The sequence below is a fragment of the Dipteris shenzhenensis genome, chromosome 29 (genome assembly GCF_047967505.1).
Source record: "Dipteris shenzhenensis isolate YYH24624 ecotype China chromosome 29, Dip_SZ_1.0, whole genome shotgun sequence".
NCBI classification, from domain to species: Eukaryota; Viridiplantae; Streptophyta; class Polypodiopsida; order Gleicheniales; family Dipteridaceae; genus Dipteris; species Dipteris shenzhenensis.
Window position 1 is genome coordinate 5,503,583 of NC_141624.1, and position 72,089 is coordinate 5,575,671.

Sequence of the window (72,089 nt, forward strand, 5' to 3'; positions counted from 1 at the left end):
AGATGACGAACTAGAGCCTAACGACCAAAATGACCAAGGCGAATCGGATCCAAATCCAAGAGATGAACCCAATGGCAATAAAGACGACTCTCATGGAGACGATCATGAAAAGAATGATAAAAAATGAGGCTGACTACAAAGAAGATCCTAATGAAGAACAATGGATGGATGATGATGATGAATGCGATGAATATGACAACGATTGCAGATCCAGATGAAGACCCAGGTGACAGCAAATCTCATACGATTGATCAAGATAACGCTAAAAGTGTTCCAATTCTTCCTTTCACTCATTTGAGGGAGTATCAGTGATGGAAAAGTTCATGAAAAGACTATCAAGAAGCAACCATATGCAGCTGGATTACAGTTGTTGATTTATCTCTTTCACAGTTGTTGATCTCACACAATCCAACGGTGATAATAGTGTGGTGCACACAACATTCACTGGTGCACCACTTGCATGCAGTCGCATTTGGGCCATTAGATTTACTAACAAATGGATTTGGAGTGGCTAGTTTGGGTCCATCCCCAGCCTGATACAATATAGAACATAGTCGTGCGCGTAGGTGAATAGAATTGATGTATTGATTAGAGAATGTCGAATACATAGATGTGGTTGTGACAGTTCACAGTAGGTGTGTCGATAGACGTCACCGATCCAGCATGCCGGAGGCCTGTACAATGGCAGCATGATATGCCCATGCTCATGTGGGGATCTTAGTAACACTATCAATCAGTCAGATTGGATCAGCTTGCCCTATTCCATCTTCGCAATAGTACCACACGATAAGAGCAATACGACGTTCGGGCCGGTACAAGACGATCAGCTCGAACATCTCTGTTGTAAGTTGCTGCTTCGGATCGGTTCATGCAACGACTACAACTTAACCACGACGCTGTGCAGTCGTCTAATTCTCAATATCCTGAACTATGGATTTACTCATTTTATTGCGCTGGGAAGCAAATTGAACCCTGTGCAGTTAATGATACAAACTTGCCTCGATTTTGGCGCTAACCTTCAACTTTCACAAAATTTGCTTTCGCTGAGTCCTTGAATTTTAATTTGCGACGCTGCGACGTAGATTTTCTAACGATTGAGTATCCAAATTTTGTTCTCGATGCTCGAGAGTCCCGTGAGTCACTCCCAACCAACACTGAAGTTTCCGAATTTTGTTCTTGATGCTCGAGAGTCCAGTGCAACCGACACTGAAGTTGGCTGTCCAGCTTGCAGCTATAATCAATATGGTTTATGGATCTTTGAATAAGGGTCTAGCGACAAACGACGTTCATACGTCGGGGCCATGTGGATAAATATGTTTGCGACGTGTGCGGACGATGCGCTTCCACCATTTTGGCAACCGATCGGTCGCGGCAAATTCTACAAGGTCGGATGTCTTGGACCGGCAACTTCTGCAAGATCGAACTACGATCAGTCGCACGCATTGTTAGTTAACTCGAGTGTAGCGTTAGTAATAGAGTTCAATTGGACGTACTACCATGACCTCTCGAAACCACTCTACTGCAATGACTTGATAACAAATGGCCTCTTATGGGACCTTTTCACGGCAACTACACAAGCTGGGGGCTTCTTCCCGCTGGCATTGGGGTTTCTATGAATCTTCTTAAGGCCATTGATCAGCTCTGTAGTCGCTTCACACCCTCAGCCTCCTCCAAGCTTAGATTTAGCAACGCGGACATGAGAGTGATATCTTGCTCCTATTAGCTATGTACTCCCTCAACCTTCTTCACACCCTCAACCTCCAGATTGAGCAACACAGACAGTGCCGTGATCAAGTTGCTCGTGGCATCACAACTAAATAGACATTTCAGAATCTTACTTCTATATGGGATTGAAAATGCTAATAGAGAGAATGTAAAAGTCACAGTGACACTCCATGTTCACCTCAGAAACATGAATACATTGTGGTGTTCCTAGACGATTTTAGTGTGTTTGGTACAAAGAGCATGCATACAGTAGTGAGGAAAAACATGGTTTCTACATACTAGAGAAGAAAGCACAAAGATGATTTTAAGTTTTAAGCAACAAGAATTTTATTTTTTAAGCTACATGGAGAAGAAATTCTCAAGCATAAACATGGTTTTACTTTAAGCAATAAGCATTGTTGAAAATGTGTCAAAAACTTTTTCAAGAAATATATTTCTAACATTTTTTGTACTAGTCTCATCTCTTAAAAAGAAAACTAGTAAGTTCTTTATTGAAAGATAACTTTTCTTAGGGAAAGCATTGATTTCAACATAGAATTAAACTCTATATTTATCAAGTCTTGCCAAGGACTTTCAAGATTCACCTTACTTTGAAGAATCGTATACAACAAATTGAGCTTACCATAAACAATCTTAATATTGCATCATTAATATTAATTTAGATGGCTCATTTTGTTCCTAGAGAGCAAAATATTGAACAATCAAGAACCGAGCAAGAACCTCCCCACGATGATCTAAAAATGGAGGAAGAAGAAGATGAAGATACTATCATTGTCGAATTCAAAGTAGAAGTTCAACAACTAAGAGGCATGATTACCCTTGTTAATGTGAATCATTAGTTGTAAGACTTTGGGAATCCCCCAAGCTGTATGGAATAGAGAAGAAAGAGCAAGTTGTGGATTGCATCGGGACATGGTTGAATTAATGGATGAGTCATTTCAATTTTATGTATTACTTTAATGACCCTTTAGGGGTAGTTAAAGGGAAAACCATGAACATGGTGGCCGAACTTAAAAACAAAGCCTTTCACATGGGATGAATTTCAAAAAATTTTATGTAAAGGGTTCATCCAAGGGTATATGCAAGATTGGCTATTAGACTTTCACTGCTTACTGGTAGTAAACATCACTATTATTAAAGCACCTATCGTGTTAACAATTGACAAATACAGTAGCTTCTAGTGCATTTGATATAATTAACCATTCCACAAATTAATGAGCCACTCAAATCATGATTCAAAATAACAAAGAAACTATGAATAAGAAAAGAAAGAGACGCTTCATGGGGTGCAATCTGCCCCCTCTAGATGGCGGCTCTTGCTTCCCATGATCCATCTAGAGTCACAACAACAAAATGCATCCATAGATGTGTGTACAGACACGTTTACTAAATTTTAAAAAAAGGTGACAGGTGTGTCTATTAGCACATCTACAGACCCACGTCTATAGGCACGTTTATATAACAAAAAGACGTGCCTATAGATGCGCTAATAGAGATGCTCTTTAGAAAAAATTTTAAAAAAAGAAAGATGCGCTTATAGACACTTTGCAAATTTTATTTTAGTTTTTAAAGAATGTTGTGTGGTTGAACAAAATGCTGTGTATGATGTCTGGTTGCAGGAACCCCATTTCTACAGTGTCCAATGCAATTCTTACAACAAACCGCATTTCATTTGCACGATTTCATGCACGTCTATAGTTGATAATTACAATTATGAATAAAGCATTACAACTATAAAACGTTTACATCACAAAACATTCATTGATAAAGCATTGCACAAGGAAATTGAATGCCAAAAAAATTAGAGGAGTTTATATTAATTCATAGCCCAAAAAGTGCTTGTATATACATATAGCACGAAGCCAAGCCATCTATGGCTTCAAGTATAAAAAATAAGAGGAGTGTATATACATATTGCACGAAGCCAAGCCAATGGCTTCAAGTACAAAAAAGAATAGCTAGCACTACTTCTATGACTAATCAGAGGCATCCTCGTCCTCACTCCCATCTTCATTGCCTTCTTCATTGCCTTCCTCATCGCCTTCTTCCTCCTCAATATCCTTGCCTTCTACCTCCTCAATATCCCCAGGAGCCTATAAACGAGGGACAACATGTATCAATGTATGAAAAATGAAATCTTTATTTATAACATTGATAATTTTTTAAGTACTTTTAAATACCTGCAAGGGCGCTCCAGTAGCCCGGATATACTGCTCCTCAATAATCAAACCCTCATCACAAAAGTGCCTCCAAGTATGTCGCCTCCTGCAATGTCCACGATGGTAGGCTATCTCAGCTGGTAGTCCCTATGGAAGTCTTTGAGGAGATAAAATTGTCTTCTTAGGCAAGGGTGCTTTTATGGCCCTTGACTCCATGTGGGTTTTAAAAATGTTCAAAGATAAAGCTCTCAGTGACAATGATTTTGTTGAAACCAATCTACTATTCAAGAAAGGACTCTGCAAGGGTGGAGCAAAGTGAACTTGAGGTGGATGAGAGGCTTTGAAATTATACATTGGTAACTCTAGAGAGAAGATTATTGATTGCTACTAGGTCTCAGGTATGCAAAAGCTTATGTTTTTTTAATTTTGTAATGTTTTAATTATTTAGAGTATATGTAAGTGCTATTGCCTATTGGTTTTGTAAAATGTTAGTTTAGTATTTCATTGTTGCATGTTCATACTGTAAACTCTATGAAATGTGAGTTAATTGCTTAAATGTGTTCATGGAAAATTATGTGATAAAGGTTGATGTAAAGATGTAGAATCTTTTGCATGCACAAACACAACACGTGATAATGTGGCCAGTGGGATGCACATTGATGTAAATAGAATAGATTTGGAAATAGAGACCGAATCAAATGTTTCACAGGCCAATATACATGTCACTGAAAGAATGCATGAAAATAAGAATCCGAGTTCATCTCAAACACCTTCTTTAATGATGAGGCAAACATCTTTGCATGAAAGCTTTCGAGGGCCTTTGTTGGAAGATGCGCAGTATGCACTTGTAGAGGCAATATTCTTCACAGGATCGTCATTGTTGATGGTAGACAAACAACCATGGAATAAGACACATCAGACACAAGTACAAGAATAAGATAGTGACACAGGCAAAGTAGCTATTCAATGTCCAATACAAATATATGTTCATTGTAATTCAATGTCTAGTACAAATATATGGTCATTGTAATTCAAATACAACATGCCCAACTATAGCCTTGGGCTCATCTCAATCATTGGTTGCATGACCAACTGTGGATTAATGTTCAACTTGCTCATTCTTTCTCTCACATCAATCATAGCAGTACGTGCAGTTGCCTTCTTTTCCAACATAAGATCTGCAATAATATCTATACGAGACATTCGAACAAAATTTGTATGCAAGCGGTAGTCTACTTTCACATATACATCCAGACACTCTTTCCAAAAATTGAACATTTGCTTCATGATCCAATCGAGAGAGTATACATTGAGGGCCTTGGAGTATGCGTTGGAGCATGTTGGATCCAAAATCTCCGGAGCCACCCACTCTCTCAGTCTCTCCCTCCCTCGTTGCGCTTCCGCTTTCCTCAACTTGAACTCTGCCTCATGCATTCCCTAAGGCCTAGTAATAAAATTATAAGCCGGTCTAGTCTCACCGGCCTTTAGCATGAGACCCATGTTCATCCCGTAGGATATAAAAACCTATGACTGTACAAAGTACAACAGATCAAGCTACAAAAGGTACTAATTTTAAAGCTTGCCGAAAAGCCTCAAACTTAGGTTGACGTAGAGCCTTCGTAAAAAGATCTCCCAAGTTGTCTTTAGTGAGAACATAAGACAACTCAATATCACTAGCTGATAATCGCTCTCTGACATAGCGATAGTGAACCTCAATGTGCTTTGTGTGAGCATGGAAAACTGGATTCCATGCGACAACCAAAGCACTCTGACTATCAGTGAAGATGATGGTAGGAGCAGTCTGACATGCACAAAGATCTGCAAGTAGCTTCCGAAGCCAAACACACTCCATTATAGCTGTAAAAGCTGCTCTGTACTCAACTTCACAGCTAGAAGTAGCAATTGTACTCTGCTTCTTTCTAAACCAAGAAACACATGAAGTACCAAGCATAAAACAGTTGCCACTATGTGACACACGAGTGTCAAAACAACCAGCCCAATCACTATCAGTGAATCCATGCATGACAAGTGAAGTATCAGCCCCATAAAGAAGGCCTAAATGCTGAGTGCCTTTAAGATATCCGAAAACATGCTTCACGGCATGCCAATGGTGCATAGATGGGCTGTGCATAAATCTTCTCAACTGTAAGACATCATACTGTAGATCAGGTCTCGTATGGCATAGGTAAATCAAACAACCAACTGCTTGTCTTTTGATAGAGAGTGACATCACATGTACCGCTGTCATCCTTAGAAGAGAAGTGAAAACAAGTCTCTAATGGTGTGGATACTGGCTTACAATCCTTAAACTGAAAATGCCGCAAAAGCTATCCAATGTACTTGGATTGTGACATCGAAATGCCCCCCTCACTACTAGCAAATTGAATGCCCAAATAGTAGTGCAGAAGACCAAGATCAAACATAGCAAATGTTTGCTACAAATCAATTTTAAAATCTACAATTTGCTGAGCATGTGTCCTAGTTACAAGCATGTCATCCACATAAAGGACTAAAATCAGCAAATTTGTCCCATGCTTGCGGATGTAACGGGTAGCCTCAGTAGGGCTGTTCTGAAAGCCAAGTGTGAGCAAATGAGAATGAATTCTCAAATACCAAGCCCAAAGTGCCTTCTTCAATCCATAGAGGGCCTTTTTCAAGCGGCATACCTTGCTTTCAGAACCTTCAACCTCAAAGCCAGGAGGTTGGGAAACATAGACCTCTTCCTGCAAATGCCCATGAAGGAAAGTTGTCTTAATATCAAGCTGATGTATCTGCCAATGAAAGTGGGCAGCAAAGGAAATAACAATCCGAATGGTAGTGATCCTAGAAGTGGGAGCAAAAGTCTCCTCAAAGTCAATGCCATGCTACTGAGCATACCCCTTAGCAAACAAGATGGGCTTTGTAACGGTCCACTAAACCATCAGCTTTCCATTTGATCTTGCAATAAACCCAGTTAGTTCCAATGGCATTCTTGCCATAAGGCAAATCACACAATTCCCAAGTGTCATTCTGATGGATAGAATCCAATTCAGCTTGCATGGCCTTCATCCAACAATCATTATGAAAGGCATCTTGATGACATAATGGCTCTTCATTGCATGCTGTGGCAATCAAAGCATAAGCAACAAAACTAGCATGCTCTTTTCGGACAGCTGCTCTCATATGAGTTGGCAGAGGAGTGTCTTTGCTATCTTTTAATGTGTCAAGGAGCCAACGGGATACCTTTTTAGGCTCCTAAATTTCTGCTCTTTCCTGGTCAAGAGCTCAATGCAAATGATCCTAATCAATGATAGGCATATCAGGCTGAATTTCTGCATGCACATGTGGCTGCAAATGACCAATAGATGGAGGAGGGACCACCTCAAATGGAACATCATCCCGAGCATCGGATGGAAACAAAGTCATGAAGCTGTCAAATATGTCTGGGGCATCAACAACAGGCTGTTTATGATAGCCCAGCAAAGGCATAGTGGAAGATTCATCAAACACAACATCTCGACTGACAAAACACTTGCCCGTGTGGGGCTGATATAGCTTATAGCCCCTGTTCTATGAATTGTACCCAAGAAAAATGCATCTAATAGCTTTATCATCCAACTTAGTGCATCTCTATGAAGGCACATGAGCATAAGCTAAGCAAGTCCACATGTGGGAAATGCGAGGCTTATGACCCATCCAAGCCTCATAAGGTGTGATAGTCTGCAATGCCTTTGTAGGACATGATATATTCAAGATGTAATTTGCACACATGACCGCATCCAACCACAAGTTATTAGGCAAATGTTTGCCTTTCAACATGCATCTAGCCATTTCCATCACTGATCTATTCTTTCTCTCAGCCACGGGATTCTGTTGAGGAGTATAAAGCACCGTGCATAGATGATTGATGCCACAGGAAGTCAAAAAAACAGCAAACTCCTTCGACATGTATTCACCCCCCCTGTCTGTATTAATGTGAGCAATGTGTAGCCCACTCATTAGGGGAGAAATGGGGTCTCAAGAGGGGCCTCCAATTAGTGTTTCCTAATTGCAAGGGATTAGAGAGGGATTTGAGTTCTACCAATGAGAATGCTCCTTTGTGTGGGGCAATGGTATGTTGAGGTGGCATGTTGCATTTACTATGCTTAGGTCATAGGTGGTTTCAATTTGAAAAAGGTGGTTTTAGTTTGAAAAAGGGGGAAGGAATACCATGGTTTTGGGGTAGAAAACCACCAAACGTGGAGAAGGAGCACCATGTTCTGCCATGTGTCCCAAAATTCAAAATGTGGGGAGGGGGTGCATTTAAGGCATGTCAAAAAAGTCAACAAGGGAGGTGCAAGTGGGCCTGTCTAGTGGAGAGTAGGGGCAGAACAGGCCGTCGACATGCGCGGGCTTGACACGTGGCCAAATCGCCACCTTGGGGCGCCCACCAAGCCCACCACCTCCACCAAATAATAAATGCACCAGAGAAGATTTGAACCCGTGACCAAATGGTCCCCATTACCTCCACCAAATAATAAATATGCCATAGAAGATTTGAACCCGCAACCACATGGTCCCCACTCTCGGGCCCTAACCACCAAGCAACCACCAATCATGTGTAAATATAAGCTCACAAGTTCCATATATTTATATCCTCCTGGATGTCTTTTTTCGTCCCTCTTGATTGCTTCCAAAACCACCTGAGCCTTGATTATGACCCCCCCACATAGACTTAGATTAAGTTTCATAATCTTCCCCTAATCCATTCCTTATGAGGCCCTTTTGAGACTCCATTTCTCCCCTAATGCTCATTCTTAGCCAAGGCAATAAAGTGCTTGAAGCATGAAGAAACATTAGACTTGGATTTCAATGCAAAAATCCAAGTGTACCGGGTGAAATCGTCAATAAAAGTAACAAAATAGTAGAACCCCCCAAGAGCTGCAACCCTCATGGGTCCACAAACATCATTATGAACTAGATAAAGCTTACATGAAGCACCAACTCTCCCATCCTTGGGAAACGCAGCACGGTGCATCTTACCACCAGTAAGTATGGTTCACAAATATGTTTGGAAGGCATATGCATTTTGGGGAGATCCACAACCATATCTTCCTTATATAACTTCAGACGGCTCTAGAATTGAGGTGGCCAAACCTCTCATGCCACAAATGAGTATCTGCCATAAATCAATATAGCAAAGGCATGTGCATTGGCAAGTGTAGCATCATCATTCGAACATCTGTCATAAGCATCAAGTCTGTATAGGCATGTGCATTGGCAAGTGTAGCATCATCATTCGAACATCTATCATAAGCATCAAGTCTGTAAAGACCGCTAGACAATGTGCCAGTCAAAACCAGGGTAAAGGCATGTGTAACATCATACACTGCACACCTCACACCATCAAAAATAACCTGAAAGCCACATGTAGCAATGGCTGAAATAGGTTTTTATGAATGCATGGAACATAAAGCACATGCTCTAGAGTGACAATACCACTAGAGACAGAAGTTAGAGCAACTTTCCCAATACCTTTCACGGTATATGATGCATTATTAGCACATGTGACACTGCCCCCACTAGATGTAAGCTCCAATGAGCTGAATAACTTCCTGTAGGAAGTGATGTGCTTGCTAGCACCACTATCAAAGAACCAAGCATCACGAACATTTGAAACTGCCATACAAGCATCATGAACATCAGGATTATGTTGACATGTAACCAAGAAGCCCAATGGTGGTCTTATGCAAAATTAGCAGACTCATGTCGATCTTCTGCACTAGAAGAACCAAATACTGCAAGACCAGATCTTTCTTTTTCTTTTTAGATGCTATGCGCTTCCTTGATTTAGAAATATCATGCCCAAGTTTCCTGCAATAATTACATCTCTTTTTCTTTTTGTTATCCCCTAAAGAAGAGGCACCATGTGAATGATCAACATGGGAATGAGAGGTCTTTCCAACTGAAACCTTGCCTTTACCTTTTTGTTTGTGATGGGTAGCAAATGCTTGATCACTAGCCATAGTAGCATTGCGATTCACACGACTTTGCTCATCTTGAAGAAGAAGAGCAACAAGCTGGTCAAATGAGAAATGATTGGCATCACCCCCTTCAACCAACCTCAATGTAGTAGCAAAGCCTTGATATGAATCAGGCAACCCATCAAGGGTATTAGAAACCAGCTGAGAATCAGGAATAATCTCATCAATGTTGGCCAACTGCTCTTTCAAATCCTTCACATTAGTGAGATAGGCATCCATGTTACCACCCTCATCAAGCTTTAAATCTTTCAACTGCCTGCAGAGATAGGCAACTCTCGCCTCAATCTACACCTGATACAAAGATGTAAGCTGATCCCATGCTTGCTTAGCTATCTTGCGAGACCGAATATGAGGGATAATAACCCATTTCACTGAAAGAATCAAGGCATGTGCTTTGGCATCACGACCATCCCACTAAATTTGCTCCTATGAAGGAGGCAAAGCACCTCGAGTAGGAGGTGCAGGAGTCCTAGCTGTAGCAGTAGAACCATCACCATCTGAAGACCCATCACCTAAAGAAGCAGAGGCTTGAGGTGTAGAACCAGTAACAATGCGTGTAGGCCTGGCCTCAGAACCTGAAACAATATGCAATAGATTCCTGGCAACCAAAACATGTCCCATCATGTATGACCACATGGGGTAATTGGTGCCATCAAGCTTGTCATCGGCCCTAATCAACCCAAACAAATCATATTTGCCACCAGACATGGTGCTGAAATACAAGGCAAATGCACCATCTAGCAAAGCAAATGAGAAAAAGACAACCTCTCAGAATCAAGTGCCAAAAATCTACCCAAGCTTCAAAGCTTATGTCTGCAAAAGACTCTGCTGTCCCAAGGTGTACTTGTTGCAAGAAAAATCCCCAAAGTCAACACGAGGCCTTCCAAGGCAACACGAGGCCTTTCCAAAATGCAAATGAAGCAAAAATGGAAAAAAGCCAATGCAACAACGTCTTACCCAATGATGTATATAGTAGTGACAGGCTCTTAAAGCAAGCAAATGAGGGCTGGAAATGAGAATTACAGCAAAAGAAGTGCTCCCATGAGGAGGAGAGCACATAGAAATGGAGAGAAAGAGATCCAATGGAGAGAAGCTCGCAGCTCGAGGCAAAGGGATGCCAAATGAGGAGGGAAGTGTTCAAAGAGAAGTCTTCGGAGGCAGCTTTGTACTGAAGTAAATGCTTGTTGACATAGTCCGTACTACAATAAATGCATTGATAGGCCCGTAAAATTTGACACGTCGGTACAGTCATACAGAAATCTCTGACAATCCGTACAGTTGTATAGAATTCTGACAGGTCCATATAGTTGTACGGAACTCTCTGACAAATCTGTACAATTGTACGGAATTCTCTGACAGGTCCATACAATTGTACGAAATTCTCTAATAGGTCTGTACAATTTTTCGTACAGGTGCTGCGAGCAACTAATGTGTAGTAAATGCACCGTTTTCAATAGAAAAAGCTCCAGAACACTGATTTCCTGTGCCAAAGTGAAGTTCCCGCGACAGAAATGCTCCAGGAGGTCACAAGTGAGGCCTCAATCACAGATGTGTAGAACCTCGAAAATTGAGCAAATTAGCAAGAATGAGGGCACAAAAGGCTGCCAAACAGCTTGAGAAAGCTATCAATGGCTGAGGGAATGGATTCCCGACCTGCTGTATACCATTGTTGGGTGTTGGAAGCAATGCAAGCTCAAAAATGGAAGCACAATGGAGAAAAACGAGATGCTATAATAGATTGCTGCAAAACTGAAGTGTGTAGGCTCAAGGGAGAGCCAACATAACAAAACCCTAGGGCTAATTGCCCTAACTGGACTAAGTGTCCTAACTGACCTAGATGGTATGTAAACTAACTGTACCAATAGTCCTAACTTAGCCCATGAGATAGCCTACAGTTGGCATGGAAAGATCTTTTGCATCTTTTGGCCACTAATTGGCATGGAAAGATTTGTTGGATCTTTTGAGGCATTTTTTGGCAATGGAAAAATATTTTTGACCTTTTGAATTCATATGGAATGATTTTTTGGTCCTACGGTGCTTAACTATGGGCAATGGCTCTATAGGATTGATAGTTCCACTTTGTATTGAATAGAAACAAGAGGGAATTCCACTTTTGGGTGCTCTTCTTCTAGCCCTTGTACTCCTTGTAGCTATACAGATAGGTTGGGCACATGTTATGTATTTAGTTTCATTTCCATTTCAAGGCTACCTATCGAAAGGTATCTCAATCAGGGGCACGTGCTTGCCTACAGTGTGCTAAACATTGTTGGATTTATGGCAAGCACATGCTCAGGGAGAGTTTTGTGAGGTTGATGGTAGCTTTTCATAGGTTGCCATATCCTTGCTTGCCCTTACTTGCCTATGCAATCCAGTTGCAAGGGTTAGGCAAGGTTTGTCCTTTTGTTTGCCACATCAGCTCTACAAGCTTCCGAAAGGGCTTGCAAAAGCTTACATGTGCCCAAGGTGAGAGAAGGTCATTGCTATCCTTTGGTTTCTTGTTGTCCTTTGGTTTCTTGATGTCCTTTGGTTTCTTGTGTATGACTATTTAATTTGGGTGATGATGCAAATATTTGCATGTTCTTCTTTGTTAGAATAATTATGTCTTTGATTCACCGTTGAATATTTGGGATCCTAACACATCTCATGACTTGAAATCAATACCTTAGTCTAGATTATTTTAATTTGTACCTTCCAATTCAATATAGCTACATATAGTGGAGAGTCATTAAATGCTTATGCATCTGAAAATCTTTCTTTAGAGTATAAATTGATTAATTTGATTTGTATATATATGTATCTAAGTCATGTGCTCCTTTTGTGTTTGGTTTTAGAGCGATGATGAAAAGTACCACTGCAATGACTCTAGTTATCACCAATCTTACAGATGCATTGAAATTGGATCAAGTGGATCAAATGGTGGTATGACAAAGGACAATGCTAACCATGAACATGGACAAGCTAGGGGATCAATCCCAAAACAAAAGATCAGAAAGAGTATTGCATATCCAAGACAAGCATAATGAGTACCACTTGACTCAAGTAGTAGACTAGAAGGCTTCAAAAATAGAAGATGTAACAACACACTATAGTCAACATGTTTTTCATGTTTTCTATAGCTTCTTACCTAGTGACACAGGATGATAGACTTACTATACTAGGGTTTGAAGTGAGTACCTATTTTGGCATGCTAATATTATTCAAAATCATTTCCTTCATGTATTCTTAATTGTTTTTTCTAAAATAATTGTGCCAATGCTAATCTCTTCAAGGCTAAGTGAATTTGGAAGAAATTACACTTTGTTTTAATTAGTCAACACACGTACACAATGCAATGGAAGATCTAGAAAAATGAGATGGAAATGGAGGGCCTGGGGGGGGGGGGAGAGAGAGAGAGAGAGAGAGAGAGAGAGGGGGGGGTAGGGAGGGAGAGAGAGAGAGGGAGTGGGGGGGGGGAGAGAGAGAGAGAGAGAGAGAGAGAGAGAGAGAGAGAGAGAGAGAGAGAGAGAGAGGAGAGAGAGAGAGGGAGACAGACAGACAGACAGACAGACAAAGTTACCCTTATGTTTGCATCAGTGCCAACATAAGTAACAATTTTCAAGAATCACTGAGAACAAGCAACAACAACAAACCTTAAGGAGATAGAAAGTAACAAAAAGAAAAAACAAAGGAGGGCCAGATGGGGATCCCTTCATTATAACAACATTTTGCAAGTGTCCCCAAACCATTTTTTACCACATATTCTATCTCCTTACCAAAGCAAAGACCATTGTATATCACCCACCCTCAAAATCTAGCCATAGTAGGAACTCTTGTCATTCCTGACAAAGCAAACTTGCATCTAACAACATTTTGCAAATTGTCACCGAGCCATTTTTGACCACACATATGTTGTTCCTTACCAAAGAAAAGACCACTTTATTGCCCACCTCAAAATCTAACATTAGTAGGAATGCTTGTCATTCCTGACAAAGCAAAGTTACATCTCCTTTGGTGATAAATAAGAGTGGCACTCAATGCTAGTAATTCTAATACAATTCAATGCAACATGCAAGACACTTCCTTGAGTTATAAAATCACACTTTTAAATCATTCTAGAACTAAATGACTCTTGTGTTGCAAGCACTTAATAGAGGGAGGAAAGAGACCAATTAAATAGCAGAAGAGGGAGGCGACTCTATAACATCATTTTCCCTCAAGGCAATTCTTTTTACACCTAACATAAGTGTTCCTATCCTAATATGGCTCTCATTACAGTGAACATGATTCTTGGAACTTGACATAATTTTTCCCATCCTAATATAGTTCTCATTACAACAAACATGACACAATAGATGGACTAGTCACCTGGCTGCATGAACCCTCCTACCCCCCCTTGTCCCTCTCTCTCTCTCTCTCTCTCTCTCTCTCTCTCTCTCATTGTTTCTTTTTCTTCTGTCTTTGATTTTTTTTTAAATCTCTGAATTCGTAAGGTGGACATATTCTACTCTTATGAAGGTATATTGACATCAAGTCCACAAGGTAAAGATGGTGATCTTTTAGTAGAAAAATGGGGACTTCATTGTGTGACAAGAGGACAGGTCCCTTTTGTTCACTCCCAAAGGCAGCTTTTAAAAAGGAATGAATGTCTTCAATGATTGTGATAGTCTACCCCTTTTCTTGGAAGGCCTTTGTCTAGCCATCATAGGAACCGATTGCCTCTATGGCAATGCTATGGTTGAAGGCCTCGTTCCATGAGAGTTACTAAGGCCAAGAGAGTGGACGTAGTTGAGAAAAGGCATGGGACATTGGAAAATGGGGGCACATTGAGTTCCAGTCCCTATGGTTTTTTGGGATTATTCATCTTCAAATTGGGCCCTTTCCTCTTTGCCTTTCTTGCCTTTTGCTTGAGTGGGCCCTTTCCTCTTCTCACCCTTCAAATGGGCCCTTTGATCACCTTTCCCTTTTGCTTTGGAGTGGGCCCTTTACTCTTCTCACCCTTTTTATTCAGAGGTTGGTCTGATGCCATTCTGTCTATGGGTTGAGAGCTAGAGGTTCTAAGAGGGGGTTTGGAGATAGTGGAGGCAAGGGCGGCAAGGTTGCTCAAACCTTGAATGAGATAAGTGAACTCCTCTTCCTCTTAGGGTTTATATCTGAGGGTGTTAGGGTTCATTGCCCCAACGAACTATCCATTGTCAAAATCATTGCCCTCTTGTTGCCTCTCCAAGTCTACATCGTTAGGTCCTTCCATACTAGAAAGTGGCCAATTAAGATTGCACCTTTGGGAGTTCATGACCCATTTTGTGGTCAGCCTCCCTCTAAATTAAATCTTTCTTATATGAAACTTTTAAGGAATTGGAGTACTACAAGGGACAATATTTTCCTACTCTAAGTTATGTACATCTGTGGGAGAGCCCAAATGATTCCATAGCCAACAATCACAAACTAATGCTACAAAACAAAAGCTTGGAATGTCATAGTATGACTCTCATTAAAGGAGATGCAATAGGATTTCCACCATCAATATCACTGTCACCAAGGGAATAGTGAGATCCAATTATAGGGAAATCAAGGCTGAACAAACAAAAAGGAAACTTAATTTTTGTGATTACTGCTGCTGACTAGTGTGATGCTCTTCTACTGTAGTAGAGGAAACAGCAAGGTCAAAGAGTGAGGGGGAGTGTTTGTTTCAGGGGGTAGAAGTTGGGGAATGAGAGGAGGTGGGAGGTTGCCATAGCCATAGCTCCATTCAATGTCTTTGAGTAATTAGAGATTTGATGTAATTTTCACAGGACCATAGTTTTCTCTTGTACATGTTTGAGGCCATGATTGAGGCCCATGGTTCTACAAACATGTCGGGAGATGGTTCTGCAACAACGCTGACCCAGATCGGATGAGGATGCAGGTTCTATTGCGGGGTCCGGACTGCAAAGTTCTCCTCTGTTGTGGGGTCTGGACTGCAAAGTTTTCCTTAGATGCAAATAGTGTCTCGGTCGATAGCTTCTAGTAATTCCGCAAGTGGAAGAGGTAGTGCGGATAAGGGTAAAGGAGCAATTGCAGAGTCAGTACCTACTGGGGAGGATTGGCATGTAAAGTATGAAGAGTTGTCTAAAGGTACATCTTTAGCGACAAAGGCATTCTCTGTGTTTTTGGTCAGAACTATGTGCCCGTTCTTTCAGTTTGTCCTTGCCTCCTCGCCCTCCTTGGTGGAATGAAGCAGATTGGTTTTTGGAAAAGTTTTATAATAAGCACACCTCATTTCCTAGGTTACCTGATCCTCCCTCATTTGAGCCTCTGGTAATCCAGCTATGGCCAGCTACACAAGAAGAACATTGGTAACAGCAATTGCCACAGGGTGCGTGGATTGAGGAGGTTCTGCCTACTAAACAATGGCCTGAGTAGCATCAGTCGGTGGATTGGTAAAATCCGCATTCTTTGCACTGGTTGATGAATATGGAGCAAGATCGAAGGTTGAAGCTTTGGTTGTGGAGGAGACAGCAGGAAACTGCTGATGCAAGCTCGAGTGGAGCAAAACCAGCAAAGCAATTGTGGTTGGAGTGTCATGAACGCAATGATGCATGACTAAGCAAGGTTGGGGTAACTGATGCACTTGTTCAGTGCATTTCTAGTTCAGATGAAGAGTAGAGATCCAGCGATGGCTTTTGGGTGGCTTTGTAGGATAAATAGCACTCGGAGTGTAGTGTGCTATCGCACGCAGGCAATGACAGCCTAGGACGTTCAGACATGCATTAATAAGCTGATGACAGTTTGATGTTTTCATTTTTTAAATTCTAGATAGATTCAAAAAGAGATGTTTTTGTTCATGTGTAATTAGTGAAGGATTGTGATAACCTTACTGCACCTAGTTCTCGGTCGACGCCATGCCCAAAATGATTGTTGCACTGATGCACATACACACACTATTTGATATCTATCATAGGGGATGGGTGACTATTGTGGATTTGCACATTCCACCGTGAGTGCCATGTGTTATTGCATAACCATGCAGCTTAGCAAGTAGCAGTGACTATGAGGGGTGTGCGAGGGTAGGCTAGCCGCAATGGTTGGTGGTTCAGTCCTCCAAGCGGTTTGAGTCTTCAATGGTCTCTAACCGACAATTGGTTCTTGTACACATGCTATTACTAGCATTCCATCTCTATTCTTTACACAGTTGTTGAGAGAGCTCTTGCTTCAAGAATACAAAGTTGCACATTGTTGAGATCTTCTATTCATGTTCTCTGTCTTCTGTGAGGCAGTCAATAGAGCGAGCGAGAAAAAGCGAGCAAGCCCAAAAAAGCGAGCGACAATTAGTTGAAGTGATTGGAAAATCAAGCAAGCAAAGAAAGAATCTAAGTTTTTTATAAAATAATTGCTTGAAGTATAAAGTATTCAAAAGAGTGGTTATGTGTCACATTTCTTGAAATTGAGTAGTCTAAAGTTAAAAATCTCGTACAACTCCTCCTCTCTGCTCACATAAGGAGATGTTGCCACGATATTGTGGTATGGTTCATGAGGGGTGGCCATTGAAGGGATGTGTAAAGGTGGTAGGAGATGAAGGCTAAAGAAGTGTTGTGTAGGAAATGAATGTAATAAAGGTTAGACAGAGTCCCAATCTCTTTGTATGGTCTTGGACAAATGTAATAAAGGCTTTACGAAGGTCTAAGCCCCTTATTTATGCACCCAGACTTATTGAGAATTCAAATGTCTTTAAAAGAGAAGTATGCATTATATTCATTTATCGTACTATAGAAAATTAAATGTTTCTAAAGAAACATTATCCAATGGTCTCCCCAACAATTTTTCTTTCATTGTAAATAAATAATGGGGATGACAATTTGAGACCATGAATAATTGCTTTAAAATGTAATTCAATTTCCTATTTAATACATTAAATATTACCATGGGCATGCATACCTCCATATCCATTCTATTAATAGAGCATTTTAAAGTAATCCATGCCCCATCATTCTTTTTCATCGCCTACATGTATACCTCATCTACAAGATCCCATAGACAACCTAGTACCTAATAACCACTACAACCTAGTACACTTCATCAATGATTCACATTGTAAGAAAAAGTTAGACTGGCTAACTAAATACAACAATTATCCTAAAGTGGTACATTTTAAGAGAATTAATATGAAACTTTATAGAACAAACTATAGATATCCACTGTTGTAGAAAACATTGCCTGGTATATTAAATCAAATCACATTTAGTCAATGCTTCCATTCAATGAAACCTACTATTACATCCATGTATTTTTCCAATAACTTTTTGCTCTATACAGGAAATAACAATCATTATAAGAGATGCCCCATTGTGGTCATGAATTAGCTCGTGCCCGGTTCTGCTTTCTCAATCGTTGATGGAGGCCTGTTTCACTGACTTAGAGGCCAATATTTGGGAGAGGCGGATAAACAAAATGAAGCATCTTCTATGTGTCAAGTGCCAAGAGCTGATTCCACTGCGCCACTCTGTTCGTTGCATGGAAGCTCGTCGTTGAGGGTGAAGCTAATCTCCTTGGGGTTGTTCGGGGCTGTTGGTGTTGGATACTGGAGCCTAGATGATCAACTGCGGCACTAAGCCGTCTTGGTTGATGTGGAGGAGGCTATATGGCGCTGGATGTTCGGAGTTGCTAGCTGGAGGCAAAAGCTTGAGAAGGGCCAAGGCATAGGCTGTCCGTTGGAAGCTGCAGCGCTCTGCTGAGACGTATGCTCATTAGGCGTTGGTTGTTTGGCTGGTGGAGCAGAGCTTCCCTTCGTGGAGGTCGATCAAAGAGTTGAGCTGGTCCGTCCGCTGCTTTGAGGCTTGTGCAAGTAGCTATAGCTCTACTGGCGCTATCGAAGGTCGTTCTCCATGGCAAGCTTCTTATGATCCTTGCTATAGTTCCAAGACTGCAAAGGCCATTGAAGGTGACCCGTAGCTATGGTGGAGAAGCTATTGGTCACCTTTGTTGCACCTCGCCAGATTTGGCCGGGTTGGATGCATTTGCTTCTTGGTTAGCACTAGAGGCTACAATGCTCTCTCTCTCTCTCCCACTGAATAGAGAGTAGAAACTCTCTCTCTCACAAAATCTCTCAAACAGAATTCTCTCAAGAAGAAGTGCAATGAATGGAATTCTCTCAAGAAAATGGATTTCTCTCGCTCTTTCTCTCAATGAATTCTCACAATAACTCTCGAGATATAAAACTAATCTTACATTTTGAAACTATTCTAGGAATGGGAGCAATCCTAGTGAATTACTAATGAGCTAAACTAGGAGAGCTAAACCTATGCTCTGATACCATGTCAAATCGGGGGATCGAGCTCTCCTAGTCATGAGACAAAATCCTAATACAACACTAATCTAAGGAGGATGCAACCTAAGTGCAAACATGATGAAGAGAGTGCTCATGACATGTACCTCAAGTCAATTAGGTTCCAGGATAGATTAGCTTGGACTCATAAAGAGAATCTTGAGATAGTGCGAAGTGCTTGAATGATATTACCTCAAATGAACCTCCCTTTTATAGGTGAGGGTACTTACATCCATATGCTTGCTCACATGTGGGATATCTCCTCCATGCCATGTGGCAACTTGCCCTTTACTCATACCTTTGCTCTACATGTGCTCATGGCACCACAACTCTCAACATGAGGGAGCCAGGGGTGGAATCAAGTCTAGGGGTCTAGGAATCGGTATGTGCCCCTCCCCTTTAATCATTTCCTCCAGATCTTCAATTGCCTCTATCAGATGCTCTTTGTCAGTCATTTGTTGGCATTCGAGATCCATGTCCACACCATGCAAGCTTGGAATAAGGTGTGCTCCCAATAGGAATGTCCAATCCACCTTGTTGTTGAAGATCTTGCCATACTGCAAGAATAGTGCCTCCAAGTCCTCTGCAAGTTTCTCGTTTGTGGTGGCCATGTGGCGACGAGAGAGGTGGCGTCAGAGGGTGAGCGGCAAAGAAGAATAAAAGGTTGAGAGGAGGAAGACGTTCGTGATGATAACTTAAGACGAGGAAGAGGTTTATAGAGGTAGCTTGAGAAGAAGAAGAGGATGAGAAGAGGAACGGGTTTGTGGGGATAGCTTGGGAGGAAGAAGAGATTGAGAGCAGTAAGAGGTTTGAGGGGAGGGATAACGAAGAGGTTGAGAGGAGGGGATAGGTTGGGAGAAGGAAGGTTGAGAGGAGGAAGAGATTGTTGGGTATTCTACACCACAACAAAAGCCATTTTCGCATTTGTAAAGGGCTTGGGTGAATGGGGATAGTTTGGGAGGACTTTTGGGACATTTTTGGACATGTGGGGAGACTTTTGGAAATTTTTGCTTTTTTTGGAGGGAAAAGTTGTGCGAATTTGCAAGTCTACCAAGGAGGGCGAGGAGGAGGGGGAGAGTAGGGGGACCCCCCAAAAGTCAAATGGGTGAAGAGGGGGGCTAGTGAGAGAGAGTGGGGACCAAGGACAGTTTCTCCACCAATGAGAGACCAAATCCATTCTTTTAATGCCCAAGCCTTCCTATTGGCTGGTTTTTCAATCACATTTCTTAAGGGCCTAATCCAAGAGGCTCTTTTTTAGTCCAAAATTTTCCTAATGGAGCAATGGAGCAATGCTTCAGTGCCTTCTACTTCTTCTACAGTTCTTCCACTCCCGCTTTCCTTAGATTTATTCTCTTTTCTATTTGGTATTAGAACGTCTGAGGAAGATGAGAGCTTTAAACCCTGAATCCTAAATCCTAAACCCTAAACCCATCCTACAGAGCTTATGAGAAAGGTGAGAACTTTAAACCCTAAACCTTTAAATCCTAAACTCTAAACCCTAAACCCATCCTACAAGCCTGAGCATTAGAGGATCTTCACAACTCCACAACTTAAAAAACGTTGGCCAGAGCAACTAGAAAGATAAAAGCTAGGCAAGGAATTACAAGGCAAAGTTTCTATAGCATCTCATATGAGTGTGCTTGCTACAGCTTTCAACCAATTAGGCAAACATGTTATGAAAGTAGAAAAACAGATGGCCAGTGTAAGTATACAAAGCACATAGTTCAAAGGCCAATTGGAGATAATCTCAAAAGATATCCAAAAAACTTCCAAGCCGAGTACAAAAGTCACTTGTAGAGATTTATTGAAAAATATGATGAAAAGTGACTGGGACTGTGGAAGAAAGAAAACCATGAGAATAAAAATCATGATGCGCCCCTTGGACATGAACCATTTGTTGATTTAGGTTGAGAATTAAATCTATGCAAATACAATGGCATCCTAGACAAATTCTAAAGCACGGTCTGTAGAAACAAAGTCTTGCGATGAAGAACAATCGGAGGAGATATAATAAATCTTATTTGCTCTCACAAAAGTTCGCTATCAACATAATGAGCCATAACACAAAAATTGATCGGTACCAGATGGACTCCCAAGGTTATGATGTATTATTAGGTATGAATTTCCTCCAAAATGTTCCTGTATGTTTTATTCTTTCTTGTTTAGCATTGCATATATAAATGGAAGGAATGTGGTGGTATCCTGTAAAGAAGAAACAAGCTACCAAATCAAGCCAATCGACAACTTAGAACAAGTAGCCATGGTCCAAGAGCATAAAGAAGTCAAGAAGAGTGTACCCTTGGAGAAGAAAGAGAAGATTCAAAAGCAACCCAACAAGCCTTTGAGGATGCCCAAACCCTAAACCCTAAATCCTAAACGCACAAAAGTCCTTTTGGGAACCATTCCCATGTATGTCAAGGTTGACGATTTGGTGAAGCTCTAAACGCCATTGTCACATGCAGCAATTTCCAAAGGGGAAGTGCGTCCAGCACCCAATTCCTAGTTATCGATCAGCTTCAAAGATCCCAATCACAATTATCACAACGTGAGCTCTCTGCTTGATCGCAGTGCACTAGCGGTTGGGTACCAAGAGGACACGATGAGATCCCACCATGGTAACTCGGTTTCTGTCACTGAAGCTGATACTTGACTTGCTTGATATATGGCATATCGATATCCATATAGAGGAACAGCTCTCAGAAATTTATAGCTTTCATATTTGAGAAGAAAAAATACTAGATGCCTTACCTCAACTAATTGTTATGCACTACCACCTCTTGGAAACTTATGATATCAGTACAAGGCTTAATCCTGGCCTTTCATGCGATCAGATCTCCCCACACTCTGGCCCTTGACCTTGGCTGTTGGCAGAATTAGGGAGATCCTCACAAGAAAGGCCTCCTCGCTAGCCTTCCGCTAACACATCAGAAATTGGCACCTTCTCTCCCACTTGACTTGCGGCACTTTATTAGTGATTCTAGCACACTGTCGCACAAAGAACTGTCATTCTCCAAAATACTCCCGGCACTTATCAGTGGTTCAGCACATTGTAGCACCAATATTTCTGAAACGTTTTATGTGTATGCTAGATGAAATCTCAAGGTCAAATCTCTGATCCCACGCAGAGCAGCTTTAGAAGCTGTTTGAATATATAAAAAAGTCCTCTTAATGCTATAGCAGCATGTCCTCCAATAAGACAACGGAAGTTCCAAACCAAAGTTGCTTAGGATGCAGGAAGGCGTAATCTTTGCAGGGTGTAGGGGCTCCACCATACAAGATGCCAGTGTGTTGCAAAAAGTGGAATCCGCTCAGAAGTATTGAGAGATGACAGATTGAAAAACAGATGAGAAATCGCTAGTTTCAAAGTTGACCTCCTTGCTCACCATGGCCTTTCCTAGTATATTTTAGCTGTAAGCCCTCTAGGTGCTCCAAATATCAAGAATTGATAGTTCACACATTTTGTAAGAATGATATAGGTGCTGAATGAACCCTCTGACAGCCCCGGCATCTCCTCAGACAGCAAACCTGGTAAAACAAAATCAAAGGCTCTATTATCGTCCACTGGAGAACCTCACAATCTATATGAAAACCAAGACTCAGAATACGTCTACAAGAAACTTTAAGGACTTTTCATCCAGTTCTCTTTAAATTTGTACTCACATGCATTAAAGGAAAGGCTATCTTCAACTTGTGTCCTTTTCCAATTGGTAATTGGAGTTTTTTTGGCATCAAGTCATTGACCACACTAACTCAGGTGTTCTGAAACTAACTCAGGTGTTCTTATCTTCCACATCCAATCTCTTTGATGTTATACATTTTGCAAACCTGGAGAAGCGAACTTTGAAGCTATCGTGAATCTGAGGCATGAAGCAAACGTCAAACCCTTGGCATTGGTTTATGGCAGATGCCCAAGTAAGGCCATTATTGGGGCTGTCTGAAAACCCAAACAACTCTGGAAGGAGTAGGAAGGAGGTGATTGTATATAGGCTCACCATAGGCTCAAGTTTGGGCCTGGATATGACCCAACGAGGGGTCAGGCAGAGACTGGGGCAGGTAAGCAGGGGAGGCAGCCAGCCCTCCCTCTATATAAAGAGCCTTCAGTTTGATCACCCAATTGGCTTAAGGTACTTCTGCCCCTTAACAGTGACACTTTTGTACCAGTTCATGCCCACGTTTGGTGGAGCATGGTAACATACTTTTGCTGTTCTATATTGCTGAGTATTCTTCCAGACTCGTGTGTCTTTATCTACTTGTGTCCACAATTGCAAGATCTCAGAGTCGGTGAGATCCATGGAAATATATACCTTTGTAAGACTAGAATATATCCAATCGTACACTACACAGAAAATAAAAGAGAAAACGAAAGAGAAGAAAAAAAGAGGAAACAAAAAATTCTGCAAAACAAAAGGAAGACATACCTAGCAAGCAAAGCAACAATTATGTCGTCATCAGTGCCCAAGCATAAAGCAGCTATACTAGGTTTCTAAAGCCCCACGGAGTCTAAAGATCCATGGAAATCCTGTTCCGCTGTGGGGGTAGCAAGGTGTTATCTCTGACACCTCTATTGCATCTTTCAACCTTTTTACCTCTAGGACAGGCTGCCAAGTAAGACTAGGAACAAACCAATGAGTTGAAGAAGTCCCTTCTCATTTCCAAGTCCCCTACCATTGTTATACATTACAAAGAGTTCCTCTTCTTTAACACGGACATTCTGTTTGTAATCATACTCAATTTGTGAACGTAAGTGCCTAGCTGACCAGAAAGAGCCATTTGACAGCAGAGTACTATGTAAAAAGCTATGCAAACACAGGCATACCTTGTCCCCCACCGCCCGACTCCCCCGAAAGATAACCCTTGGTGTTGAGGAAGCTCCCAGCATGCCAATCCTATGGGATGCAACAACGGGTAGTACTGCCAGAACCTACTCTATATAGACCAAGGCAAGCTGGTGCACAAGCAATATACCGGTATACGGTAAGCTTGTGGCTAGTGTATATCCAAGATATGATACTCAGTTCTGCTCAATTTCCAAGAGAGTACAGCCAAGGATGCATATGGCATCAATGCTAAAACAAAATACATGTTTGGGAATACACTTAATCTAGTCTCAACTTTCAAGTCCACAAACATCACACTATTTTAACTTATCAAGACTATTTAACTTTGCTGGTAACATGATTCCAATCTAACTTGTAAGCTAGTATGAAGCCTTGCTTTCAAATATGGGCAATGAAAAATGCCAGCACTGCACAAACCCTGGTTTATTGTGTACTTTCCATTACTTCATCCCATGCACACTCACTCCTCTCCACTCACAACATCTGTTCTGCTCCCTTATGATTATTCCATATATGCATTTAACATGTCCAGTATGGACACGTCACTAACTCGAGGCACTGCATGGCATATCCAATTTAACCATTTTGCAATCGCTGACGTTTCTTTCTGTACATTTCAATTTCATAGGAGTTTAGACTCTGGAAACAAACTGCACATTGACCATTTGAGTCCTGGACCATCATCATCAAATCTTCAAATAACCAGAGGAAGATTACAATCATGATATAAGTATGACATAGCATCTGATGAACAAAAAAAACACATCAATAAGAACAGACATATTTATACATACAGTTGTATGCATTCACATGGTCAAAAAATGACATGTTACATAGATCCTGTATGTATACTCATCGCATCTCCTTTCATACCAAAGCCAAAAAGCATTGAGTATGATAGCTTCAGGGAAGGAGTCAGTGGATGAGAACTAGACGTCAGTGAACAGACGTTAACCTTCCCCGTTTAGACTTAAACTCGTGTAACCAAATTAATGTACGCAAAGCTTTACAACAATTTTACTATAAGAGGACAAAGTCCTCATAGTACGGAACATCATTGAATTCTTAATCTCCTCGGTTAGCAATCAAGGAGAAATAACCATGCGCACAGAATAAGGAGCAGTGTCGAAATATGCCAATCAAAGTGTCCTCTGGAGGCACGATACTGTCTTCATAATCCGCAAGAGGAGCTGCTGTCCATGACAAGCGGAGTACTAAGCTTATTACAACTTCATATTCGGACAGGGAACTTGATTCAGAGAGAGCATTATCGGTGCATTTTATGCATTCACCACATGTACCGATCACAAGCAGGCGTCTGGCATTATGGATGAACTGAAGCAAACGACTTTATCAAAACGATTGACTGGAGCAGGCAAAGCAGGAAGCCTCCTCCAAGAGACTCTGCCTCCGGAGAGATCACACAAGCACACCAGATAATCTTTGTGCCACGAATCACTGTAGATATAGATGAAATCCCCTCCTCCCACACAAGAAAGAAGGGGTTCTTTCTCCTCGTCCTCCTCATCGAAGAGATCAAACAGATCCTCAGGCATCCGGCAGAGCTCTGTGCACTCCAGGCTAGCAAAATCGACTGTCCAGAGCTTGAAGCAGGGGCCATTGGGGGCATGGCACAGCCCTGCAAGGACAAGCGAGTCACGGCAGGCCACGAGGAAGGCATAGATGGTGCCAGGGGGCCGAAGAAGGGCAGCATTGCTCCAGAGGCGGAGGTCAAGGTCAAGGGAGGCGACAAACCCGGTGTGGGTCTCGTAGGCGAGGAATTTGCCAAGGAAGACAGTGGAGCACATCCATTGGGAGGAAGGAGAGGAGCGGAATTGGGGGGGGAGGGGGTCACAGAGCTGCCAGGAGTCGTGGGTAGAGTCATAGATCTCGACAACGAGCTGGTCGAGCAAAGATTTACCGCCAGCGACGACGAGGCGATGGTGGGAGGAGGAAGGGGAAGGGGAAGGGATGATGGCGACCATGGGGGAGCGACGGGAGAAGAGCAAGGGGGGGGTTTCACGCCAGAAGCTATTTTTCATGAGGGCAGGGGTGTAGCCAAGCTTACAAACACCGGAACCAGCGAGGGCGAAGAGGAGACCATGGGTGCCTGTGAGGGAGGCCTGATCGTAAGGAGGTAATCGGAAGGTGGTGAAGAGCTGCCATCGCCCAATTTCTGGATCATACCCAAAAGCTTGATTTTTGGCTGCCAGAAAGTGATTCACTCCCGCCAGGAAGAACCACGGTCGATGCCCAAATTGCTCCGTCGCTAGCTTCCTCGATATCACGCTCTTCTTCGCTACCACCCCCTTCCATTCCTTGCACACCGCTGCCGCTGCCACACTGCACTGTAGCGGTAGCCTCGCCAGAATCTGCTCCACCATATCCTCCCCCAGCTCCGATATCCCCTTCCCCTTCCCCTCCCCCTCCTCCCCTCCTCCTCCTCTTCCTTCTCCCCCCCCCCTCCTTCCCAATCCCTCGCTCCCATTCATCATCCCCTTCCCCCCCCCTTCCTTCCCCTCCCCCTCCCCCCTCCCTTCCGCCATCCCCAGCTTTACCCCCTTCTTCGTTCCGACCTCCCTCCTCCCACCCAGACTCCGCGCGATTTCTCGTGCACCCGACGCGCTCTTGCTGTGGCGCGCGCCCGCGCCCCCCGCGACCCCTCCCCTTGGCGATACCACCCGCTGCTGCGATCGGGCCCGATCCTCTACCCCTGGCTCGAAAAGAAGCGCTCTTGCTATGGGCTGTGGCTGCCACTGGAAACAAGGTGAGTCCAAGATGGCGATGAAGGCGAGGAAGAAGGCGATGCTGTAAAGGAAAACTGAGAGAGAGAAGGGAAAGAGGAGAAGTTTGTTTTGGAGGTTTTAAGAAAGAGAAGTGGATAAGCTCTTTCTCGTAAAACCCTTTGCCAACTTCCAAGTCAAAGTACTTTGCCTATGACTCCCAAGAGTGCGGACAGGGCACTGCCACCTACTTTAGCACTTCCTCGTCAGAATGCACAAAACTGGGACAAGTGTTACCTCCGAGTCTAGCATTCTCTTCCCACAAATTATATACAAATGAAATTCCATCTTTCTAATTCTCTCCGCTCTAAGAAGTATTTTCTCAATTTTGTAGAAATCTGCAAAATTTTAGGCAATTTAGCTATATTTAAGCTTTAACAATGTGCAAATTCTCAAGAAAAACAAGCTCTTAGGCAATTTAACTATATTTAAGCTTTAACAATGTGCAAATTCTCAAGAAAAACAAGCTCTGTGGTTTGCTTTTTGTGAACAATGTATAGCGGACACAAATGAAAGGTAGTTTGAATGCACTACTAGGTAACTTTTTTCGACAATTTACAAGTGGAAGTTCACAAAGGAGAATCCAATTCCCCACTATAATGCTCTCTTTAATGAGCCAGTGCTAACAACAACTTGCACAAATTTTTTCCCACAAGTTGGATGAGAGGCATTGATAATAAAAACTTGCAGATAAGTTCTTTTTTTTTTCAAAGAAAAGAAAACAAGTTGGATGAGAGTCCATAACATCCGTAAGACGAAACTTGCAAGTAACTAAAGAGCTCAAGGCCGAGCCACCTATCGATTCAAAACTCTTGTAGCCACATGTGAATTTATTGCTTCAAAATTAGCTCCTAGCTAGATTTTATGGGCCATGAGTTTGCCAACTAACCTTTTCTCCCTAAGTAATCAAGTCCACCTTTTTGGATGACTCTACGGCTTTGCAATGTTCATTATAGTCATGGCTTGGCTGGTTGAGGATCATCTTTAATCGCAATCAACCAAAATTAGTAGCTACTACATTGCATGAATAAGGTTGGCAACTATTACACTGCATGTCAACGCCTTTATCTCTAGCCTGAATTTCTATTGCTACATTCACTCAGCTCACGGACGATGGCATTAAGTTGTTCCACCCAGCCTACTCTTGTGGATCGCAGATCGTCAGATCAATTCATTCCTTCGTTATTTTCATGCTTATCCATGAGGCCCTCATTTCCCTAGATAGTTCTCCTTGCCAAATGTCATCATTTTAGCCTCTCCACTTGATGCACCTTTTTTACCCCTCTCTTGGGGCACATTAAAAACCACTTGCCCCTTGGCATTATTGCACATTTAGGTGCACCTAGGCCTTAGCACTCAGAACTACCTAGTCAATGCCATTCCACCCTCACCTAGGACCTTGGCACTTACTTCTCTTGACCATTTCAATTACGCACATTAACTATTACAAAAGTTGGTCATCTAAGAGAAAATGCCCACCGATCTATCCGAGGTCATGCTATCTCGGCTAGAGCATAACACTGCATGATTAAACCCAAAGAACACAAGTTTGCGGCAGCCAAGCTCAAGTGCAATTTGACATTGGTCTCAAAATATGTGTAAAGAAGCAGCTTGAAATCCCAAACCTCAGTCTAAGTTGCAGTCTCCAAGTGGACTAAGTTGGTAGACAAGATTCATGTGCGCGCGCGTGTGTGTGTGTGCGTGCACGTGCGCATGCATGTGCGTGTGCATGTGTGTGCGTGCATGCGTCATAACCCTATAATGGATTGCAAATAGTATATAAATGACAAAACACACAAGATACAAGATGAGAAAAGTGTGAATATTCTTAATGAAGAAAGAAACAATAGATAGAAGTTGGTATGGGCTAGCAAGGGTCATCCATAGTCCATCACTCTATCTAAAGCATTTGTTTCCACATTATTTCCTCCAAATAATACAAATAATGGTTTGAGTTCCCTACACTTGTAACATAAATTGAGAACCTCCCCATGAACAATTGATAAGAAGTCTCATTCTTTTTTTCTTTTTTTAAATAATAAACTGTGCCGGCTTGTAATCACAAAAATGGGTGGTCAATCCAAGAGAAAAGACCAGATACAAAATTTGGCCAACTCTAGAGGCTAACGCCTGTGGCCTACCCTGCTACCGCAATGAGAAACCAGCCCTATAACATGTTGCCTATGTCCTGAAGAGCATTCCCCACTAGCTGGTCCTTCTTAGCTAACCCCACTCCCAAATCCCATAAGTTCTCCTTGCAATCGCAAACCAGTAAAGGTAGTCTGCACGCCAACGGTATCGACTCTCGAAAGACCAACCGATTTCTGACTGATCAAATGGCCATGACCAAGGCCGCACGCAGAAAGGGCCAGCAGGTGGCTAAGGTAGACGGGAGACGAGTTGTTTCCCCCAACAACGCTAGGCGCCACTTAGCTCCCAACGAGAAGCTCGCCATGAGGCCAGTCGAACGGACCGCGCTTCCCATTCTCTTCCACAGTTCACGGGCTACGGGGCACTTCCAAAACAAATGACGGATCTTTTCCTGAACCCAGCCACAAAGGAGGCAGAGCGGATTCAGCTGCATCCATTTGGCCAACCTGCTTCCTACCGGTAACCAGCCATGTAAAAGCTTCCACAACAGAAATTTAGACTTCCCTAGGAGCGCACTTTTCCAGAGCTCAACAAACCATGCTGTCCACCAAGATTGAGACCTACGCAAATTCCAAACTGAATTGAGATTATGAAACTCCATCTGAGTGAATAGGAGCTCTCGATAGCACACTTTGGCAAACATCTTGGACAGCACTGAATGGCCAATCAACCAGTGGTTTTCCCTCCATAGGAGAGAGGGCCACGAACTAGACGGCCAAGACTGAGGCAACGCTGCTACCACTCCAGAGAGGAATCAAGCTTCCCGGGTCATGAGCCCGAATTCCTGCTTCACACTGATCAGTGGCTTCCAAAAGGCTTGTCTTACATCCCAAATATCCAGCCAGCACTTCACCCCTTTCTTGTAGAGCACCCTGGCTGTCCACATATCCAAAAAGGCTAAGGGTTTCCCTTCCACCGACGTAGCAAGTCCCCACCATATGCTCTGATAAAGGCTGGGGTCCCCTCTCAGCCCAGCTCTACCTTTCCACTTCAAGACATGCATACCGGACTTCCAAGCCCCAACCAAGCCCGCCAAAAGCTCAGACCCTCTAATTTTTATCGGGAACCAGGACAGAATCTTATCCACCCACGAGAGATTTCTCCAAGTACCAACTCTGCAACCACCTGCTTTCTCCACTAAGTCCCGGAGAATATCTGACCAAGGTGCGGTACTTTTTAGAGCCTTAGGTAACCATTTGAATAGGAGGGACAGATTCCTCAGGGAAATATCTGGAATCGTCACCAGGCCACCCACACTCTTTGGAGATTTAATGATATTCCATGGAATATAGTGAAGCCTTCTAATGCTTGACTCCTCCCTCCACAAAAAGGCTTTGAGCATTTTCTCAATTTCAAGCCAGTGCGAGGATCTAAATCTCCAAACTGAAGCGACATACACCGTAGAGGCAGCCAAGATATGCGTAACCACGATGGACCTGGCATTCCAACCCAACTGAATTCCACTCCACCGATGCAACTTTTGTTTGATCCTTTCCTTTACCCAGTTAAACCTCTGATGGAGCGTAAGACCAATACCCAAAGGGGCCCCCAAGTACCTGACCGGTAGAGGGGCAGCCCACTCCAGCAAAGCATCCAGAGACATCCGTAGGGCATATGTCTTGATCAAACTACAAACTCAACCTGAAGCCCTACAGTAGCATTGAATAATCTTAAATAAACAGTCTACACTCTGATTTGCCTCCTCCATGAATGCCAGCAAATCATCAGCAAACATTTGCAAACAAAACTGTTTCTCAGATGGCAACCGGACTCCTTTCATCGCCCCCAAATCTACAGCCTGCTTGAAGGCACGAATTAGCGGAACCATCCATATAGCAAAGAGTAAAGGTGCCAACGGGCAACCTTGCCTAATAGATCTGCAGAGATCAAATCTGCCAACCACCCCGCCATTGATACACAAGCTAGCAGAAGCATTACCAAAGAGAGTCAACACTTTTCGAACCAGATCAGAACCAAAACCCATGTGCTCCAGGGCTGCCTTAATAAACTCCCAAGAAATTTGGTCATACGCCTTATCAAAATCAATACCCAAGGCCATGCATTTCAGCCCAGAGGCCACTGCATAGTCCAATGCTGCAGAAACATTTAGAATATTTTCTAGAATATCCCGACCTTTAATAAACCCATTCTGTTCTCTGTCAACAATTTGCATACAAACGGTCTAAATTCTGAGTGCTACAGCCTTGGCTATTAGCTTGTAGGACACATTAAGCATAGTGATTGGCCGCCAATCACCAACTCGAATCCTATCCAGTCGCTTGGGGAATAGCTTCATCAACCCGGCATTCATGTCCTCAGACAGAGTACCCCGACACACTGACTCATTGGCCATCTTAACAAAATCAGTTTTTAACAACTCCCAAAAATGTCTGAAAAACTCCACTGAGAATCCATCAGGGCCAGGGGACTTGTCCCTTTTCATGATTCTGAGAGCCTTTTCAAATTCTGACTCCATGAACGGACGAGCTAGTCTGTCTCTCTGCTCCTCAGAAACCCTCACACTAACAGGCGCCAGAATTACATTTACATTCTCCTGCATTCTCTGTTCGTGACTGGCTGAGAGCCTACAATTGCTGCTAATTCTCTCTTAAACACCTCCGCAATTTGCCAAAAACCTGTGACCACTCTTCCATTTTCATCTTGGACTCGGTCTATCAAGTCCCTGATCTGATTTCTTTTGGCAGCCTGAAAGAACATCTTTGAGGGACAGTCCCCTACCTTTAACCAAGTCTGACGACTATTGATTCTAGCCCTTTCGACCTTTCCCAGTTCCAGCTCCATGAGTGCTACTTTACATTCAACCAACAGTGTAGAAATACAAAAGTCCTTGGGATCCGCCATTACAACAAGATTAAGACTGTCACGAATCGTGGGCAGCATAGAGGCATTCTTGCGAAATCTATCCCGTTCATTCCTAGCCCAGCTCTTGGCAAAACTGAGGATAGCTCGAATACCAGCATCCCACCTGACACAAGGATCCGCTACAGGTTGTGTGCAATCCCTCCATATGGCCCTAATATGTCTGTCAAACTCCTTACTCAGCAGCCAACTATTGTCAAATTTGAAGGGAACATCCAGAGACCTTCCAGCTGAGATCGGGATGGAAGATGACCACCATAACAGGGCATGATCAGAAATCCCTAAACTCGTAATGACACCTCCCTTCATCGGGGGTTTCATCCACCAACCCTCATTTGAACAGTAGAATCTGTCCAAGCGGCCAGCTCTCAACTCCTCCCCTCTTCTTCGGTTGTTCCATGTAAACCCAGACAGCCCCTCTGAATCAATCTCAGAACAGTCAGACAAACCCCAAGTCAGGCATCCCGTTCCTTCCCCACAACATTGGCTTTGGCATGTGACCAATCCCGGGCACCCACAGTCATATTCCAGTCCCCTCCGAATAACCAGTATGCATCCACAAACTCCTCCATGAGCAGCTTAGTGCGCAACCCAGCTGAATTGGGAGCATACATGCTCACCACACAAAAGTAAAACCCTTTCAAGGAGATTATCGCAGCAGTGAACCATCCCAGCGAATTTTGAAATAATTCCTGCAATGAAAAGGAACTACGGACCACAATCACAGTACCGCCCTTGCCTCTGAATGGGCAGTTAACCAACACAGTAAAGTTGGCCTGTCTAAGCGAGAACCAGAGGAGGTCATCCTCACCTGTCTGTGGAGGGGAGTGTTGCGGACGAGCTTCTCCCGGATGCAAACCATCGCAAACGACTCCTCGAAATCTAGAATAAGGTTGCTGCTGCAGAGACTAAGCAGAAGGGATCGACAAGAGCATTCCCTAAACAGCTTAAGGAAGTGGCACGGGGCCAACTTTTGGGCAAAAAAAATATCCATTAGCTCCAAGATGGCGTCAAAGCCTTCACATAGTGAAAGGAGTGATCAGTTAGGCATAATAAACGTGATGTCATGGAACTTAAGAGGTTGTTGTAGCAGACTGAAGCAGAAGTGCTACTTAGATCTGATTATCCTAAGGAGACCAGAAGTCTCATTCTTAGCAATGTCTTGCCTTTAAGACAAGGAAAAATAACAACATCCCTTATCTTGATTACTTTGCTAACCATAGTGTCTCCATACAAGTGCCACTTTTTCTACATCCATGCCCCTAGAGTCATACTTGGTCACCAAGTTAATTTGATGGTCGCCATCATTCCTTGATTTCTTTAGTGAGCCCACTTACAAAAAGGGCAAAGACTTAACCTTTCAAAGTTCAAATGTATTTCAACTTTGATAGGATTTGAAGGCATGAAACTCTAGAGTGAATTACCACAAGCATGAAGTACAAAAGAAGAAGGTGATTTCTCTATAAGCATAGACTCAACTTTGTTTCAATACAGAAGAAAAGAAATATGAATGTCATGGATCATCCACCATCTTTTTATTCCGATCAACTTGGGTTTTTAGTAATCTTAAATCCACTCAAAAGCATGAAATAAGAATAAACCAAGATTTGATCTTTAGGACAACTTTAATCATTTTTTAACAAACAAATGGAACTTTTTGGAGAATGAACTAATTCATGATCCATATTATGGCTACCACTAGCTTATGTTAGACCAATATACAAGTCATTTATCGTAGATGGGATTATTTCCATTTTGCATTGCCATGATTGCTTTTGTTTTAACCAAGTACCTTATGCCTTAAAGGTTTCCTTATTTCTTGGCCGTCCCACTTATTGGAGAATTTGTATTCACTAACATAGAGGAGCATGAGTTTGAGTATCATGTGACGTAGAAATAAATGACGATTCACTATTCTTCACACCCACTATTCCTTGTTTATCAAATCTTCCTGGCATTTCCACTTATTAGAGAAATTACGTTCACCAACATAGTGTTTGAGCATCATGTGACATGCCAATAAATAATGGGAAGGAGGCATGGGATAAGTGGGGGGCGCAAGGCACATTTTCACTTCATAATGGAAGAAATTTTAATTGTATAATTTCAAACTTTATCACCCTCAAAAATAGTAAAAGTGAACATTGAAAATCGATCTAGTTTAATTAATGTGAAAAGCACATGAGGTGGTTGTACAATGTGTTATTTTGCTAGAAATTGATGTGGAATAATCTCTTAGACAAGAGTGTGCAGATTTTTTTATTTTTCTCAATGTTGAATCCATGTGAAAAGCATAAAATGAGAGTAAACCTAGCCAACTCTTCTTTTTAAGGAAAACTTTGGTCCTCCTTTTATAACAAAGAGAGCTTTTGAAGGATGAATAACTTCAAAATCCCCATCATGGCTACCTCCAACTCATGTTAGACATTTTGATTTTTGAAAGGAAAATAGTTGTGTTCCTTTTACATACAAAGAGATCTTTTGAGGGATGAACTACTTCATGATCCCCATCATGGCCACCTTGAGTTCAAGTTACTAAAACTATAATAGTTGGAGCTCACAATGACATGATCACTCACTTATACAACATCGGTATCACGTACCACCGAAGAATCAATATCAATTACCATTTGGATTTAGAATGAAGCACTCAAGTGCCGTTTATAGTTTCTTATATTAATATTTTTAGATTCAAAAATTAGGCCTTCCATTCTCGATGTGCTAAGGTCTACAAGGCAGCTAGTGTCATCATTGCTATTTGACTCAACAAGAGGGAGGCAACTGTCATCATTGCTATTTGACTCAACTAGAGGAGACATTTGCATGTGGGCATGTGTTCAATGGTGGGGGGGAGGAGGTAGTTCAATCTATAAATACTTATAAATCTTTAACCAAGTGTCTCTTACTTTGCCTACAACTTTATTGTTTGGAACTCACATTGACAAGATTGTGTCTCAATATGGCCACGTCGAGTTCAAGTTAGGCCCATTTACAAGTCATTCTCTTAGATGCAGTCTTTCCAAGTTGCATTGTTATGCTTTCTCAGACTGGGTTTACTACTTAAGACCTACTACAACTATAATAGTCGGAGCTCACAATGACACAATCACTTATACAACATGGGTATCAAGTACTACCTAAGAATAAATATCAAACACCATTTGGATATGAAATGAAGCACTCAAATGGAATTTATAGCTTCTTATATTAATATTTTAGCTTCAAAACCTAGGCCTTGCATTCACGATGTGCTAAGGTCTAGAGGACAGCCACTGTCATGGTTGCTATTCAACCCAACTAGAGGAACACTTACATGTGGGCATGTGTTGTATGGTGGGGGGAGGAGGTTGGTTTGATCTACAAAAACATATAAATCTTCAACCTCATGCTTTGCTTACTACTTAAGTACTACTACAACTTTATTATTTGGAACTCACACTAATACGATTGTTCTATTGTACAAATTGGTATCTAGTGCTACCTAAGGACTGATACTAATCCCCATTGAATATAAAAAGAAGCAACCAAGGTATCAAGCACTTTGTAAGTATTGATACGAATTCTCATTAGATATAGAAAGAAGAAATTGTATTACAAAACATAGCTACCTTCAAAAGAGCTTTAAAAATGGACTTTCCATTTAATGTGCGCTTAGATTAGTGCCAATTTCTCCCCATTTTTTGTCATCCATACTACTCAACCCATTTTGAGGAGACATTGACATGTGTTGGACCTGCAAGATGTTGTGTCACTCTACAAAAAATTGTAACTCTACCAAAACCCATTAGCATATATTTAAATAACTTAATGAATATATTTGAACATTGAATTAAACTCCCCTCGGTACATTGAAACACCCATTCAAACTCCCCTCAATATATTTACTCAAATTGATGCATTGCAAAAGTGTTCTCCAAATTTATCCCATATTTAATTCACCATAATGGTCATTTAAATGAGAATTTTTGTTCAAGTGTCACGAACTAAAAGTGAGCGGCCCCCAATTTCCCCTTTCTTATGCACATCCATAGAAAGGATCGCCCTAAATTTGTATCTTGAATATAGCCGTTCCTCTGCAGTGTTAATACCTCTTTATCAAAGTCTTTACCTTTTCCACTTCTCAATAACCAATTAGGTAGTATAAGATATGATCACCATGCTGCATCATCAAGAGAGCCTATGTGTGGGGTCAATGCTAGCCATTCTTGCCAATGGAAGCTTTTAAGACCTTATCTTTCATTTTCTTCTACTTTACTACCAAATGACTATTGCATTTATTGGGTGGTTACCTTATTTTGTTACTATGTGCATGTGTGTGTTGGGGGGGTTATGGTGGGGCATTGTATGTGCAAGCAAGCATGCCTATAAGATACATCTTCTAGAAGTATACCTATTTGGACATTGGCTTTAAAATGTTGATGGATACATTTTAAATAAATCAAATAAGGAAATGTTGTATGATCCACCAACATTAACACATTCACATAAAATAAAGTGAACATTGAAAAAGGATCAATAACATACAATATGAAAAGGAAATAAGGTGGTTGTACAAGGCATTATCTTATTAGCAATCGATATGTCAGACTTTCTTAGAAATATGTGTGCATGATTAGGGAATAGGATCTTGAATCTCAAATCCATGTCAAAAGCGTGAAACAAGTATTAAACAAGAAATTTTTCTTTTTTAAGGATATATTTAATCCATCTTTTATTTAAAATAGGACTTTATGGATAATAAATTAATTTTCATGATCTCCCCATTGTGACTACCTCAAGCGCATGTTGGGCCAATAAACAAGTTGTTTTGTGACATACGAGTCTTCCAACTTGCATTGCCATGCTTGCTTTTGTTTTAACCAAGTATCTCACTCTCGGCCTACTATTTCAACCATATTACAACTATACTACAGACATTTACATGACACAATTGCACCATCCTACAAGTATGTATGTACAAGTCCATATTATGAACATGTAGCATAATATGTTCGTCAACTGAAGTTATTTTTTTAATTTTGAAGGCCTATGAGCCATTTTATGGAGTAGAGAAGTTCTTAATTTTAATATAATATAGCTATGGTATGTACATGTATGGAGGGTACTTTTAAATTCAAAATCACATGTATACGTACAAAAGAAGGGTAAACAATTATGTAATCAAATGTGGAATTTTAAATTATAGGGGTATCTTGAATGTGTGCTACATGCTATATGGTTGTTAATAGAGTGACCACCCTAAGTGGGTAACTTCTTGCACTAATTGTCATCCGTTATTGTTCAAAGGTTGTGTTCCACTCTACGAAACACTATATAACTTTGCAAAAACCTCTAGAGCACATATTTAAATACCACATTCTCTAACTACTCAAACGGTGATTTGAAATTTCCGTCAAACATTAGTTTGAAAGTCCCCGCAACACATTTTCATGAATTTTATGAGACTTCCTTATACACTATAAACCATTTTGTCTAAAGATTATGTATCTGAAAAGTGATCCCCACCACCCTGAGCATGCACATCTATGGAACATATTACTCAAAAACTAAACTTTGATATCCCTTACAAACTCTTCCTACCCTTACAATTCTTATTTATCAAAGTCTTCCCTGTCCCTTGGACTTTTGATTTATTAGAGAAATATCTACTAATGCAATGTTTGAGCATCATGTGACATGTCAATAAATAATGGGAAGGGAGTCTGTGAAATTTTTTTGGGGGGGGAGATGGCGGGGCACAATGAGGCATGTTTTCACTTTGTTAAAGAACAATATAATGACATGGGGAAGGTGAGAGTGGGCAGGGAGCAATCCAGCATGTGCAAGAAATCATGTCCTTTAGCCAACCTCTTTTGTTAGTTACCTATTTGGAAATTGATTCTCCATAGCTTACATAATTTATTCACATTGGAAAATCATTGATTGAGTCCCTTATGTTTATGATATATCATGTGACTAATATGGATGGAGAAATGGTGGTAAGAGATTGTTATGTATTTCAATGAAAAATGAAACCCCATGCCCCCCCCAAAAAAAACATGCGCACATAAAAATGCATATCTATGGGAAATATTACTCAAATTATATAATTTTAAACCAAGTATCTCATGCTTACCCTACTACTTGAGACCTACAACAACTTTATTATTGACAATATTACTTGATTATAAAAATTTGTATCAAGTAGTAGGAGAGAACTAATACCAATTGTATAAGATATAAAAAGAAATAGACAAGGTTGTATTGGTGAAATTATATTTAGTAACAAAGTATTGTTTGGGGTTCATATGATGTGCTAATAAATGTTCTTAAGATTATCAAGGCCCTTGTACTTTTAAAGCAAGATTTTAAAAAATCAAATAAGTAACATTAAATGGAAAGATGATGTCGTGGCACTTACTTGAAACAAATTCACTGCATGTGAAGAGACATAATGCATGTAGAATATATTTCTTTACTAGCATTATGTATAGATAACCTATTTGGAAGTCAATTTGTGTCTTTAGGAACTTCAATGTACTATCGTGTTACATCCCAAGCACTTTTCTTCCAAGGAAAATTTAGCCTTCGTTTTACAAATGAAGGAGAGATTCTACAAGGAGAGAGTACTTTAAGACCCCAATTACAACTACCTCTAGCTCATTGGGCCAATTTATTAAGTCTTTTAGATGGCAACAAGTTATAGCTTGTATTGGAGTGTTCTCATTTATTTTTAGCAAAGCATCTCATGCTTTGCCTACTTCTTAGGACTCATTACAAGTTTGATATTGGGCCTTACAATGACTAAATTACTAAATTGGACAAGTTGTTATTAGTTATGAACCAAGAGTTGATATAGATTCCTCTTTTGATATAAATAGACACACCAATGTAGGACCTTTATAATCTTGCATGTTGTCAACATGCATCCAAAGACATGGTTTTCCATGATCCATGTGCTATCTAGACAAAAATAATCCCCTCCAAGTTTCATCCTTGTAATTCAAAGAATTTAGAGGGGTGATGGGAATAGTATAAAAATCCATAGAACATGTGGGATAGCATGTTTTTAAAATTCTCCCATAAGTATCCCAAACTCCTCTCTATATATTTAACTTAATGAATAAATATTCCCTAAGCTCCTTCATGTGTGTGTAAATGCCATATGAATTCTCATTAGATATAGAAAGAAGAAATTGTATTACAAAACATAGTCACCTTCAAAAGAGCTTCAAAACAAGGCTTTCCATTCAATGTGCGCTTAGATTAGTGCCAATTTCTCCCCTTTTTTTGTCATCCATACTACTCAACCCATTTTGAGGAGACATTGACATGTGTTGGACATGCAAGATGTTGTGTCACTCTACAAAAAATTGTAACTCTACCAAAACCCAATAGCATATATTTAAATAATTTGTTGAATATATTTGAACATTGAATTAAAGCTCCCCTCGGTACATTGAAACACCCATTCAAACTCCCCTCAATATGTTTACTCAAATTGATGCATTGCAAAAGTGTGCTCCAAATTTATCTCATATTTAATTCACCATAATGGTCATTTAAATGAGAATTTTTGTTCAAGTGTCACGAACTAAAAGTGAGTGCCCCCCAATTTCCCCTTTCTTATGCACATCCATAGAAAGGATCGCCCTAAATTTGTATCTTGAATATAGCCGTTCCTCTGCAATGTTAATCCCTCTTTATCAAAGTCTTTACCTTTTCCACTTCTCAATAACCAATTAGGTAGTATAAGATATGATCACCATGCTGGATCATCAAGAGAGCCTATGTGTGGGGTAAATGCTAGCCATTCTTGCCAATGGAAGCTTTTAAGACCTTATCTTTCATTTTCTTCTACTTTACTACCAAATGACTATTGCATTTATTGGTGGTTTCCTTATTTTGTTACTATGTGCATGTGTGTGTTGGGGGGGTTATGGCGGGTATTGTATGTGCAAGCAAGCATGCCTATAAGATACATCTTCTAGAAGTATACCTATTTGGACATTGGCTTTAAAATGTTGATGGATACATTTTAAATAAATCAAATAAGGAAATGTTGTATGATCCACCAACATTAACACATTCACATAAAATAAAGTGAACATTGAAAAAGGATCAATAGCATACAATATGAAAAGGAAATAAGGTGGTTGTAGAAGGCATTATCTTATTAGCAATCAATATGTCAGACTTTCTTAGAAATATGTGTGCATGATTAGGGAATAGGATCTTGAATCTCAAATCCATGTCAGAATTGTGAAACAAGAATTAAACAAGAAATTTTTCTTTTTTAAGGATATATTTAATCCATCTTTTATTTAAAATAAGACTTTATGGATAATAAATTAATTTTCATGATCTCCCCATTGTGACTACCTCAAGCACATGTTGGGCCAATAAACAAGTTGTTTTGTGACATACGAGTCTTCCAACTTGCATTGCCATGCTTGCTTTTGTTTTAACCAAGTATCTCACTCTTGGCCTACTATTTCAACCATATTACAACTATACTACAGACATTTACATGACACAATTGCACCATTGTACAAGTATGTATGTACAAGTGCATATTATGAACATGTAGCATAATATGTTCGTCAACTAAAGTTATTTTTTTAATTTTGGAGGCCTATGAGCCATTTTATGGAGTAGAGAAGTTTCTTAATTTTAATATAATATAGCTATGGTATGTACATGTATGGAGGGTACTTTTAAATTCAAAATCACATGTATACGTACAAAAGAAGGGTAAACAATTATGCAATCAAGTGTGAAATTTTAAATTATAGGGGTATCTTGAATGTGTGCTACATGCTATATGGTTTTTAATAGAGTGACCACCCTGAGTGGGTAACTTCTTGCACTAATTGTCATCCGTTATTGTTCAAGGGTTGTGTTCCACTCTACGAAACAATATATAACTTTGCAAAAACCTCTAGAGCACATATTTAAATACCACATTCTCTAAGTACTCAAACGATGATTTGAAATTTCCTTCAAACATTAGTTTGAAAGTCCCCGCAACACATTTTCATGAATTTTATGAGACTTCCTTATACACTATAAACCATTTTGTCTAAAGATTATGTATCTGAAAAGTGATCCCCACCACCCTGAGCATGCACATCTATGGAACATATTACTCAAAAACTAAACTTTGATATCCCTTACAAACTCTTCCTACCCTTACAATTCTTCTTTATCAAAGTCTTCCCTGTCCCTTGGACTTTTGATTTATTAGAGAAATATCTACTAATGCAATGTTTGAGCATCATGTGACATGTTAATAAATAATGGGAAGGGAGTCTGTGAAATTTTTTTGGGGGGGGAGATGGCGGGGCACAATGAGGCATGTTTTCACTTTGTTAAAGAACAATATAATGACATGGGGAAGGTGAGAGTGGGCAGGGAGCAATCTAGCATGTGCAAGAAATCATGTCCTTTAGCCAACCTCTTTTGTTAGTTACCTAATTGGAAATTGATTCTACATTCCCTGTCTATAGCTTACATAATTTATTCACATTGGAAAATCATTGATTGAGTCCCTTATGTTTATTATATATCATGTGACTAATATGGATGGAGAAATGGTGGTAAGAGATTGTTATGTATTTCAATGAAAAATGAAACCCCATGCCCCCCCCAAAAAAACATGCACACATAAAAATGCATATCTATGGGAAATATTACTCAAATTATATAATTTTAAACCAAGTATCTCATGCTTACCCTACTACTTGAGACCTACAACAACTTTATTATTGACAATATTACTTGATTATAAAAATTTGTATCAAGTAGTAGGAGAGAACTAATACCAATTGTATAAGATATAAAAAGAAATAGACAAGGTTGTATTGGTGAAATTATATTTAGTAACAAAGTATTGTTTGGGGTTCATATGATGTGCTAATAAATGTTCTTAAGATTATCAAGGCCCTTGTACTTTTAAAGCAAGATTTTAAAAAATCAAATAAGTAACATTAAATGGAAAGATGATGTCGTGGCACTTACTTGAAACAAATTCACTGCATGTGAAGAGACATAATGCATGTAGAATATATTTCTTTACTAGCATTATGTATAGATAACCTATTTGGAAGTCAATTTGTGTCTTTAGGAACTTCAATGTACTATCGTGTTACATCCCAAGCACTTTTCTTCCAAGGAAAATTTAGCCTTCGTTTTACAAATGAAGGAGAGATTCTACAAGGAGAGAGTACTTTAAGACCCCAATTACAACTACCTCTAGCTCATTGGGCCAATTTATTAAGTCTTTTAGATGACAACAAGTTATAGCTTGTATTGGAGTGTTCTCATTTATTTTTAGCAAAGCATCTCATGCTTTGCCTACTTCTTAGGACTCATTACAAGTTTGATATTGGGCCTTACAATGACTAAATTACTAAATTGGACAAGTTGTTATTAGTTATGAACCAAGAGTTGATATAGATTCCTCTTTTGATATAAATAGACACACCAATGTAGGACCTTTATAATCTTGCATGTTGTCAACATGCATCCAACGACATGGTTTTCCATGATCCATGTGCTATCTAGACAAAAATAATCCCCTCCAAGTTTCATCCTTGTAATTCAAAGAATTTAGAGGGGTGATGGGAATAGTATAAAAATCCATAGAACATGTGGGATAGCATGTTTTTAAAATTCTCCCATAAGTATCCCAAACTCCTCTCTATATATTTAACTTAATGAATAAATATTCCCTAAGCTCCTTCATGTGTGTGTAAATGCCATATGAATTCTCATTAGATATAGAAAGAAGAAATTGTATTACAAAACATAGCCACCTTCAAAAGAGCTTCAAAACAAGGCTTTCCATTCAATGTGCGCTTAGATTAGTGCCAATTTCTCCCCTTTTTTTGTCATCCATACTACTCAACCCATTTTGAGGAGACATTGACATGTGTTGGACCTGCAAGATGTTGTGTCACTCTACAAAAAATTGTAACTCTACCAAAACCCAATAGCATATATTTAAATAATTTGTTGAATATATTTGAACATTGAATTAAAGCTCCCCTCGGTACATTGAAACACCCATTCAAACTCCCCTCAATATGTTTACTCAAATTGATGCATTGCAAAAGTGTGCTCCAAATTTATCTCATATTTAATTCACCATAATGGTCATTTAAATGAGAATTTTTGTTCAAGTGTCACGAACTAAAAGTGAGCACCCCCCAATTTCCCCTTTCTTATGCACATCCATGGAAAGGATCGCCCTAAATTTGTATCTTGAATATAGCCGTTCCTCTGCAGTGTTAATCCCTCTTTATCAAAGTCTTTACCTTTTCCACTTCTCAATAACCAATTAGGTAGTATAAGATATGATCACCATGCTGCATCATCAAGAGAGCCTATGTGTGGGGTAAATGCTAGCCATTCTTGCCAATGGAAGCTTTTAAGACCTTATCTTTCATTTTCTTCTACTTTACTACCAAATGACTATTGCATTTATTGGGTGGTTACCTTATTTTGTTACTATGTGCATGTGTGTGTTGGGAGGGGTTATGGTGGGGCATTGTATGTGCAAGCAAGCATGCCTATAAGATACATCTTCTAGAAGTATACCTATTTGGACATTGGCTTTAAAATGTTGATGGATACATTTTAAATAAATCAAATAAGGAAATGTTGTATGATCCACCAACATTAACACATTCACATAAAATAAAGTGAACATTGAAAAAGGATCAATAACATACAATATGAAAAGGAAATACGATGGTTGTACAAGGCATTATCTTATTAGCAATCGATATGTCAGACTTTCTTAGAAATATGTGTGCATGATTAGGGAATAGGATCTTGAATCTCAAATCCATGTCAAAAGCGTGAAACAAGAATTAAACAAGAAATTCTTCTTTTTTAAGGATATATTTAATCCATCTTTTATTTAAAATAGGACTTTATGGATAATAAATTAATTTTCATGATCTCCCCATTGTGACTACCTCAAGCACATGTTGGGCCAATAAACAAGTTGTTTTGTGACATACGAGTCTTCCAACTTGCATTGCCATGCTTGCTTTTGTTTTAACCAAGTATATCACTCTCGGCCTACTATTTCAACCATATTACAACTATACTACAGACATTTACATGACACAATTGCACCATCCTACAAGTATGTATGTACAAGTGCATATTATGAACATGTAGCATAATATGTTCGTCAACTGAAGTTATTTTTTTAATTTTGAAGGCCTATGAGCCATTTTATGGAGTAGAGAAGTTTCTTAATTTTAATATAATATAGCTATGGTATGTACATGTATGGAGGGTACTTTTAAATTCAAAATCACATGTATACGTACAAAAGAAGGGTAAACAATTATGCAATCAAGTGTGACATTTTAAATTATAGGGGTATCTTGAATGTGTGCTACATGCTATATGGTTTTTAATAGAGTGACCACCCTGAATGGGTAACTTCTTGCACTAATTGTCATCCGTTATTGTTCAAAGGTTGTGTTCCACTCTACGAAACACTATATAACTTTGCAAAAACCTCTAGAGCACATATTTAAATACCACATTCTCTAACTACTCAAATGGTGATTTGAAATTTCCTTCAAACATTAGTTTGAAAGTCCCCTCAACACATTTTCATGAATTTTATGAGACTTCCTTATACACTATAAACCATTTTGTCTAAAGATTATGTATCTGAAAAGTGATCCCCACCACCTTGAGCATGCACATCTATGGAACATATTACTCAAAAACTAAACTTTGATATCCCTTATAAACTCTTCCTACCCTTACACTTCTTCTTTATCCAAGTCTTCCCTGTCCCTTCGACTTTTGATTTATTAGAGAAATATCTACTAATGCAATGTTTGAGCATCATGTGACATGTCAATAAATAATGGGAAGGGAGTGTGTGAAATTTTTTTTGGGGGGGAGATAGCGGGGCACAATGAGGCATGTTTTCACTTTGTTAAAGAACAATATAATGACATGGGGAAGATGAGAGTGGGCAGGGAGCAATCCAGCATGTGCAAGAAATCATGTCCTTTAGCCAACCTCTTTTGTTAGTTACCTATTTGGAAATTGATTCTCCATAGCTTACATAATTTATTCACATTGGAAAATCATTGATTGAGTCCCTTATGTTTATTATATATCATGTGACTAATATGGATGGAGAAATGGTGGTAAGAGATTGTTATGTATTTCAATGAAAACTGAAACCCCATGCCCCCCCCAAAAAAAACATGCGCACATAAAAATGCATATCTATGGGAAATATTACTCAAAACTATATAATTTCAAACCAAGTATCTCATGCTTACCCTACTACTTGAGACCTACAACAACTTTATTATTGACAAGATTACTTGATTATAAAAATTTGTATCAAGTAGTAGCAGAGAACTAATACCAATTGTATAAGATATAAAAAGAAACAGACAAGGTTGTATTGGTGAAATTATATTTAGTAACAAAGTATTGTTTGGGGTTCATATGATGTGCTAATAAATGTTCTTAAGATTATCAAGGCCCTTGTACTTTTAAAGCAAGATTTTAGAAAATCAAATAAGTAACATTAAATGGAAAGATGATGTCGTGGCACTTACTTGAAACAAATTCACTGCATGTGAAGAGACATAATGCATGTAGAAGATATTTCTTTACTAGCATTATGTATAGATAACCTATTTGGAAGTCAATTTGTGTCTTTAGGAACTTCAATGTACTATCGTGTTACATCCCAAGCACTTTTCTTCCAAGGAAAATTTAGCCTTCGTTTTACAAATGAAGGAGAGATTCTACAAGGAGGGAGTATTTTAAGACCCCATTTATACAACTACCTCTAGCTCATTGGGCCAATTTATTAAGTCTTTAGATGGCAACAAGTTATAGCTTGTATTGGAGTGTTCTCATTTATTTTTAGCAAAGCATCTCATGCTTTGCCTACTTCTTAGGACTCATTACAAGTTTGATATTGGGCCTTACAATGACTAAATTACTAAATTGGACAAGTTGCTATTAGTTATGAACCAAGAGTTAATATAGTTTCCTCTTTTGATATAAATAGACACACCAATGTAGGACCTTTATAACCTTGCATGTTGTCAACATGCATCCAAAGACATGGTTTTCCATGATCCATGTGCTATCTAGACAAAAATAATCCCCTCCAAGTTTCATCCTTGTAATTCAAAGAATTTAGAGGGGTGATGGGAATAGTATAAAAATCCATAGAACATGTGGCATAGCATGTTTTTAAAATTCTCCCATAAGTATCCCAAACTCCTCTCTATATATTTAACTTAATGAATAAATATTCCCTAAGCTCCTTCATGTGTGTGTAAATGCCATATGAATGCCCCCCCCCCCCCTAGCATCAGTTTTTGTAGCACCTAACCCCTGCTCCATTCTTCCTCCCCCCCCCTTCCCCTTCCCCTCTTCCTCTCCCTCCCTTCTCACATTTTACAATCCTTCTTGCCTTCTCCTCTTAGGATAGATAGAGGAATGCCCCTTTTATAGCTCATAAGATCCATTGATAAGGACTCTCTACTATTTTGTGGTAGGGCATCCTCCATCTTGTAGTAGATATAGAGTCCATGCTTGCATCTTTGTATTAAATTTATATCGTGTTAGTGTTATCATTTAGGTAGCTACAAAATGACCCGCATACTTGCCCATATTGTAGGGGCTTCCATATGATGAGATGAAGAATTGCCACCAAATACGGACACCATCTAGGAGATGTCCTTCGACAAGCATAGCAATTGACATACCACTTGATGATTTCTATTTCTTCACACCCATTAGTAGCATCACATATCTCAACTTCATCCAATCATGGGGGAATTCTTAACATTCATCAAATGCCCTTGTAAATTTGTGTGCAATTATACATATAGTTTTGCCTTTGGATGTTATATGGATTATAGTAGCATGTGGTCCTGGGACTACTATGGGAAGATATAGAAGTGCCAAATACTTGACATGTATAACTTGTTCTATACTCTTGCTAGGCAGTTACAAAGGAATATGTACAAGTTCTAGGAGCATAGCTATCAGTTCACATATTTAGTGCAATTAGCATGTCTTTAGTGTTTCCTTGTTTTGTTAGAATGTTTTGAAATTAGCATGTCTTTAGTGTTTTGTTACCATATGGGATGGGCATGGGACTGCCACATGTGTGGTATATATGTCTCTTCCAATTTCTCTTTTTCTTCTGGATAACCTTGGGTGCAAGAACTTTCTTTATTGATGGAGATGCAACAACAATAGAAGTAATTTGCTTCTATCATCATAACTTTTCATGCAAGCACCTACGTTTTGGGGGGGAGATGCAAGCATTTGCTTCTATTGGTGGAAATGCAACACCAATTCTTGGATTAGTGTCCTTATCACCTATCAACCTACAAAGGTATGCTTCTCCTTTTTTCATTTCTTGGTGGAGATGCAACAACAATAGAAGCATCTTGCTTCTATTGAGGAATAATTTTGCATGCAAGCACGTGCTTTTTGGTGGAGATGCAAGCATGTGCTTCTCTTGGTGCAAATCCCGAGGGATTCACAAGAGGAAACTTATGATATCATGTGAGTGTACAATAGGGGGGTTTTTTAAAACGAGGCATAATCTTATACATTAGGGGTGGGGGCCCTTTTTATTTTTTCCCAATATTGAAAATAAGTTAGGGGGGCCATGCCAAAGTAATCTAAATTTGTTTATTGTGTAATCTAAATGCTTGATAAAGAACGTAGATTTAAGGAAAGGGAGGACATAATAGAATTTTGGTGGTATCTTATAAGCTTAAATAGGGGTGTTTTATCATCCTACTTAGATCCTAAATAAGGGGTTTTCTTGAAGTTCATGCACGCAAGTGGCATCCCCCTTTAATGAAGAGTGACTTCCCTGAGGTGGAAATGCAACACCAATTCTCGAATTAGTGTCCTTATCACCTATTAACCTAGAAAGGTATGCTTCTCCCTTTTTCTTGGGATAGGAGAATTTTAGATTCAATGTTTTCTATATTTTGTACATATGGTATTAAGTATTCATTATTTTTAAAAGACAGAGTTTGTGGTTACAAGTATTCCTATGTGAGATGTACTTCCGAATGCTATCTAGTCCCCACAAGGAGCTTTTGAGATGCCTATCTCCCTAATGCCATCAACCTATTATGTGATCTCCCTAGTCCACTTAAGGTATCATGAATTCCATAAGTTTAAAGCATAAGGGCTACATAACTTTGTACATAAGCTTGATGAATGAGATTTTCAAGTTTTAAGAGGTTTTCTTGCCTCTTATTCTCAATATAAAATAGATTTTGCTACTACAAAGGTAGCATGTACCCGAAAGTGACCATGTTGCACTAATTGCTTGAACTTTCTTCTTATTATGAGCTTTTTTATGTCAATTCAAATAAGGGTCGAGATCAATTTTATCTTATTTTGTAGATCATTCACCTCCATGGTCTTTGTGTTAGAAATATATCTCATGTATCATAGAAAGACGGCCATCATTGTGGGTCTTCCCGTAATGTAGAGTGAGGGCCATTTTTGTGTGTCTACCCAACCACAAGAGGTAGAGGGGGATGGATTCAGGGAGGCCTTGGAGGTGCAGTAGCTGCAAATAGGTGCAGGGGGTGCAAAGTTGCATTCACCCACCCCCAGGGTCATGTTGGGGCTACCCATACTAGTGCCTAGGTGGCACCCTAGTTGGGGGTCAACCAAGCCCCCAATCATGGTCGAACACTCAACCAACCAATCGGGTATAGCGCGACATTTGGTTGGCCTTGGGTCGACCAAACCGCCCCCTCTAATCAGTCTGTTAGGCAGATGAGGGAGCCCTATATATAGGACTCCTCCCCTCATTATTTCTCATCACTTGCATAGGTTTTTTTGCCACACTTTCACCCAAGTTCTTCAGTAGTTCTCTCTCTCTCTCTCTCTCTCTCTCTCTTTAGATTTTAGTTCGTATTGTGTACGCTCTCTTTGACTCTTAAAGATTCCATTGCACTCTTACATGGTATTAGAGCCAAAGGTTGGCTAAAGACCTGAGTGGTGGAGAGAGCCTAGAGCGAGGAGTGAGTTTTGCATTTTGGGCTACTGTTCAGAGCTATTCAAAGACAAGGACAAAAAGGTGTGGACTGTTTGATAGTATAGTGAAGGGTGTTTTTAGGCCTAAGAGGTGGTGATTCCTAGGGTCAGACTACATGATCTTGAAGGTTTAATTGACTACAACCTTTATTCATTGTCCCCTTTCCTGTCTTCTTCCTTTAGACCCCTTTCTCTTATCCTCTATTGTCACTTTTTCTCTCATTTCCAAGGTTCGAGGGTGTTAGTCAACTACAATTGTGTCATCGCTCATTGTTGCACAAGTGTAGCATAGGGTCATATTCCAATGAGAGGTGTAGTCTAAAGCATGGAGAGTGGTTCTAGTGTGCGCTAGGCAAGGAAGAAGTGTTGATCACATGGATTGGTGGAGGTTTTCACCTCCATGGGAGTTCAAGGGTTTAGAAAAGGGTTTGTAGGGTTTAGGAGAAGAATAGGATTGAGGAAGCTAACTAAGGGTTCCATGGTTTAGAAGGAGTCCAGGGTTGAGAGAGGGTTGAGAGAGGCTTTCAGGGTTAAGGAGTGGAGAGCTACTCTCCTTCACTAATTCATGAGGTTAAGGGTTTAGAAGGAAGTACCAGGGTTTAGGAGTAGGAAGGGAGGAATAAGGGACGAGAGGAGGAGGAGGGAAGAGGAGGAGGAGTGAGGAAGGAGGAGGAGGAGGGAGGAGGAAAGAGGAGGAGGAAAGAGAAGGAGGGAGGAGGAGGGAGTAGGAAAGAGGAGGAGGGAGGAGGAGGAAGGGAGTGCAAGAGTGAGAGCATGCTAAAACAAAATAGCTTGAGAAAGCATGGACACTTGGAGATGATTTGCGCAAGAACACCAAAGTAGTACAGAACACAAAGCCACTCAAGAGTGGGAGCTTCATTCCATAGAGAGATATTTATGCATGAGGGTCGCTTCATTGGTGAAGGTACCTTTGGGTCCCTTCACTTGTGAAGGTACCTTTAAGTCCCTTCACTTGAGAAGGTACTTGTGAAGATACCTCAAAGAGTGAAGGCTTTTAGTTTTTCTCTCTCTAGTTTTAGTATTTCTCTCTCTAGATATTGACTTTACAAGTATGACCAGATCTTTTCTAGAGAGGATTTTGGCTATCCTCGTCCCACTAGATTTCTCAAGTTGTATTCCAAAGCTCAAGATATTACAAGCGAAGCTTTGCTACGACTCCACACACGCATTGATTGGCCCTTGGCCACCACACAGAGGTAGCATTCCCCCAGACCGATTTGATTACCCGTCCTAAGGTTATGTTTGATTATGCAATCGACATTGTGATGCGGTTGTGTTAACCCATTTATTGTGGTAGAGCTGTCATTGATGATGTATTTTGCAAATTTATTGGTGATCCTTCCCTTGTAGTGCGCAAACTCCATAGTGTCTCTGCCCAGTTTGTAGAAAGCCAATATCAATCATTTCTTCAAATAGACAAACATACCCTCCCTCAAGAGATATGGCTCATTGAAAGAGGCAAGTAGTTGTTTGAGCATCTATTAGTGCATTCGGATTGAAACTAAGCATGGGTAAATGGTCATCAATATTCAGGGCCACCCCCAGGATGACTGTGAGAGCATCACTGTATTTGGTACTTTCCTTGAGTGTTTTTTCATAGCTTCCCTAGTAACATCCTTTGTACGGTTCTTGAAATCCATGCTAACCACTATTCCTTGCCATGCCTCACAACACGTCTTTCTAATCCAAGAATCCCAATCTTACCATCCAGTAACACCAAAATTCTTCCCATCATTTGAAAATCCTTCTCTTGAGGATTATCAAATTGCTAAATCCATTTACCCTACCCTTCCTCCACCTTCTACCAACATCCCTCCTTCCTCTTTCTCTCATTCACTACTTGCTTCCACCTCCTGTATGACCCCTATAACCTCTTCCTCTCCGTCGCGACCACATATCCCTCACGTCTCTAATGAACTTCCAATGGAAGGTGGCAACAATGATTACAACAATGAGCTTCACGATTTGGGTAATCCACACCAAACACCCACATGGGATTTGAATACAGAAACTGATAGGATTACACTGCCGAATAATACCATAGGTGACTTCTCGAGGCAATACCTAGACATATAGTCAAGAGGAGGATGGGATCTCATTCCATGAACATTCGCCAAGCGCAGATTACCCTAGACATAAGCAAGAAATTGGAACCACAACCAGCATGGTGTAGGCAAAGTTTTCTCCAAGAAAAGTACCTCCTTGAGTACTTATTCCTCAGGCAGATCTTTATCAATTTTTCTTGAAGGCATTGTCAACTTCAATGTGGGAATCATGGGAGGATATCCTAGGGAGATTTATGGTGGTTGTTGTAGTAGGGGTAAGAGTCTTGCTACTACTCAAAGTGGAGGACTGCCCACCATTAAGCATTCATATAGAAGTATGGCATCTGGTCTTAACTGCCCATTAAGCATTCATACATAAGTATGGCATCCGATCTTAACTGTATGAGGTTTGTATATACTGATAGACAAGATACATTCTTCTCATCCTCATCCATTTTATGGCATAATTCCTGGAGGATATTATGGCTTAGTGGCTTGGTCCAATGAAGACCAGTGACTACATGTAGCATTTTTAGCTACAAGTGATTGCATTGAATGCAAGCTTATCCTTGTGGATGATCTGCTTGTTTAAGTGTTGCAACAAGATATTGGTATACTATTGTGGTGCTTTGTACCAATAGATCTTGTGTTGATTCCTCTATGTCATCATCGGCTTGATTTTGAAGTTGAAGTTCCAATTTGGAAATTCTTGCATTTTGATTTTGTAGCTCTATGCTCTATATATTACACTTACCAAGTGATGTGGTGTAGGTAACCATTAGAACGTTGAATTGTTGAGCTACTTTTGATGATTCCAGCAATTGATCATTAACCACGTGAAGTTAACTCTTGTTCTTGGACATCTAGTATGGCATTGGCATTCACAACCGGCTCCTTGGATGCTAAACCTTCTTGCTCTAGTATCTGAGCTTGGCATTTGAATTCCGTGATGCATTGTTGCAACTCATGGCTTTTGATGGTTGTGGCAATGAGTTGATCATCTTTTACCTACTGCAAGTTCTCTTTTAAGAGCATGATTTCTTTTTTAAGCTCATCACAATAGGATTTCATTATGTGAAAGGAGTGCTCTGCCTTTCTTTTTTGCTCAGGGCTTTAGAAAGCTAAAGGTGTTTGTCTTGTAAACAAATCGTCGCTTGTTGTGCATCCTTTCTACTTTCCGCTAGAGCATTTTGTACAAGGACATGTTGTCCCATTTGCTCTACCATGCTTTCTTTGAGCCTGAGGTTCTCCATCTCTACACTCTGCATCTTGCTTTGAAGTGCTGGCAACATCTATCTTTCATGTCCACATTATAGTTCTATATTGTCAACCTCAGGATTCTTCTCTGGTTCTTCTCTGGTTGTACATCGTTCATGGCATCCACATTGAGTGTTGGTTAGGTCTCTATTTAAGAAGTGCATCAAAGTCCTCTATTTCCTAGGCTGAGAGGGGTACAGAGACCTCTTCTTGCTATATTTCATATCCAATGATAATGGCCAGTAGATGGGCAATGTAGCTCTTACCATTATGGGTTGTGGATACATATTTTGTTATGTTTTCTCACTCCCAGCCATAAACTGGGCTGCTTCTTGGCATACTAGGTCCAGAATCATATCATGGCATGTTCCATTGCATTGGGACTTTGTGCCAGGTGGGAACAATTCCTTAATTTTTGAGAACCTTGCATCCAAATGTTTCATTGGATATTAGTCTTATGGCTTTTGAAATGAGAAAGCTTCCTTGATTGTAGATCTACTGAGGTAGATTTGGATAGGCTTTTGATTATGCATGACTGTGCCACACTTTAACTTCTCCAACTCCCTGCTTTGATATGAGGTAATGAATTGAATTATATAGTCTGTCATAGTAGGTGTTGGTAAGAAGGATTGTAGCTTTTCAAAAAACGTCCCTAGGCCATTGACTTGCAAAAACTTATGTGCATCAGGTGAAATGTTTTATGTTGTGACATGCGGCCATACAAGCTATATTTCTCTCTCTATTGTTGGGTCCTTGTTGGCTTGGGCATCAAGCTAATCTAAGACTGCATCCTATATAGCTGACAATTTTGCATCATGTTCCCTTATCTCCCGGGTGTCTAACTCTTGTTGCATCTCTCCTTAGCATGGTGCACCAATTTCCACATCACTCTCACCATCCAGAATTACCATCCATGGTCGCTTTAGGGTTAATGGTTGGTTTGGTGATTCCATAGTTTGTCCTTCTTGCCAGTGATTTGGGGAGGGCTGTCGCTGTCGAGGTTGGTCCGTTTGGCATTATGTTGCTTTGACGATGGTGTGGTAGGCCTTTTTCCCATCTTGTTGAGATGTCTTTAGCCTGCTGGCATTTAACACATGAATTAGCTTCCAATTGGGTAGTACCATGTGCCAATAGTGTCATGTGAGAAGAGTACCATCTGAAAAAATATGAAGAGAGGAGAGGAGAAGAGAGGGCACACCTAATTGTACACTAGATTTAGTTGAAAATGTAGAATATATACAAACCCATTTAGGGTTAGGGTTAGGGCATGTAACCCTTTCCTTTATAGCACTCTATATGTGTTAGTGCTATGCACATCTAATCACATGATGTTGAGCATGGTCTCTCAACACCTTCCCTCAAGATCAACATCATGACGTAGGCCTTTCCTCAAGATGATGATTCTAGGGAATCGAAGAAGTACAAAGCATTACATTCCATCACACCCCCTTAATGAGAATGTCCTTCCTCTGTGTCAAACCAAGAGCTTGTCCGTGTTTCTTGAAAAGCTCTTTACCGAGTGGTTTGGTAAAGATGTCTGCAACATTCTCTTTGCTATCACAACGCTGTAGTGTGATGTCACCAAGTAACACTCTTTCTCTAATGAAGTGCTCTCTGATATCAATGTGCTTTGTCCTGGAATGATATACTAGATTCTTGGCCGATGCTTGAGCCGATTGATTATTAAAGTATATTGTTGTTGGCTTTGATTCATCAAAGCAATTTGTTTCTGACAATAGTCTTCTGAGCCATATAGCCTCACATGCACCTGTAGTGAGTGCTCTATATTCTGCTTCAGTCAAAGACAAAGAAACAGTTGGTTGTTTGTTTAACAACCATGATATAAAACCTTGACTAAGGAAAAATACATATCCCTATGTCGATCTCCTGGTCTCATGATCTCCTGCATAGTCACTGTCACTGTTGGATGACTTCCTCTGTATTCTATTCCAAACTGTCTTGTACCTCTGATGTATCTCAAGACTCTTTTGGCTGCATTCCAGTGAGACTCTTTTGGCTGCATTCCAGTGAGACTCTTTTGGCTGCATTCCAGTGAGACTATTTTGGATTTTCCATAAACTGTGCTAGTGAACTTACTGTGTAACAAATATCTGGCTATGTGATAGTCAGATATATAAGAGATACGATGAGCTTTGTCTAGTACCTGCCATTGACTGTAGGCTTCTTTTAATCTTTTGTAAGTTTCAAACTCTGTTCCATGGGAGTGGCTGCAATCTTGCAATCTGCCATATGCAACTTCTTCAGGAGCCTATCAACATATTTGAGTTGACTCATAAAGGTGCTGTCTGAATCTCTTCAAAACTCAATTCCATGACAATAGTGCATAAGTCCAAGATCTTTCATGTCGAACTTTGCAGATAAGTCTTGTTTCAACTTTTTGATGAAGCTATCCTTTCTTCCAGTCACAATCAGATCATCTACGTACAAAAGAGAAATAGTATTGTCTTCCGCTTAAAGTTTGTAATAGAGAGTATGATTTGCATTGGATTTCATGTATCCCAGATCAGCAAAATACTTGTCAATTCTATTGTACCAACTTCTGGGTGCTTGCTTTAAGACGTAGAGACCTTTCTTGAGATGGCAAACCGGATTCTCCTTTCTTGGTTCAACATAACTTGCTGGTTGTTGCATGTAGACCTCCTCGTATAGATAACCATTGAGAAATGCATTATTGACATCGAGCTGGTACACATTCCATTTGCTGAGTGTCACTAGTGATATCAAGAACTATATGGAATCCATATTTTCTACTAGAACATAAGTCTCATCATAATTTTAACCATATTGCTATGCAAATCCTTTTGCAACTAGTGTGGCCTTGTATCTTTGAATACTACCATTTGGATTGTACTTCACTTTGTATACCCATTTGTTTGCTATGGCCCTCTTTCCTGGTGGAAGGTCACATAATTCCCAAAATTTATTATTCTTGTACAAAGCATCCATTTCCTCATTCATAGTAGTTTGACATTCTAGCTTGTCAACTGCGTCTTTGAATTACACTAGCTCTTCTATAGGCATGATGGTAGTCATAAGAACATAGTTGGTGGTTTCAACCTCAATTGCTTTGCCTTTCTGAACATATGTCAATCTGGCTAGAGGTCTGCTTTCCCTAGTAGACCATCAGAGTTGTTTTGGTTCATCTTGGGGTGCTTCTAGCAATTCTTGCTCTTCTTCATCAATCTTTTTTGTAGATGACTGAGTAATCAATGCATCTATCTCCTGTGTAGTTGAGGTTTTCCATTTTGATTCCTCATCAAAGATTACATCTCTAGAGATAATGACCTTTCGGTTGATGGGATCATACAACTTGTATGCTTTGATGTCTTCACTGTAGCCAACCATGATACATTTGCGTGACTTTGCATCCAAATTTCTACGATGGTCATCATGTATGTGGGCATATGCTATGCAACCAAATATACAAAGATGCCCAATGCGTGGCATGGCTTATGTCCAGTGAATGCTTCATAAGGTGTCATACCCTGAATCAGTTCAGTCAGAAGCCGATTAAGCAAGTAGTTTGCATTGGCTATTGCTTCTACCCAATACTGATACGGAAGATGCTTCTCACTAAGCATTGCTCTAGTACCATCTGCTAAAGTACCATTCTTCTTTTCACCTCTTGCATTCTGCTGAGGAGTATCTGCACAAGTGAATTGTCTTCAAATGCCATGACTTCTGTAAAAGTTCATGAATGCTGAAGATATGTATTCACCTCCTCTGTCTGACCTCATGGCTTTGATCTTTCTGTGTGTTTGGTTTTCTAACATGGCTTTGAATTCTTGGAATCTGGAAAAGACTTCAGATTTCTCTTTCAGAAAGTAGACCTAACAATATTTGCTATAGCTGCTGATGAAAGTCAAGTAGTATAGTGAAACATTGATGTTGCGGGTCTAAGCATAACCCCATACATCTATATGAATCAAATCAAGAATACATCATACTCGAGAGGTGCTTATGCTAAAGTTGGCTAGCTTTTGTTTACCGAAGCAGCATGCTTTGCAAACTTTTCCAAGAAATTGTAGCTTAGGAATCCCAATTGCCATATTCTAATTGCTGAGATCGATGAGAGATCAATCAAGCTCTTGAAATTGACATGACCATATCTCTTGTGCCATTTTGTAGATAGTGGCATTTGTTGTGGTTGAGCTAACATGGCATGCAAATCTGCTCCTGTAGCTAGCATTCTGAACAAGCGTCCCTCCTTGACTCCTTTTCCTACTAGCTGAAATCCTCTGGATTAATCAGGCATTCATCTCCGTTGAAGATGACTCAACAGTTGTGTTCCTTCATTTGACCTACTGACAAGAGGTTCTTGTTGAGCTTCGGAATATAGCGTACATCTTTCACCAATCCTTTTGAACCAGTGAAATTGTTCATAGGGATAATGCATGTCCCTTGAACTAGATTTAGTGTATTATCTATCGTATAGATGACCTTTTCATGTTTTCATCTCTATGAACCATTCTTGATGCTTTGTCATATGAGATGATGCACCGATGTTGATGTACCAAGGATCATGATCTGCTTGGATGACTTGATAGCTGAAATCCTCTTTTGAATTGTAATCAGTGTTTAGATATATTGTATTAGTCTTTTGCATTTTCTCATTTGCAAGGAACATATTCCCATGTTCATTTGCATAATGATTGTAACTAAAATGTCCACCATGATGATTTTCTCTTCTACAGAAATTCCCTCAATTACTATTGGATTGACTGCCTTGGTCGTACTACTTCTTGCGGCAATCTCTTTCATAGTGTCTAAACTTATGATCGTAGTTGCATTGAATGTTTGACATGTTGGTGGATGCATTCCCTCATCCTTGGAATATTCCTTGATTGTAATGATTTCCTCTTTGCTAATTCTGATGTTGTTGAGGATGATGATGATGCTGATTCTGACTTTGATGATGATTTTGTTGCTGATGATGACCACTTTGTTGGAAGATCTACTTCCATCTGAAGCTGTGAATGCTTGATCTCATTGGAATGACCTTTGCGTGCGTGAATGTCATGAGTCTTGAGTTCTTCACCAAGTAAAACTAATTGAAGTTCTTCCAGTGTCAAAATTTGCCATTGAATGGCAATACTCTATACTAGATTCTCGTATCCCTCTCCTAGTCCATTCAGGATGACTTGACCCATTTCTGTGGGATTCATAGTCTCTCCTACTACTGCGAGTTGATTGTTGTAATCCTTGATTTTGAGTACATAAGCATGGCCGGTTTCACTACTATTGCAAAAACTCTGGTTGATTTTGTTTCTCAGTGTGAGAATCCTGGAAGTGTTCTTGGACTCGTAGAGAGCTACAAACATATCCCATGCTTCTTTCGATATCTTGATGGTGTTGAGCTATCCTAGCATATCTTGCACATTCTACTTGATAAGATGATATGCATACTTGTCTTTCTTGTCCCATTCTGCCTGTGCTTAGGCAATGGCAGGATCTGCTACTATAGGTGCTGAAATTGTTTGTGTAGCTGAAGATCCCACTGATGGTGCTATGACAATAGGTGGAGTAGAGCTACTGTTGGCTGGATCATCCAATGGTCTAGGTGTAGATCCATTGACATACTCCCATTTGTCCTGAAGTACAATAATGGTCTCCATTTGGTATTTCCATGTGTCATAATTGGAGTTGTCTAGCTTATCAAATGCCTCTAGATTGAGGTTGTGAGTTGTAGACGTGGTGCAAGAAATGTACTCAAAGTGTCTGTGAAATCACTGTCTGAATCAACTGTCTGAATCAACTGCAAAAACCCTGACTGTGCCAAGTGAAATTTGAACTGTCAGTGAAGATAGAACTGCAATATATAGACCAATATGAATTACAAGGCTTGTGGCAAATGATGCCGGGAATAGCCAAGAGGCTTTACAAGGCTTGAAATGTTGTGCACAATGCCCAAAAATGGCCAAATAGGCTTTACAATGGTGGCATGTGTGTGTGAAAACAAATCATGCACTATCTACCCACCACTGATTTGTCGATCAATATCTCTGAACACTCTAAAGTCTGCTCACTGAACTGATGAACGTCAAGTTCTAGGTAATGTGATGATGTGAAATCGCATGTGTGTTAGAAATGACCCAACAGAGAGTACACACAGCAAAAGACTTATAGTAATGCCCAGGAGCTCACACAGTGTGGTGTGGGTGTGGAATCACAAACTTCTTTACTTATGTGCATTCAATAGATGTGCAGACTCATCAATAGACAATGAATTGGCCAAATAGAGAAACCACCAAAATATATATATTTCCATCCAAAACTATGGACACAATACAAGAGAGACAGATCCAGAGTCCCACCAATGGTGTGGTCCTCTGATCTTACCACAAGGTCCTTCTCCTATCAGCTGGCTATCTCTAGACTCGAGCCCCCGTGCTCCACCTCGAGCTTCTGTAGACTTTCCATCTAGATCCCTTCCACCTTGCTATCTTTGCACCAGCCTAGGTGGGCAGCACTCTGAGCTAGGTCTGCAGCTCTACAGCTCTCCTGTCTCCTTCTGGATAGAGGCCCACAAGTGGCTGGTCTGGTGCTCCTTCTGCTCCCTAAACTACTACTCCAAGTGATGAGAAGTGAGGCCTCAAGGACCTCCTTTTATAGGGCCCCAAGGGTTGGCAAAAATACCAACCAGCCTGCAGCAAACTGGCCGACCAGTCTGTCGCTGGTCCAGCCCTATAAGGGCTCACAACCCAGGGCTTTTGGCCCCACACTTCTAGGGCAGTGTGTAGATGTTTTGATAGTACTAGGTTACGCAGTGTTGTAGTCTGAGGCCGTGCGTCATCTTGTCTCGGAATGTACGCAGCAATCTCATTTGTTATTTGTGCACGATCATCTTGATGAACCCATAGTATAAGATGTGCATGTAGGGATCCCCTATTTTGTATTTTGTATCGAACAACGTGTGCTTGATACAGCCCAGAAGACCATTTGATGGTAGTATATATTTGCACATGATGAATAAATGGAATTGCATATGAAAAAGGGTCGCGCATTCAACCAGGCAGTCTTCCCAAGAGAACTGTGCGTTGTACTTTTTCGCGATGCTCTCTATAGTGGTGATCTCTTGCCATCGATTATCTGATACCTCATCTGCAGTAAATGTCAAGAAGAAGTCTGGAAGACCCCAAGCGTCAACCATTGCTATTAGATCCTTCAATTGTCTTCGATGCCATGACGGTGTTTTGGGCATCGTTGATGGCATGCTATAACATAACACATGCTTGATCGCTTCTTGATTGGTAGCATCTCGATTGCTCTTCTTGAATTGATCAATGTCACGTTGCAAACACATCGTGTTGGTAGTATTTGCAATCATGATTGCCTGCTTCAATTAGTACATGATTAACATGTACGGCTTGTACAATGTAATGCAAGATATACTACTAGAAGACAAGAATTAAATGAGCTGATCGCAAGCACGATATGAAAGTTTTGTTGGAATTGTAGAGGTCACCTCCCCATCTATGAGCCCCCAAATGAGGGGTGCATTGGGGGGGGGTGGACCATAGGACAATAGAAATAGATTTGGGGCTGCCATATGGGCAGCAAACAGGCCTGCCATGTGGGCAGCACAAAAGAGGGAATAGCTGGTAATGGAGAGGCACCATGGAGGGCAGATCTGGCAGAGCTTTGTCTAGAGGATGTCCACGATTTGAAAGGGCAGACTTGTGCAGGGTTTACAGGCACAAAGGGCTGCGATAAGTCAGCGATGACATCAACAGGGGTACGGGGAGGTACAACAGGCTGTACGGATTATTTTTGGAGCAGATCCAGAAGCTGGAAGGGGCCTAGCAAGAGGCGAAAATACAGCAGCATGGAGGCACACTTTTCGCAGCAATTTTGGGGGACCAGGGGACCCTGAAATAGGTTGGGTTGGGGCTGGACAGGCCTGGGCCAGTGGCTGCCTGCCACATTGCCAGGCTGGGCTATCCAGCCCTCAAACTGTGTGCCCCCACAAGGGGGTTATGTAGATCTGGAAAGCCAGGTGGGGGAGGGTTGTTTGGATCGGCCCAAACTCCCCTACCTGGTTGGTTTGGTTGAGGGGCTTGGAGCCCTATATAAGGGACCCTTTGGGGCCTCACGTGGCATCATCTGGAGTAGCCACTAGGAGCAGATTTGTGCAACAGGTCAGCACCCTTTGGGCCTACTTCCAAGAGGACAAAGGCAGGCTGAGGAGCAGCAGACATAGTTCATAGAAAGCTGCCAACCTAGGCTGACTACTTGGGCAGCAACGTGGAGAGATCACAAATGGAGAGTCTACATAAGCTTAGAGAGGAGCACGTGGGCTCAGTGATCTAAAGGGTGCAAAGTGCTTAATGATGACGTGGTAGTCAAGGGGTCACATGCAGTGACTGTGCCTATGAAGAGGTGTGCCAGTGGAGCAATGTGCTGATGTGGAAGGTGGGCTCACATGCAGTGTGAATAGTGTGCCTGCAGAGGGGCCAGAGGATCTGACAGGGGACAGTGCCACATGGTAGTGATGAAATGGCAGTGTTGATTGGACAAGGTGATGTGGTAATTGATTGGTCAACCGCAATGATGTGGACTTGCTAACGTGTTTGTTGAGGTGTCAAGGTGATGTGGCAGATAAACTTGCTGCTGCTGACATGGTAGAAGTGACATGGCAAATGACGTGGCACTTAGAGATAAGGATGCTATGTGGCACAATCTTGGCCCACTGATCGAGAACCCAGGGTCAGATACACCTAGCCATAGTGAGCTGTGATCTACCACGTGTTGACTTCTAAGCCAATCCTTCCTGTGGTAACCTTAGGATAAGGCTCCTACCACATGTCGATCACTCTATCACCCTTGGGATGTACCATCGGAATCTTAGAAGATTTTGTGTGACAGAGCTTGGAGGAGCACACTTTTGGAGAAGCCGCTTTGGGAGGCTAAGGTGTTGTCTTGAGAGAGTTGATGGGCTGCTGGGTCTCGTTGGAGCGTCTTGGAGCACCGTGGACTGTCATTGCACCGTGGGATGTCATTGCTCATTGCACGGGAGGCGGGTATGGCAAAGCAAGCATGCTTGCTCAGTCGACTAAGAGCAATGGTGCATTCCAGGTCCTCGAGCTCACGGGCTCCCTCTTCACACAGATCTCTCTCTCTTAGGGTATCTGCTTCACCAAGGCGACCCGAGATCAATTGGGATGCAGAAGCCGTTGTAGGCCATTTCGTGGAGACTGTGGAGCGGCTGCCCAAGCGGTTGTAGAACGTGCTGAGGAGCCATATGAAGACGTTTCATGTGGGTGTGTTACAGGCTCGGTCGTGAGTGATGCACTCGCTGGCAAAGGCGTTACAGCTGTGTTGGAGGAGACCTTCATTGGTCAGCCGGTAGCCTAGCTTGCAGCGTGCGTGGAGGATAGCCTTTGCTATGGAGACTAGTCGATGGAGACCTCGTTGAAGTGACGTATGGTCCGTGGTGCATGTGCGCATCGCGGCGGCTGTGTGAGCCCTTGCTCATTGTAGGTGGCTATTTGGCCATTAGGAGGAGCACTTCGAAGATGGAGTAGTACATAGAGGCTGGAGTCGATGAAGATGGCTGCAGTAGAAGATCGTTGCACGGATGCAGTCCCGTGAGGTCTTGGAGAGAAGTTGCGTGCTTGTAGAGGCTCGTTGTTGTGTTTCCTTTTCCTTGTAGTTGAGTGGCTAGTATTTGTCGAATTCGGGCTACTTGCTCGCTTGCCTTGCAGCTTTGTAGTCATTGTAGGCTCTAGGTATTGATGGAAGCTGCACCTTAGCCAATTGCCTTAGAAGCCGTGAGTTGTAGAGGCTGAGAGGATTTGGAGTTACAAGAGCCTCACTTAGATTATGGCGGAGATTGAAGGCATTGCTTGTGCATCAAGAGAGGAGTCGGCTCCTTATCTCTCATAATTTCTCATACAAGAACTCTCTTACTAGATTCTTTTTCTCTAGACACTCTCGAACTCTCCCTATTTTTCTCTCAAAGCATCTCACTCTCACAATCTCTCAACATGATGAAGTGAAGAATGAATCTAAATCTCTCTCTCTCTCAAGAATGACAAAAATCTCTCACCAAATGGACGGACATTCTCTCAACGGAAGAGAATGAAAATGAACTTGCAATCACTCGAGAACTCTCAATCAATCACACTCTCTCATACTCTCGCATACGGATTATAGTGCCTCAACGAAAGGCAAGGATGCTCTGATACCATGACAAAATATGAAGAGGGGAGAGCAGAAGAGTGGAAATGAGGAGAGAGGGCACAGCTAGAGAGCACACCACAAATGACTAATTGTACACTAGATTAGTTGAAAATGTAGAATATATACAAACCCATTTAGGGTTAGGGTTAGGGGATCTAACCCTTTCCTTTATAGCACTCTATATGTGTTAGTCCTATGCACATGTAATCACATGATGTTGAGCGTGGTCTCTCAACACCATGTTCCATCAGCGTATGTTTCTTTTGTGAGTGGGTGAAACAACTCATTGTCATGTGTGGAGATGAAAGCAAGTGTTTCTTGGGGCTTTTATTTATGCAATTTATTCATGGTGCTCAAAACGTCTGAGTACTCTATGCATGACTAGTGAGGTGGGAATTCCTCTTATATGCTTAAGTGTTCATAAGGTAGCTAGGACTTAGCCATCACTTCTGAACCCTAGGTTGGAGCCCTACGTTGAGATCAACTCAATCTACCTATATGTGTGAAAATGTACATATGCCAATGGGTGTCATGATATAATCTAATGCTAACTAGGAGAGGTTTAGGGTTCCCAAATCCTCATTATTGTTGGGGATGACTCGTGTGTTGATGTAGTAACACTTTAATCGGCTCCCATTGATTGTCGTGGTGAATTAGACTCTATCCAGAGTTTATAGCTCCAATCGAACTCATCTTCTTTACTCTATAAGGTCCTTGAACTATATATTTGAGCTTTCCCTTATGGATCTTGGCATTGTAGAGCAAGACTAGGTCGCCTTCCTTAATGTCTTTGTCTTTAAGGTTTCTATCAAACCTTGCCTTCCTTCTTCATTTTTATGTTCTCATGGCATGGTAGGCAACTAATTTGGTCTATGTATGCTTCTCCAATTGATAGAGTCTTTCTTTCTGGGATGCATGATCTCCCATGCATTCCTATACTACTATGCATAGGCTTGGTATTACAAATTCCAGTGGGACCATAGCTTCAAGGCTGTACACCAATTGTAAAGGAGGATTCCATGTACTGACCTTGAGTGTGGTTTTATATGCCCATAAGGCTGCATTTAATTTTTTTGCCCAATCAAAACACTTGGTTCTACTACCTTGGTGAGGACAATGCATTATACTTTGTTGGTGGATTAGGATTTTCCATTCCCTTCGGGGTAGTAGGGTGTGTTTTTTCTATGGATCACCATAAAGCCAGACAAGAGTTCTTGGATAACCTCATTGATAAAATGCATGCCTCTATCTGACACAATTTCAATGGGACATCTGAATCGAGTGATCACATTCTCGTACAAGAACTTTGATGTGCTTCTTACATCTACTTTCTCACTACTTTAGCTTCAGCCCATTTGGTAAAGTAATTAGTGGCCACAATAATGTAGTGTGCCTCTGTTCCCTTTGCTATTGGATGTATGGGAGCCACAAAATCAATCCCCCATTTTTCAAATGGTTTTTGTGCAACAATTTTGTTAGAGAGTTGAAGTCCTTATGTTGTGGTTTAGTAGTTTGCTAGCATACATTACATCTTTTGACATATTCATATTTATCTGCTCAAATTGTTGGCCACCAGTAGCCTAGAAGGAGGGTTTTTCTTGTTGTTGCTTCACCTTGGAAGTGATCTCCTACAATGCTTTCATGGACTTAGCTGAGGATTGGCATGATCTCATGTGCCATTACACATCTCCTTAAAGCATGGTCCTTGCCCATCTTGTATATAGTTGTCCTGCAATGAGTGGATAGGGTGCAGCTTTTAGAATTAGTTTTCTTGCATCCATTTATTTCATTTTATGCCATTAAGTACCCAATGATGTCTGCACACGAGTCAGACACATCATCAATTTGAAATAATGTGACATCTAGCAGATCATCTTCTATTCCTTCTAACTCTTCTCCTCTCCTCAATCGTGACATGTAATGTTGCGCTCCTTTTCTCACCACTATTTTGAAATTGAATTCTTGTAGGAGTAGAAGCCATCGAGTGATCTTGGCCTGTGGTACATGGTGGTTGATTCACAAGATACAATAAGGCTTGATGACCTATGTAGAATACAAAGTCAATAGCCAATAGATAGGGTCGAAATTTCTTCACACTATAAATCATTGCCAAAGCTTTTCTTTCTGTTGTGGTGTAATTCACCTCTGCATCATTTAGCTAACTACTTGCAAAGTATATTGGGTAGTCTTTTTTGTGTTTGCTAGGTTGACACAACATACTCCCTACTGCATAGTTGGAACCATAAGTATGTACATTAAATTCTATGTCCCAATTACATGCCATTAGAATAGTAATTGTGATCAATCTCCACTTGAGGGTTTTAAATGCTTGTTCGCATTCATCTGTCCAGATGAAGTTGACTATATAGGGCCCTTACAATCATGGCATACCTAAGTATGAACCTTCTATAGTATCTGGCATGGCCCATGAAGACTTGAACACTTTGCATTTAGTGGGGGGGAAGTTCCATGATGATCTTTATTTTATCCATGTCAGTTGCAATCCCATGTCGAGAGACTATGTGTCCCAAGGCTACTCCATGTGTGACCAAGAATTGGCATTTGAGAGGATTCAAAGAGATTCCATACTCCTTGCATTTTTTTAGTACTTCTTCAAGGCATTTCAAGTGATCCTTCTTTCCTGAATGTATGCACAAGACATCGAGGAAGACTTCTAGCAATTTGTTCAGGAATGCTTTGAAGGCGGTATACATGACCCTTTGAAAAGTTGCTAGGGAATTGCATAATCGAAATGGCATGGCTCTATATGCAAAAATTCCCCATTCAGTGGAAAATCTTGTCTTTGCCTGATCTTTAGGAATGATCTAGACTTGGTTGTACCCGCTAAACCCATCCAAAAAGCTATCCACTTTAGACCTGGCTACACTTTCTAAAACTGTTTTAGTCAATGGTAGGGGGGGGTTTCCATTTTCTGAGAAAAAACCCCCGAGCGACGAGTGGACAAAAGGTAAGAGGGGTCAAAATATATAGGCTCAAGTCATTTTTGGGGAGCAAAAAAATCCAAATTATTTCAAGGAATATGTAAGTAAATATGAAATACTAATAAATAGATATAGATATAAATATACCTTTATATAATATACATATATAATGTCCAAGTGGTGACTTATTTTATCACTTTCAAAAATCCTTTCTTTTCCTTCCACCATTGGTTGGATCATGAAATTTTGAGCAAATATCCTCTTTATAGTTCCTTAGGATGACCTAAGAAAATAATATAATACTTTTTTAATAGACCCTCTAAGTGTATTTTTCTAGAGGAATATGGTTTGAAGAGCTTACCCCCCAACCCTATTCCGCCGGTGGAATACCCTTGGAGAGCCTATGCAGAAGGGGTCATAACTTTTGCTCCTTATCTCAGATTGAGGAGTTGTAAAAAGGAAAAATGTTCAAAATTTCATGATCTATGCAATGGTAGGCTTAAAATTATACTTTTGATAGTTATAAAAGATAAAAAGTAAAATTTTCAAGATGTATATGAGAGTTACAACTTCTCCCTAGTTCATATTATGGTAGGAAGGAGTTCAATAGAGACCACATTTCCTTAAAAGTACTTAGGTTTGGAGAATTGGGAATATTTTGAAAATTCATTCCTTGCCTTCCCATATTTGATAATGTATTAGAGATTAATTTATGATCGATTATAATGGCCTCAAGTATGAGGTTTCTAGTATCTTTTTCCTACTCATCCAAGGAATATGGTATACATTGTTATATGAGAGCTTCAAATATGGGATTGCTAAAGATTAGGGAAACTCTTTTAAATTGATTTAATTACCATAATCCTCAAAAGAGAGTATGGTAGGGAGGTATTTATGGGAGTTTCTAAAGTGTTCACTATTTGTTCATATATAGATGATGTTCTCTAAAATGAGGGTTATAATGAAAAATAAGTAAGTATATGGTTCCATAAATGAGAAATTGAGAAAGAATTGTATATTCCTTTGAGAAATATACAAGCATGGTTGGTGTCAAAAATTATTGCTCGGACTTTTCTGCTCGTAGGTTTTTGCTCGAAAAGTGTGCACATCCATGGTAGGGGGTAGTGATCTCTGATTGTTGTTGTATTGACGTTTTTGAGATTCACACATATTTTGAGCTTCTTATTTGTCTTAGGAACAATAAAAATTGGTTATACCCAATCGGTATGCTCGGTCTCATAAATGAAACCGGCATCCATTAACTTTTCTAGTTCTTCATAGACATGGGTGCCATACTTGGGATTTGTCCTGTAGGTTCCACATACCTTAGGTTTGGATCCTTCCCTAATTGGTATGGTAGGTACTACAACTTCAGGCAAATTCCCTTTCATTTCCTTGTAGGAACAAGCCATGCAATCTCTATATTCCATCAGCAATGCTTTTATTTCTTTTTCTTCATCTAGAGTGAGTTGTTCGTCGATGTATACATGCTTTTCTTCTTCTCCATCCAAGGCAAGATTCAATGTTCTTGTCTTGTCTAGTCCTTCATACACTAGGGTATCCTCAATATTATTTGTTTTTGTGAGCTCTGATTCCATGACTGGCCTGGGTATTGCTATAGTTGCTTCTCCCCTGGTGTAGTTCTTTAAGTAATCGGGAACTTTCCTTAGGTCATCATGGCACTTTGAGATGCTTGCTTAGCTGCTAGCTCCATTGGATGTTGTGGAAGATGTTTGGTCCAATTCAACTGTGTTCACTTGCTCTTTTTTTGTGTGAGTATCCACCATTTCACACTTCATTCTCACATTGCATTTGAACTTGCAAAGTCTTTTGCTTTGTGAGACTAGCAATGGATTTTCAATAGGAGTCTCAATCCCAAAAAGTGGTTCTTCAACCATACATGCATCTTCAAGTCCTTTAGGATCCCATTCAAAATTTGGGGACTCAAGTTCTTTTGTGGGCTTTGTCAAACACAATTTCACACTCTGGTTTATATTCTTTCGAATTCATTAAAGAGCTCTACCTTGGCCTTTTGGCATTGCGCACCCTCCTTTTTTTTCCTTAACCACTTGCTATTGGCTAGTGCTGGAGGGTCTATCTTGGGGTATTCTATGGCCATGAGTGCTTGCAAGATCGCCAAGTCATTGTCAAAAACTTGACCTTCCAATGTGGCATTATTGGCTTCTATTTCTAGGTCCCCCAGTCTGCACCATAACCTTCAATTATGGCCTGTTTAGGATCACTAGCTAACATTGGGTGTGTTGTTTTACAATTATCAATTGTGGCCAATGCTTGTATCCAATTGTTGATGTCACTTTTCATATACCCTTCTATGGGTTTTAGTACATTTGCATGTAAAGGGGATGTATGATTGGTGGTTGTAGTGGAAGAAGTGTCTTCAATATTTCTTGGAATAGTGGATTTAATTTCCCCTATCCCCAAATTGATATTAACAGGCGGTTTCTCTATTTTGGAATTGTGATCTGATCAGTGCCCCAATCATGGAGTACCAAAGCTTCACGAAGCCATGGTCTTTCCAAAAATATCTAGTATGTTGTGGGTCCCTTGGGAGGATCCAAGATAGTAAACTGGAGAATGAACCTCTGACTCCAGCAATTTTTGTTGGCACATAATGAACGATGCCCAGTGGCTTCATTTTAGTGTAGTTGGCTAGGCGGATGTTGAATGTAGCCTTCTGCATTGGAGGTAGGCTCCATTATTCATAAAGATCTCTTGTTAAAATGTTTACACCGGCTCCATCATCCACTATTACAGGGTATTAGCTAAAGGCTTTACGCTCCAGTGGGATGGTTACACTTTTGATGTCATCCCCAGCACTAAATTTTACTGAAATAACCTTATCTTCTTATTCAGGTGGGGGGAACCATTGGGAAGCTTCTATCCATCCCTTGAAACTCTCCCTTATTGTAGGGCAATTTCTTAGTAAGGTTCCAATTGGCATCATGACGAGGCAGCTTATCAAGCTGGCTAGTATGGACAATCCAATTGGAGATGTATTGCATGTTGCTCCATTACTCTTTGGAAGGTGTTGGGATCAATCAATATGTCATCACTTGGGGATGAGGGTGCTCTAACCTCTACTACTACCATCTTGTTTGCCTCAAATTTCTCTTGCTCTTGCTGTACCCATTGCTTCAAGGTTTGATAATGAGCTTTCTCAGTTTTGGCATCAGGGTAGGATTCCCTTAATTCTTGGGTGGCACTGTCCATAGATGTGCTAGGCACTGAGTTGTGGGATTGGCAAGGCTTGTTTTGCTAGAGGGCTCTTTGCTTTTTGAATGGAAAGGAGTTTTTTCCTTGCCACTTCTTTATGCTACCTTGTTATGACCGAGATTGGCCATGATACCACATTTTCACACTAATCATCCCCAGGGTACATCAGGCTTTACTTTATTGGGGCTTGCGCAGTCCATGCATGCATGCCCAATTCCACAATCTTTGCACATAGGTTGAAATGTAATAGGGTTACCCTTGTGTGGGCATTCTATTATGCAGTGGTTTTCCCCACAACCAAAACATTTGATGGGTGTTCGATATGTGGTTGGCCTTACATAGCCTACACGATCATTAGGTGGGGCTGAATACTATGTGACATTCATTGATGATGCAACTAGGAAAATATGGGCTTATGCTATGGCTCGAAAGAGCGATGTGTTCTAGGTATTTCATAAATGGCTTTCTTTGGTTGAAAATTAGTCAGGTAGAATGCTTGAATGCCTACAAATTAAAAATGGTGGAGAGTGTCTCTCTCATGACTTTTAGCATTTCTATGATAAACGTGGGATCAAGAGGGTCCCCTGGTACTCCATAGCAAAATCCAACTACGAAAAAGATGAACCGCACCATTCAGGAAAGGATGCAATGTATACTTTCCAATGCAAGTCTTACTTTTGGACTGAGGCAATGAAGACTGCAGTGCATGTGATCAATAGATCACCTAGTAAGAGTTTGGATGGTGGTATTCCTGAAGAGGCATGGAGTGGCAAGAAGCCCTCTTACTCTCATTTGCATATATTTGGGTGTGAGGCATATGCACATGTGCCAAAAAAGCTTTGGAAGAAGCTAGACCCTAAGTCTAGGAAATGCATCTTTCTGGGTTATGGTGAAAGTGGAGAGATGGGCTATCGCCTCTGGAATCCAAAAGCAAAGAAGATCATACGAAGCCATGATGTGGTCTTCAATGAGAAGAAGATGCATAAGAAACCCATGAGGGATGCGAAAATGAGGAGAATCACTTTCCAGGATGTGAATCCACCTGCATATGTTGATAGACAGCAGGCTCTGTCCATGCATCGAATGTGTAGGAAATGGTGCCACTAGGTACTCCCATAGGTGCACAATCAACAGAAGATGATGGATCATCTATTGGTGTAAATGATGAGCCAAATGTGGCTAATGCAAGCATGATAGCAACTAGAATGTCTAGACCGCCTGATAGATTTGTTCCAAGTGCAAACTATGTGATGCTTACTGATTGTGAGGAGCCTTCTTGCTCCTACAGGGAGGCTATGATGCGTGAGGATCAGTGCAAGTGGGAGTATGCTATGCAATCAGAGATGAGTTCACTCATGAAGAATAAGACTTGGAACCTGATTTCTTTGCCACATGGAATGAAAGCGTTGCCATGTAAATGGGTCTACAAGATGAAGGTCACAGGTGATGATGTGCCTAAGTACAAGGAGCATTTGGTTGCTAAGGGGTTCAAGCAAGAGAAGGGTGTGGATTTTGATGAGATCTTCTCTCCAGTTGTGAAGATGACCACACTTAGATGTGTACTTGGACTTGTGGTAGCAGAGGATATGGAGCGTATGCAGATGGATGTCAAGCCAGCTTTCTTGCATGGGGATCTGCATGAGGAAATTTACATGGTACAACCTGAAGGCTTTGAAGAAAAGGGCAAACAACATTTGGTTTGCAAGCTGAAAAAGATTCTCTATGGCCTTAAGCATGCGCCTAGAGAATGGTATTAGAATTTTGATGCTTCTATTTGGTCCCACGGTTTTAGAAGAAGTGAGATCAATCACTACCTCTACACTAAAAGGGCTAAGGATAATACCTGATACTCGTGGCACTTTATGTGGATGATATACTACTGGCTAGCAAGAACACTTATGAGCTGGATGCATTGAAGGCCAAGTTTCATGAGGCCTTTGACGTGAAGGATTTGGGACCTACTGTAGGTCATATTCTTGGTATGCGCATCATGCGTGACCGTAATAGAAAAATCCTTTGGCTTTCACAAAAGGAGTATATCGCAGCATTTCAATATGGAGGGGGGGAGGCTGTAAGTACTCTATTACCTCCAATTGTGAAACTGAGTCAAGAAGATAGTCCCAAATCAGATGAGGAGAGGGCCATGATGGCCAAGGTTCCTTATGCCTCAGCGATTGGAAGTCTTATGTATGCTCTGATAGCTACTATACTGGACATTACATTTGCAGTGGGAGTTGTTAGCTGGTATATGGATAATCTCGGAAAGAGGCATTGGGAGGCAATTAAGTGCATCATGAGGTACATGAAGGATACCACAAGGAGATGTGCATATGCTTTGGCAGAGGAGAGATGCATGTACTTGGGTACACAAATTCAGACTATGGAGGGCATGTGGATAGGAAGAGATCCACTTCTTGTTATGTTTTCACCTTTGCAGGTGGTGCAGTGTCGTGGATGTCTTGCACACAGAAGTGTGTTGCTTTGTCTACCACAGAGGTCGAGTGTGTTGCAGCCATAGAGGATTGTAAGGAGGCTATATGGCTTGATCAACTAGTGGGAAATTTGGGGGTTCATACAGGTGTATCAACATTGCATAGTGATTCCTATTCAGCTAGCACAGAATCTGGTTTTCCATGCAAAGACCAAACACAATGAGTTCAAGTACCATTTCATCAAGGAGGTACTTGAGGACAAGCACATAGAGATTTTCAAGGTCCATACAGATGATAACCCTGTAGATATGTTGATGAAGAGTCTACCTAGTCAGCATTTTGAATATTGCCGTGTATTGATGGGCATTGGATAGTTGTTCTCCCTTAAAGACACATTGGCCTTTAAGTGGGAGATTATGGGGGTTAAAGGCCATTGTGCCTTAACCTCGGTTATGTACAATACTCAAACACACACATATATATGGATGACATAGAAGATTATGGTGTTCTACACCCACCAAAACCTGTGTGGCTCTCTTTTGGCTCTCCCTCTCCCTCACCCTATTCTGTTCCACTTCCATTGAGAGCACTCTCACTTATTCCATGTTAGCCCTATCCAAACCTTCCCCTTCCAAGGTAGCAGTCCATCCCCTCCAAATTCCTTGAAAGAGCCTAGCATCCCCCCTAAGCCCTATTCAGACCTTTCATCTCATCAATTGGACTGCAAGCCTTCCAAGCTTCCACAATCCCTACCACCATGTTAGAGCTTGAAATCTTCTACGAGAACCAAGAACAAAGTTTGTCATACCACACCATATCTTTCAAACAAAATTTCCCAATTAAAGCTATATTTCTCATATCCACATCTAGGACTCCCAATCCCCCAGCAGTTTTAGGAACTTTAATGGCATCCCACAAGATGCAATGCCATTTATGTCATCCCCTCTCCTCAGCCCAACAAAATCCCTCAACAATTTCTCCACCTCCTGCAAATGATTTTCCTTGAACCCCCACAATGTACCCCAATATGTGGTGGAATCTGGAAACACATGCTTAACTGTTAGCAC

The 72,089-nt window shown here is 40.7% G+C and overlaps 3 protein-coding genes across 3 annotated transcripts; all 3 read right to left on the reverse strand.

Annotated features, from left to right (window-relative positions):
- Positions 1–24,812: 24,812 nt before the first annotated feature.
- On the reverse strand, positions 24,813–26,452 carry LOC147882342 (F-box/kelch-repeat protein At3g24760-like). The gene has a single exon (XM_087400809.1). The coding sequence runs from the start codon at positions 26,383–26,385 to the stop codon at positions 25,306–25,308; it is 1,080 nt and encodes a 359-aa protein (XP_087256935.1). The 5' UTR covers positions 26,386–26,452; the 3' UTR covers positions 24,813–25,305.
- A 4,119-nt stretch (positions 26,453–30,571) lies between these two features.
- Positions 30,572–31,108, reverse strand: LOC147882343 (secreted RxLR effector protein 78-like). Its single transcript, XM_087400224.1, has one exon. The coding sequence runs from the start codon at positions 31,106–31,108 to the stop codon at positions 30,572–30,574; it is 537 nt and encodes a 178-aa protein (XP_087256350.1).
- Positions 31,109–32,270: 1,162 nt separating this feature from the next.
- Positions 32,271–32,809, reverse strand: LOC147882344 (uncharacterized). The gene is made up of 2 exons (XM_087400880.1): positions 32,627–32,809; positions 32,271–32,507 (listed from the first exon to the last, which is right to left on the reverse strand). Exons 1-2 carry the CDS (start codon positions 32,807–32,809, stop codon positions 32,271–32,273), a joined length of 420 nt encoding a protein of 139 aa, XP_087257006.1.
- Between the last annotated feature and the right edge of the window lie 39,280 nt (positions 32,810–72,089).

What these genes read in the sequence shown, in the direction of transcription:
- LOC147882342 (XM_087400809.1), bottom strand. Translation starts at nt 26,385, where the DNA reads ATGGTGGAGCAGATTCTGGCGAGGCTACCGCTACAGTGCAGTGTGGCA.
- LOC147882343 (XM_087400224.1), bottom strand. Translation starts at nt 31,108, where the DNA reads ATGCAAATTGTTGACAGAGAACAGAATGGGTTTATTAAAGGTCGGGAT.
- LOC147882344 (XM_087400880.1), bottom strand. Translation starts at nt 32,809, where the DNA reads ATGGATATTTTTTTTGCCCAAAAGTTGGCCCCGTGCCACTTCCTTAAG. An exon ending in ACACTCCCCTCCACAGACAG is followed by an intron (nt 32,508 to 32,626) that starts GTGAGGATGACC and finishes TTTTCATTGCAG; the next exon opens with GAATTATTTCAAAATTCGCT.